The 57,418-nt window shown below is 37.1% G+C and overlaps 1 protein-coding gene across 1 annotated transcript; it reads right to left on the minus strand.

The window, feature by feature from the left end:
* Nucleotides 1–10,711: 10,711 nt before the first annotated feature.
* ATP6V1B2 (ATPase H+ transporting V1 subunit B2) lies at nucleotides 10,712–35,372 on the minus strand. The gene is given in 16 exon segments (XM_030312483.1): nucleotides 10,712–11,194; nucleotides 13,237–13,366; nucleotides 14,450–14,554; nucleotides 16,030–16,112; nucleotides 17,982–18,132; nucleotides 19,732–19,855; nucleotides 20,466–20,563; nucleotides 20,915–21,015; nucleotides 21,517–21,550; nucleotides 21,552–21,631; nucleotides 21,634–21,672; nucleotides 22,127–22,204; nucleotides 22,334–22,427; nucleotides 23,175–23,273; nucleotides 28,350–28,405; nucleotides 35,213–35,372. Coding segments are annotated over 16 exon segments (1,548 nt in total). The 5' UTR covers nucleotides 35,349–35,372; the 3' UTR covers nucleotides 10,712–11,054.
* Between the last annotated feature and the right edge of the window lie 22,046 nt (nucleotides 35,373–57,418).

Genomic DNA, 57,418 nt, shown 5'->3' on the forward strand with positions numbered 1-57,418 from the left:
GATCCTATTTCCAAATAAGTCACATTCTAAGGTATGGGGGTTAGGACATTAGGACGTCAATATCTCTCTTTGGGAGACAAAATCCAACGCATAACAAGAGGTGTTGGGAGGACTGAGATCAAGGGCATTAACATGTTGGGGGGTGGGTAGCTAATCACCACAGCCCTTCATGCCCAGCGAAGACCTAAACAGACCCCAACCAAGAAGAGCTGCAAGACAGAGGAGGAGGGTTCTGGGGAGTGTTTAGGGAGAGCGCTTTAACTCCGGGTGTTGTTTAAAACCGCCCTCCCATTAGGAAGGGGGTGGGCCCCAATGGCTAACTCACTCAAAGCAACTTGATTTTCCCCAGAACAGACACAAGTCCCAAGAGTGGGGAACTGGGGCCTGTCCCCCTTTGAAGTGCAAATGCAGGCCCCACTGTGCAACCCCTGCCCTGAATAATCAGTGCCTAGCATCTGCCATAGCCGGTTCTGCCCCTGCCGGAAGTGCGCCCCGCCAGCTGCTCCTGCACTCCCGGGTGCCCCACTGACCGAAGTCAGGTGGCTGGAAGGATCAGCCCCCAGGCAGTCCGGGTAATCACCACTTAGTGGGAGAGGGAATTAAAAAAAACAGCATTTAATGTGCTGGGCAGCAGCTGCGGTCCTGTTTCACCATTTGCTTAGATACCTGCTGCCCCCGCAGGACTGTGGTGACGGGGGAGGGGAGGAAGGGCTCAAGCGACTCTTTGTTTAACGGGCAGTTTACTTCCAGGCAGACTTGGTGGCATCTGAGCTAATTTATAAGATGGGGACAGGATATTTGATGGTTTTGATAAGAATCAATGCGTGAACTTGGGGATAAGAAGGCACAGGGGGCCCGTTGGCAGAAGGGGCGCTCTAGGGATACCATTTGGCTCCACCTCAAACCCCAGGCTCAAAGTCAGCACCCAAGATAAGTCAGGGTTCTGCTACAAAAGCCTGGGACTAGGAATCTGCACAAATATGGTGACCGTTGTTGGTATTCAGCTTCTGTGGAGCTTTGGTCATGGTTAATTAATTTGAGCCTCAGTTTTCTCATCTGTAAAATAGGAATCAATGCCTACTGATCGATCATGAGAAAACATATATAACACAGTGCTCATCAATAATAACATTTAACAGACTCTCCCCCTAGGACAAAGGTTTAAGCCCCAGAACCACTGTTGCAGGGTTCTTTACCTCAAAACCTGGGGTTCCTTGACTTGCCACTTCGAAGAATGAGGAGGTGGACACAATGAGCAGTAGGCAGAAGTTTATTAGAGTATAAACTCAGAAAGTAAACTCCTTACAGAGAGGGGGCGTTCAAAAGTGAAGGCCCGTGACTGTAGGTAAAGGTCTTTGTTTTATAAGGTTCCTATCAGCACCCCTTCCCTTCTCCCTCATTCCTTCTCAGGTTCTAGCCTTACTGGCAGGATAACTCCAGGTGCTGGATTGTCCATTCCTGATTGGCTCTATTCCATTGTGTGAGGAGTCAGACTAGTCATACTGTCCTTCTTATAACAGAGTTTTATGGTTTACCTTTTTTAGCTAGGTATTTTGATTGTTGAATTCCTGAGGGGATCCTGAGTGGGAGTAGGTAGTGTCTGTTACATTCTGAAGAGGGACCTTATGCCTGAAGGTTTGGCTGTAGTTAAATGCTCCCAGCATTGTTCCAAAAATATGTGTTTTTCCCCACCCAGGGCCCTCAGGTCCTAACCTTTCCCTCTCTGTCTGTTTTATCCTATCTTTCCCTATTATACCACCCCTGGAAGGTGGGCTAAATAAAGTGTGAGGAAAATGTGAGGCAGTATAAGTCTCAGGCTTGGTGCTGAGACATGCAGGAGACATGATTGTTCCCTTCCTTCTTTCTCCTTCCATCCCCTTCATCTGTTCTTTCTCTACCCTGGTCACTTTACTACTGCCACTACAGATGGCAGGGTCACTTGCCTCTTTCAGGGCCATCTGTCTTGGCTGAGGTTAACAGGGCATGGTCCCCTAACAGCTCCCAACCTGAGGGTGAACCAGGCATTACCTGAAATGCAGGGCCCACCCAATATTTTACATATTTGATGATCAAACCATGAGCAGTAGTGGCTGGGCTTGTGGTCTAAGGACCCAGCCAGAGCTCCGAAGAGGGCTCCCTCTCTTAGGCTGTCCAACTGCTGCTTGGGGCTGGGCCAAGGCTGTCTTCTGAGAACTTCTTCTTGGGGAAGGGCACCCTCTCTTGGAAGGGACAGTGCTGTGTCACTGAAACTCTCTGGAGCCTATAGTGTAAAGCCTTCTTGGAGCTGATGATACGTGCTTCTGTGCCTTCCTGGGCCCCTCAGGAGCCACAGGATCCTGTCTTGCCTTGAGGTTATGAGGATTCCCTAGTCACTGCCACTTCTGCCTGCTGAGCCCTGGTCCCCAGTGGGTATCACTAGCAGAAATGAGAGGTTTTCTTGGTCAGTGGGATAGTTGGACCTCCCTGGTCCCACACAGCCACCCCCATGGCAGCTCTCTTGAGGTTTCTCTGCTGTGGTGGTGGGTGGGGAGAGAAGGCAGTACTGAGTCACTATGCTTTGCTATTTTGTTTTCCTCTTTTGCAAAAAGTTGCCAGTCCTGACCCTTCTTCCCTTAAACAGTTTTATTTAGGAATGCAATCCTAAACAAGCCCACTTAGAAACTTGTATGACTCACCTTTATGGCTATAGGTCTCATTTTTCTAATAAGACTTAAGGTCTTATTCATGACCTTCTTACCAAAAAAAACATTGTCTTTGGAGAACAAACTGTGAATTAAACCCAGGTCAATTGTGTACTATCTATGTGACCTTGGGCAAGTTACTTAATATATAGCTTCAGTGCTGACATTAATAAAAATGGAAAGTATCTCACCAGCCATACAAGAGATGTATTAGCTTCCCCTGAATACTTAAGGCTTAAGATCACAAATTCTTTTAAGAAACATGGAGTCTTAATATTTCTACATTGTTTTGAGATCATGCACTAGAAAGTAGTTTTCATTTACTTTTGATTTCTATTACCACATGATGGTTATAGGGATGGCCCTGCTCAGATTGATGTACAGTTGAGGAAGCTAAAAGTAATTGATTTAGTCATTGAGGTGTGGGCATTCAATTTCTCCATAGCTGCGAATCATTTGATCATGAATAAAATAAGTCTTCCTTTCCTTTCCTTTCCTTTCCTTTCCTTTCCTTTCCTTTCCAAGTTTATTTATTTATTTTGACAGAGAGAGAGACAGAGCACATGCACACACGAGTAAGTAGGGAGGGGACAGAGAGAGAGAGGGAGAGAGAGGATCTCAAACAAGCTCTGGGCTGTCATCTGACTTGGGGCTCAATCCCATGAACCATGAGATCATGGCCTGAGCTGAAACCAAGAGTCAGACACTCAACCATCAGAGCCACCCAGGTGCCCCTTTTCTTTTCTTTTTTAAATAAAAGGTGTATTATTATAGACATAGAAATGAAGGGACAGAGATAAAACAGTATTTCAATCAGTAAGAAAGGCGCACAGTCAGGATTCAAACCTAGATATTCTGCTAGGTATTTGGGGGTGTTTTCACTTAATCCAATAGTTTAGAGTAGGTATCATCCCCATTTATATGATAAACAGGGTCAAAGATGGTAAATGACTTGCCTAAATTCTTGTAATTTTGTGGTAGAACATAGATTTCCTCTTAGGCCTGTTGTTCTCCAAAGTCCATGATTATCCACACTAGGCTGCCAGAGTCTGAGGACTCCTAACCATAGCAGAGGTACAGAATGACGGAAAGTCACTCAACTAGATTTCAGGATCCATGAGTTCCTGTTCTACCAGCAAATCCAAGTAATTGTTTAACTTGCTTGCTTCCTGGATAAAAGGGAATAATGTTATCCTGCCCTATCTTGGGATGGTTGTAAAGACCAATATGATATGGTGGGTTTAAGTGGGCTTGAAGGATAGTGCTAAAAACAGCAATATACTTAGATCTTCCAAGAATTTCTGAGGAAATCCCTATTTCTTATTCCTTCTCTTTACATGGCAGCAGCAGAGAAATGCTCCAGCCTCCTGAATTTTTGGTGACATCATTTGTGGTATGTTAATTCTTGGGTGTCAGTGTAAGAGGAAGACCAGGAAACAGAACAGATAAGGCAGGGCTGGAGAAAAATGCCTGATCTTCTGAGAAAAGTATCCTATGTTCTCAGACATGGGAAAATAGTTCTCCCATTCCAGGCTTGTGCCCAGGTCTGTGGGGAAAGAGCAATGGCTTCCTAAGATACTTACTGCATCCTGTTTTAGAAAGGAGTCACCACTTACAGAAAAGTTGATCAGGGGTAGATCCATGAGTTTAGCGGTGGTCTTATCTTGGGTAAAATGTTTCATTCATGTGAAAATTCTATTACTGGCTTAGAATCATGGAGTGGTATCCTCTGGAGATTGGCTTGATGATGTATGAGGGGCAGAAAAAAACCCATCATTACCTAAGCAAGATGATAAGAAAGTCCCAGTGGATTCCCAGGAGGGATACGGGACATTAAGAAGCATGGCACACTGGCCCAGGTCAAATCTGAGATCCTGGGATTTAGAAATGTGGCTGTGTTGTTTCCCACCCAAGTTTTGAACTGAAAATAAGGAAATCTATCTTTGCAAAGTATAGGACCTAGATTTCTGAAAGAAACACAAATGGCTAAAAAGGTTAGGGATTTGTGGTAACTTGATTTATTATAATATACATTTTATATGAATTAAATTAGCAAAGCTTCCCCCACACCCTCTCCATGGTATTAGAAGTTAGGATAGTGGTTTTCCTGGGGAGTGAGTGGGGAATGGTTGGGTCACTGGAAAGGAGCATGATGGTAATTTCTCAGGTGCTAGAAATGTCCAGTCCATGGAGTTGCATCTGGTTATATAGGTGTGTTCACTTTGTGAAAATTCATCAAGCTATACATTAATGATTTATGTAATTGTCTATATGTTACCTTAATAGAATTTTTTTTCCTTAAAATCAAGATGCTGTTTTTGATTATATTTAACAAAGAAAAATACTCAGGTGAGTGTGGGCAAAATGAAATGAACACTCATACACTGATGGTGGGACCATAAGTTGTCATAAATATGTTTTAAAAGCAGTTTGCCAGTATAAGTCAAGAGCTTTAGTAGTGTTTGTACTCTTTTTACTATACTTTTGGAAATCTCTTAAGTAAATAGCTCACAATACAATTATTTATATACCAACAAATGCATCACAGCATAAGTGAGAGTTAAAACTATCTCAAGTGTTAAACAATAGAGGAAATATGGTCTATTTATAATAAAGTATTATACAGTCATTAAACTGTCTGAATGCTTGATAAGTGCAGCTTCACAGGCAATTAAGTAAAAAGGCAGGCTGCAACATTCATATATCTTCAATTTCAACTGTATTTAAGCAGTTGGTCTCATAGTAAATAAAGGTCTAATTTTAAAAATGGCATTAAATACATCTTTAAAAGCACAGTAAGTAAGATTTCTAGAAGTTACTTGCTTCTCAAGCAAAACGTTCTTTGGTATTAAAAATCCCACCCTCACATACTGCTGGTGGAAATGTAAACTGATGCAGTTGCTTCGGAAACAGTTGTGTAGTTCCTCAAAAGATTAAACAGAATTATCATGTGACCCAGTAATGCTACTTCTAGGTTTATACTCAAGAGAAATGACATATATGTCTACATAAAGGCTTGTACATGAATGTTCATAGCAGTATTATTTAGAAGAGTCACAAAGTGGAAACAACCCAGATGTTTATCAACCGATGAATGGATAAATCAAAATTAGTATATCCATACAATGGAGTATTATTCAGTAATAAAAAGAAGCACGATACATGCTTAGACATGGATAACCTTAAAAACATTAGGTTAAGTGAAAGAAGCAGTTATAAAAGATTACATATTACATAATTCCATTTATGTAAAATGTCCAGAATAGGCAAATCCATACAGACTGATAGGGTCTGGGGAAAATAGGGAGTGCCTTCTCATTGGTACAGGATTTTGGGGGGGGGGGGAATATCAGAATGTTATAAAATTGTGATGGTCGCACAACTCTGTGACTATACTTAAGAACACTGAATGGCAAGTATTCTAAGTAGGTGAATTGTATGGTATGTAAACTCTATCTCAGTACAGCTGCTATTAAAACACACACACACACACACACACACACACACACACACGAGTAACCATTCTCCTGCATGACCTACAACCGTATGACCTGCAACAGTCCAGGGCACATTGAGTGCTTCAGGTAATGATCTGTCAAAGCAGATTCTCCTATAAACCATGGCATGCAGCCTGAACTTGTGATTAAATTTCTCCACACCAGCCCTTATTGGCTTAAAACATCTTTCATACTTGTGTTTTTTATCTTTCAGAATCCTTGGCAAAACATACAAGTAACTGCCTGGCATTGTTGAAGTACTCAGGGGTACATTTCATGGGCCAAGTCCCTCTCTGGGTGGCCCAGAAACGAGCATACAACCTTTCAGGTTTTACCCTGCCCCTACCCCTGACTTCAAGTAGAGTGGGGGCTTCTAGCTTTACTGGAACCTCAGCCTGCTTTCCTTCTCCACCCTCCCACAGGGTTCAGCCTGACCACCCTGGTTCCTGAGGTCTCATGATAGAAAAGGGGAAGAGAGCATAGAAAGCAGCATAATGAGGGGCTGTCTGGGTGGCTCAGTCAGTTAAGTGTCTGACTTTGACTCAAGTCATGATCTCACGGTTTGTGGGTTCAAGCCCCGTGTTGGGCTCTGTGCTGAGAGCTCAGAGCCTGGAACCTGCTTCAGATTCGGCGTCTCCCTCTCTCTCTGCTCCTCTCCTGCTCATGCTCCGTCTCTCAAAAATAAACATTAAAAAAAAATTTAGAAAGCAGCATAATGGAAAAGTTTCCTCAGACCTGACTGTGGCCTTGATCAAAGGCACTGAAGGAGACAGAAGTGGTGGACCAATGAGAAGGGGCTTTTAAGAAGTACTGTGTTCATGGTAGTTGAAGAAATCTAAACAAAAGAACTTTATTTTGAAATTATTTTTGTTTTACGTGCCGTGTTATTTTAACCACTCAATTAAAATACATAGCTGTTTTGTAAGTGTATGTATTAAGAGTTTGTAGTTTAAACTCCCATAATCTGGTATACATAGTATCTAGGGAAAGAAGCCATAATTGTTAAGGGATTCTATATGACAAACTGTAGTTTCTTCTGAGTGGTAGGATTATAGGATTCTTATTTCTTTTTACTTACCTGTACTTTTTGAGTCTTATCTGTACAATGAGTATCTATTAGGTAAACCATTAATGAAATTCCCTAGTGCTTGGGTTCCACCTGAGTGCTACTGAATAAGCAGATCCTGGGGGAAAGTACAATAGAACCAGAGAACAGAATGTCTTAGTTCAGAGCATATTGAGATTTCCAGTAGCCTAAGCTTGAATCAGCATCCTAGCCTCAATGGGAGTTAGTCCAAAAAATCATGTTTAGTGTTTGCATGATTTCAGTTCCAGAGACTACTTGATTCTCATGGGCTGAGCCTCTTGGAGAAACTTCTTATTCTGGGGACAACATAAAGCTTAGAACATTAGTACAAAGATTCCCGTTCTAGATCAGATGCGGATCCTATTAAGTTACTGAAAAATTCCATCACCCATAAAGTGAGGGGTCAACTAGAAAAATTTGACTGAAGACTTAAAATTGGCAACTATCTTCAGAGCAGTGTAGGGTTATCACATGGAAGAGCCCTGGTGGACAGGCCAAGATTTAAAAAAAGAAAAGGTAAAGTTATCCAGAGGCAGTTTACCTTGACTTGGGTGCATCCCAACCATCAGAGAGGCTAATCCTTGAAGTAGACTGCCTCCTGAGACAGTTCCATGTTCACCAGAACCGGGGTTTCCATGTTTCCGATGCTTAAAAGGGCCTTCAATTATCAGGAGAGAGTTGGACCATATAGGCTCTGCAATCTTTCTAATCTAGAACTTCTGAGTCCAGTCAGAAGTTGCTCTTTGCACCAATTTTGGTTTTGGTTTATTTTTATTACAGCATGTTTCCTTGTAGCCCCCAGGCTAAGGTGTAGCCCCTAAAACACCATTTGATTCAATGAGTCATTGATTGTCCCGCTGCTGCAGGTGAAAAGTGTCCCCATTTCTGGGGCTCAGTGTTTAGCCAGAGCATGGCTGTTGAAGAGCTGTTGCCCTCTTGTGGAAGTGAAGAATATAACTGGTCAAAAGTAATGAAGATGGACTTGAGGTTCTTGTCAGCTCCTACAACCCCGTCTCACCTCCCCTCAAAAAGCTTAACTTTTGGTGTAAGCCCTGAAATTCCTAACTCTAGCCCTTCAGGGCCACTCCTGCTGAGGATACAAAGCTCTGTGAGTAATTAGTCACTGAAAGAGATTTCTCATTATTTCTAAACAGAGTCACCTCCTCAACTATTGCAGGGCTTCATATAGAGGATGAAGACACCACACAGTTCACTTAAGCACTAGGTAGGTGTTCAGCCCCAACTTGGTAAAAGGATATGGAATAAAACTACAGTTGGTAGTAAGTCACATAACTTTCATTTTTAAAACCTAACACACAATGCTTTGTTGACCTCAGACATTTGAAAATAAAACAGCTTAGTGAGGTATTTATTAGTCTGAAAACATCTTTTTACTTCCATGAAATCTCGCAAAGCAAAATGACAATCAACTAAAAGCAATAAATGTTTAATGAGTCATCTAGTTAGCCTGGCCTTTGAAAATACTTTTTCTCTTCCCAGAAGTCGACTGAAATATTTCCTTTTTTAAATTACATAATCACAAGGGTCCATGTTAAAGTCTCATTTTTAACTGGTCCTTTAATTAGGTCTTATTACTGGTACAAAAAGGTACATTAAGGGGCATCTGACTGGCTCAGTCAGAAAAGCATACGACTCTTGATCTTGAGGTGGCGAGTTCAAGCCCGTGTTGGGTGTGAGTACTTAAACTTAAAAAAAGGTACATTAATGTTTCCACTAAAAAGTAAGTAACAAGAGTGGTACTAAGTCAATGTTTCCTAAGTATTATGTAAGAATACTCAGTCAAATCTGCCTCAGTAAGAGTTTGTTAATAAAAGTGGTCTACAACGAGTGCCTACCAGGGACCAGGCACTGGCCATAGTCCTTTTAACAACCCTAAAAGGAACACAGGCAGAGTCAAATTTTTTAAAGACTAAACAAGGTCCCATGAATACTGGCAGAACCAGAATTAGAACACAGGTCTACCTAGTTCTTGCATGATTGGGTCCCTTCCTCCTCTATATCTCCTAACAACTGCTTTGAAGAAGGGAGAGAAATGGAAGCCTCCATGATGCCACACCTTTGTCCTTAACCACCATGTTTTCTTTATATTCTGGATGTCTATTTAAGGTATTATTTGAAGCAAGTTTTGGCATGCTTCAATATGTGTTTCATTTTCTATTTATCATCCTCTTTCATCCATTGCAGATAGGTTCTAGAGGTCTTGAAAAATGTTTTAACAATGCTGTAAAACACTTGTAGTAACTCTCAAGCTTGAATCAAAACACAGTATGTTGGAAGATACATTACTGTGGAAAGAGCTTGGAAGGTAGAAAGGTCAGCCTGAAGACAGAAGGATATAAAACATGGGCCATATCCCTATAACACAGGAGGCTAGTGTACAACACTAGTTATGATGTTCAAAACTAAATCAAAGAGGTGATTATATATTATATATCCACTTGTTATTATTGTTTTTCTGATTAGAAGATACAGAGTCACTCTAGGTAACTTCCATTTAACATTTATTTTCATTTTATATCCAGATGTCACATTTTCTACATTAAAATATAATCATGCGGACTCCCCCCACCCCTACACCCTCAGAGAAAAAAGAACTTTACACAACTTGAAAGATGGAATGCACAGAGAAGTTGCTATTGCACCCAAGTAACAACACAAAGAGACTAAACAGTAGACATGGCAAAAGTGCATAGAAGACAGCTCAGGGCTCACAATAGGAAGGAGCGAGAATTAAAAGGCGAAAGCTTTTAAATGCTGTCACTTGTATCACAAGATTAACCTGAAAAGGCAGAGATGGGTCAGAAAACAGGACCAAATAGGGGGTCTTCCAAAGGCTGCTGTCAACAGAGTTTAAAATATCCATACACAGAAAAGCTTTCTCTTCCCCACCTTGCCCTCAGCATCTGGTAAACACTTTAGAAACTTAAGCCACTGTCAGCATGTCAGAATGTAGGATGGATATGGGTTTTTCCTTCTTCTTTTATTATACCCCAACTCTTTCCAAGCAACAGTTCTATTAGTTATTTTAATTATGATTCCTCTGCAGGGAAACCCAGTAAGGATCATTAAGACAAGGCATCTCACTACTATCAGACTGATGCCAGCTGTGCAAAAGCTGCAGGATTCTGTGTCACTCAGAGGGAGGGAGAACAGTAAAACACAGGATTCCCAACTCATATGGACTAAAGAGAAAAAGGAAACTCCTTTTCTAATCTAGTCATTAAGTAGGAAAAAGCAGGTGGACAGTTAAAACCATCTGCTTAGAGCAGCAGCACATACCTACGAGCACAGCAACAATCCAAAAACAAATACTCAGGGAAAAGGCTCTTGGCTCTTCAGACAGGAGGCTTCTTTTAGACCTGATCCTGGCCCTAACTTGGAGATCAAAGCATTATAATTTCAGACAGTGATACTCTTGAGGGGGCTGAGAGATAAAGTAGAGGAGACCCAAATAATGAAGACATTATTAGGCAACTAACTGTACCACTATGTACAAACACACATCAGTAAGAAAAATTCACCTCCATCCCTGAAGCTACTTTAAAAAGAGCACTGATGACCTGGGTTTTCTCAACAGGGGATATTTTAAAGTCTGTTAGAAGTTTAAAACATTGCAACACTGGCACAGCATGTTACCTATTCTTTGTTTTTAATTACAGGGTAACAAGGCAAACTCCAACACAGAGATGGGGGATTAGGGAGTGCAAAAGGAATAAAGAAAACAGAACACTATTTCACAAGTGTATCGAGCCAGCGATAAAGTAGCAGCTAATGCTTTGCAGAGTCTCGAGGATAAAATTCACTCAGGGTGCTCTGAGGGATTCTCTTCAGCATTTCTTTGGGGAAGATTCGGAGCAGTTGCCAGCCAATGTCCAAAGTCTCATAGACAGTGCGGTTTTCATAAGGTCCTTAGAAAAAAATGAGATTGAATGAGTAACGGTAAACTACTTACCACTTATCAGTGTTATTCATTATTTATGCCACAGTAAGGCTGTGAGCATCGAGTAAAAAAAAAAAACTAAAAAAAAAAAAAAACAAAACAGAACCAAAGCAGTTAGGTCTCCTAAGACTGAAAGCAACTGAATGTGTAAATGAGGATACAGTTAAGTACCATCAGGAATCAGAGAAAAGGGAGAGAGGCCTGCAGGCCAGAGAGGGCAGTCTGGTGTGTGGGGGGACATCTTTTTGGATAACTGGGTAGGATCCTAAATACCTGGAGCAATGGAAACTAGACCCAGTATACTGTCCAGAGATTACAAGAAAGACACTTTTCTAGAAACAGAGGATGAATTTGAGGGAGGGTTGTACACACTGAGAAACCTTAAATGTCAACTAAATACCCTGAATAGGTCAGTCATTTTCAAAGTTGTTACTAATTATTTTAATAGCAGAATCACTCTTATCCTCAAATAAATTTCATTTCTTGCCTGAAGAATCAGAGTGGCTGAAATTCTGGGTTCTTTTCTCTACTAAAAGAACTTCATTTTAATCTTTTTAAGGTATTATGATTCTGCATTAAAAAATTATCCACATTTTTTTGGGTTTAATGTTAATAAAAAATGCATCACATACATAGAAGAGTGCACGGGTCCTAAGTGTATAGTGTGATGCATTATTCCAAAGAAAACACATTTGTTGTAAGTACCACTGAGGTCAAATGTAGAGTATTAGCAGCATTAGCAGGTGGCAAAGGAGAGACCAATCAAAACAGCTTGAAAACCCTACATGTGCTATTTGATGAAAACCATTATAGAGCCTTTTTTACTAGAGGGACAATCAATAAAATTAGTAATAAATTTATTCTAGCAATGAGACGTAGAGAGTCAGGAAAAGTGATGAAAAAGCTGGCACTGATGACTAGGATGATGGGAAACGGGTATGGACTAGGCCTTAAGATGCAAAGTGTGGTCAGAGATCAGTAGCATCCACATTACCCAAGAAGTTGTCCAGATACAGAATCTCTAGCTCCATCCAGAACTACTGAATCAGAATGTCTAATTTAACAAGATCCCAGTTGATTCAAAAGTGTATTAAAATTTGAGAAACATTGGACTAATGTACTGTAATGGAAATGAAACCAGAATAGGATATCTTATTTATTGTTTATTTCCATTTATTTTGAAAGAACATGCACAAGCAGGGGAGGGGCAGAGAGAAAGGGAGAGAGAGAACTCCAAGCAGGCTCCGTGCTTAGGATATTTTAAATAAGAACACCACAAATTAATAAATATTTGGTCACTGGAGAACAAATGAATAAAAGTGAAGAATAATGCCCAATTACTGAGCTTGGGCTCAGTAGGACAATGCTCATGCAAGAGATAGATAAACTAAAAAGAGAACTGCTAGGCAGGTGTTCAGCAAAAAAGCAAAAAACCCCAAAAAACTCTGGGTTCTGACCATGCTAAGCCTGAGGAGATGGCAGCATAAACAAAAGTATCCTAGTTGGTGTTGTGGGATTAGAGCTTTAGAAAGAGGATGAGGATCCTACATAGCAATTTAGTCAACAGCATAAGAAAAAAGTTAAATCTACAGGGAAAAAACAGCTCAGAAAGAACAGGAAGCTAAGCCTCTGAGAAGGAAGAGGAAGATAAGATATCAGAAAAGGAGATGAAAATAGGTGAATCAGAAAAGCCCCAAACCCCCAAAGCAAGAGGAGATCATTGCAGAGGGGTTAAGAGGAAGGAGAACCAGCAGTGGAGGCAGCAGAGCAGAAAGCCAGGTGAAAGAGAAGGAAAAATTCAGATGGGAGCTGAATGGATAATGGAGTTGAAGGCAAAGGGGAAGGAGCTTGAGGGCTAAGTGCAAAAAGACATGACAGACAATTGGAAGAACCTCTTCTCTACTCAGAAGGAAAATCATGTAGAGACCAATGTAAATTGTCCAGACTGGGAAAGAAGTCTTCAAAACTATATATGAGGTTTTTATATTTGTGAGAAAACAGTCATCTTACCCTGAGCAATAAAGTTCTTCTCAAACTTCTGCAGAAATTCCAAGTAAAGAAGATCATCTGAGGTAAGGGCTTCTTCTCCAACTACGGCTTTCATGGCTTGTACATCCTTACCAATAGCATAACATGCATACTAAAGAGAAGAAACGCTTATATGAATAGGGTAAGATTTTATAAATGTTAACAGTAATCTGGGCTATATATTTAGGAGTATTTCTATACCTATCTTCATGTAAGAGACCACAGAAGGAATTTCACATTATTTACAAACATAATTCACATAAAGTTCATATGAAAGTATACGAAAAATTTTATTATAGTCTCCCTGAGAAAGGAGTCTTCTGGCATGCAGTCCATAGGCACTACTAATATTCTCTAAAACATACACTTCCTCAACATTCAAAGAGATTACATTTTAATAGCATGTGAAGTCAGAACTCATACCACAAAGAAATCCATCTCAAAGTTCAGAAAAACTATTTGCGGTATGAGGTTTGCTTTTTTTTTTTTTTTTAAAGTTCACTTATTTATTTTGAGAGAGAAAGTGTGATCAGAGGAAAGGAAGAGAGAGAGAAGTCCAAGCAGGCTCCATGCTGTCAGCGCAGAGCCCAATGTGGGGCCCGAACCCACAAACCATGAGATCATGACCTAAGCCAAAATCAAGAATCAGATGCTCAACTGGCTGAGTCACCCAGGTGCTCCTAGGCTTACCATTTCTACTTTAAGGTCAAAAGTATTTTTCTTTATGGTACTTGGTGTACAATCTCATACAGCTACAAAAACCAAGGACTTCACAGAATATACAAAGCTGTATCCCTTAGTGTTCTGGTGATTGCTTAAGATCTTAAGTAAGAAATTACAGTATCATTCAGGAATACTCTAATTATTACTAAGGTTACTAATAATAACTGAAAATGGACTTATATTGTTGTTGTTGTTTTTTTAATTTAGAACTATCTTGTATAGCATTAGACATGGGTATCAAGCATATGAGTTTTAAACTTGGCTATCAGCATCTGTCCTTAATGGGGGAAAAAAAAAAGACTTGGTTCTAATGAATGATTATATATTCTACACATGCAACCTTTATTAAAGTTCTACTTGGATTGGGAGATAAGTACAGTGATATGGGAGAAAGACAAGAGGCGTAAGACAGCAAATGGACTAAGAAAGGTATTCGTTTCTTTAAACACCATCCTTAAGATGACATACATACCAGCTGGTTAGATACATCAGCATGATCCTTTCTGGTCATACCTTCTCCAATAGCAGACTTCATTAACCGTGATAAAGAGGGCAGCACATTAATAGGCGGGTAAATCTTGCACAGAACATGAGGAAAAAAAAGTACATTTAAATACAAAATTCAAGATTTACTGGTAGTAAAGAAGCATTTTGAAACTCATTATTATCCCTTAAATTATATAAAACTGCATTATTTGTTTCCTAGTTAAGTTCTACTATCTTTTCCTAGCAAGAAAAGGAAGTGAGACTTTATGGCATAGTATTTCTTTTGAGAATCAAACTCAAAATGAAACCTACAAAAAAAAAAAAAGTACAAGAGCATATTGAAAAACTAGAATTTTCAACATCTGCCTACAGTATCAAATGTAAATAGCCTTCTGAGCTCTATGTGATTCATATAATCACATATGAAATAAAAAGATTAACTAACAGTAAGTAATTCCACCCAAAAGCTGGTATTAGAAGCCACATCTATTACAAAACCATCAATCTTTTTTTGATTATTCAGCCATTAAAAAAAAATCTTGCGGGGCGCCTGGGTGGCGCAGTCGGTTAAGCGTCCGACTTCAGCCAGGCCACGATCTCGCGGTCCGTGAGTTCAAGCCCCGCGTCAGGCTCTGGGCTGATGGCTCAGAGCCTGGAGCCTGTTTCCGGTTCTGTGTCTCCCTCTCTCTCTGCCCCTCCCCCGTTCATGCTCTGTCTCTCTCTGTCCCAAAAATAAATAAAAAAAACGTTGAAAAAAAAAAAAGAACTGCTTTAAAAAAAAATCTTGCCATTTATAACATGGATGGGCCTTGAAGGCGTTATGCTAAGTGAAATAAGTCAGGCAGAAAAAGATAAATACTTTTATGTTCTCACTTACATGTGGAACCTAAAAAATCCAAACCCAAAAAACTGTGAGCTTACAGATATAGAAAGGAGACTGGTGGCTGCCTAAGATGGGCACTGGGTGAAGGGAGTCAAAAGGTACAAATTTCCAGTTATAAAACGAGTAAGTCATAAAGATGTAATCCAGAGCGTGGTGACTACAGTGTGTATAATACTGCATTGCATATTTGAAAGTAGCCAGGTGGGTGGATTTGAAAGTTCTCATCATAAAGAAAAAGTGTTTTGTAACTATATGTATTGATGGATGGTAACTGGATTTACTGTCATCACCTTGCAATACATATAAATATCAAGTCATTACTTGGCACACCTAAAACTAATAAAATGTACTGTCACTGATACTGCAATAAAAAATAGAAAAAAATATTTTTTGTATTAATAATAAGACTGGTAGATTATGCTATTATGGAATAGAATACCCAAGAAAGTTCTTTGAGACCTCTGACTCCATTTTAAGAAAAGTGGAAACTTCATTCTTAGTATTGGCATTCTTGTCCACAATAGGATTTAAGTATACAGAAATGACAATTTTATAGCTGTATTATAAACAATTCAAGTTGACATTTTCTGACAAAATAATTCCTAAAAGCAAAGTCAAAGTCACTAAAGAGAAACTGAAGAATAGATTTGTAAGATTTACAGCACTGCTCAAATGTCAAATACCTGTCTATTGTGCAGCTGTCTGTCCACATAGATCTGTCCCTCTGTAATATATCCAGTCAAGTCAGGGATGGGGTGAGTGATATCTACCAAAGGAAAACATCTGACATTAAAGTGTCCATATCATATGAACAAACCCACAAGAAGTGAGAGTACATTACCTATAGCATTACATAAAATGGTGCTCTTTAGAATAATTTTCTGTGGTAGAAAAGTTCTGTATCTGTGCTGTCCAATATGGTAGTCACCAGCCTAATGTGGCTATTGAGCACTTGAACTGTGGCTAATGTAAGCAAAAAACTTGATTTCAAATTTTACCTAATTTTAATTAACTTTAGAGTTTAAGCAGCCAAATGTAGCTAGAGGTTATTATATTGGTTGGCGTTATTTAGAGTTGCAGCACAGTTAGACATGTATTGGGCATTTAAGGTCAATTAGCTGCATTCAGAAAAAGTACCATGTCTCCTAGTTATTTCTCTCCAAAATATAAATAAAATTCCATTTTAAACACAAAGTTCCCTGGCAGAGGTTTACCAGTTGAACATATACTGAGAGAACATGCTTCGTTCATAAGCTATTTCAAGTGGATACACACCATTTCAACACAGAAAGTATAGGAATGTTAGACAAGCAAACCACCACTATGCAGGCAGCACCAATAAAGTTCCACAAAGCAAGACGTTTTTAAGTTGGTTAAATGAATAAAGTAATTTTGTAGGTACTTTCTTGGAACAAGTATTTTCATGTGAGAGGCAGTATAGTGTGAATTATAAATTCAGACTGTCTAGGTTCTAAAGCTATCATATCTTAACTTTAATAGGTTACTTTACCTCCCTGTGCCTCAGAGTAGAACATTTACCTCAAAACTGCTATGAGGATCAAATGAGGTAATATTTATAAAACACTGAAAACAGTGCTTATAGTGAGTTATTACTGATTCTGAAAATACTTTGTAAAAGTGCTTTTTAAGCACGGAGGTAAGGACAAAAAGGCAGTAACAGAAGAGGACTACTGAATGGTTTCACTCCCGAGCATACACTCACACAGGCATTGCACTGTGTACTTTCACAAAATAAGAGTCCTTTTTTTAATATTTAAATTCTAGTTAGTTAACATATAGTGTGGTATTAGTTTCAGGAGTAGAATTTAGTGATTTATCACTTACATATAACACCCAGTGTTCATCCCAACAAGTGCCCTCCTTAATGTCCATCACCCATCTACTCTGTCCCCTCACCCACCCCGCTTCCATTAAGAGTCTCCTATGGTTTGCCTCCCCCTCTAAAACAGAGTCATTTTTAAGCAGCCTTTGGTGATCACTCTGTCTCTAAAGTCTTGTGGAATTTCTTATTTGTGCTCTTCATTTGGCACTTAAGCTACCTTACTAGTACACATACGTAAAAAATATCCAACTAGATCAAGTAACTTACATTAAAGAGAGACTGAATTAAAAACACAAAAGGAATTCCTTATATCTAGATCTGTGTCCCCAATAATAGCAGTCACCCAGTAGTAATTTAATAAATGAAAATTGAAAATTTTAATTATAAAGAAAATTGTTTTTCTTCTTCCACAAAAGGATGATTATTATAGGCAGTTATCAAATGAAAAATTTTATTTAGATACAAATCACTAAACTCTTGAAGGATAAACTCTCAAAAGGATTTCAACTCCAAAACAAATGAACACAGGGGAAAAAGGCTAACCAAGAAACAAACTCTTAACTATAGAAAACAAACTGATGGTTATGGGAGGGGAGGTGGGGAGTGGGGGGAAATGGGTAAATTCTACACCTGAAAGTAACATTGCACTGTATGTTAACTAGCTGGAATTTAAATAAAAACTTTTGGGGGGGGGGGGGCAGAATTTCAACTCAAAAAGGTAAATGTTCTTCTGTCTTAGAATCAAGTCCTTACAGTGATTAGGTGTGCTATAATCCAAAGACCAAAACTTACCATCATTAGGCATGGTGAGAATAGGGATTTGAGTAATGGAGCCATTTCTACCTTCCACTCGACCAGCACGTTCATATATTGTGGCTAAATCGGTGTACATGTAACCTGGGAAACCTCTTCGACCAGGAACCTCTTCCCTGGCTGCTGAAACCTGACAGTAAGTCAAGAAGGAGAATATCACATACCAGAATATGAAAAGTAAGCTTAGTTAGAACATGTTTTCTTAAACATGCCCAATTACAATGTGGGAAGTATCCTCTTTTAATTTTAAATAGTCTCTAGAAGATGACTTAAAAACCTAGCAACACAAGTTCAGATTATTCTGTAACAAAAATGTTGAAGGGGGGGGCAGAAGTTTTTCTTTTTTCTTTTTTTTTTTTGCTACAATCATATCACCATAATGCAAATCTTCAAATATGTTGCTAGAAAAAAAATCTGCTTGTAATTCTATAAATCAAAGGAAGTTATTTTAAAACTAAGAGAACATTCTTAGTTCACAAGATTTATTTCATGCCACGGATCTTGCCATATTTATGTAAGCTAACTAATGCTGAAAAGGTCAAAAGGAAAGGAAATACATACCAGGAATCATTTGATGCAGCTTACATATTTAATTTAATCCTCACAACAATCCTGTGAGGAAGGTAATGCTGTTAACTCCAACTTACAGTTGGAATCAAGGGTTGGCTAAATGATTTCCCAAGATAACAGAGCCAGGAATCCATTCATTACACAAAATAAGAATAGTTATAGTCTTTCTCTTAGAGACATGCACACTACAATATAGGCATATATATTAACCTACAACCACCAAGAATTCTAAAGTATTAAGCCCAACTTTTAGGTGTTACTTTGGCACCTCCAAAAGAGTGTGCTACAGTAGTGGTACTCAAAGCATGGTCTGCAGACCAGCTTTTATCAATGTGTAATGAGAGAACACAGAAAGTAGAATAAGTATTTAAAAAACTCTGATGGCAATCTGACATCTGTTGAATCTAGTAAAAGTAAAATTCCAGGCTTGTAAGTTTATACCTTCTTTAAAATTTGCTAATAACTCATTTTAACTGTACTTTTAAAAAGTACTGGTCTGTGATGGGTGGAAAAAAAAAACTCCTATGCTGAAAAAGCACTGCAATAGAATGAGATATGGTGATGGATCATAGGGAGTTTTAAGAAGCTGGGTATTTATACAGCATGTCTCTTCAGAAGTCCTTTTTCCCTTTTTACATGTTTAAAAGAGTAACTTACTCAAAATTTCAGTAACTTGTATTAGAACAAACACCCCAAACTTCTGGGTGGTAACTACGAAAATCTTAACATTGTTCCTAAAAAAACACTGAGTTTTCTGAAGGAAAAAGTTCTAAAGAGGGTGCTATCAGAGTATGCTGTTTTATTTAAATACTAACATTATTAAGAATGAAATTCTGAAAAGGGTTAAAAATTGACAATCTGGACAAAGAACATCCTAGGAGAATAACTGAATAAACAACTTGCATCATTTGCTCTCTTTTAGAATCAAGTCTTAAATGCATGGAGCTGGTGACAGTATGATAACTAGGCTAATAATTTAAATCTTATCCTATAATAATTTCAACTAGGTTAACAAAAAAAAAGTTGTGTTTTCCTTTCCAATTAAGGTATTTTACTAATATATGAGTGATGAAGCTTAAAAAAAATGATTAAAGAAAAATAAAAACTTGTAAAGAGACAAGATAACTCTGAAAAATAATCCATTTTTAGAAAAAATTACCTCTCGAAGTGCTTCAGCATAAGAACTCATATCTGTTAGGATAACCAATACATGTTTTTCACATTGATAGGCCAGAAATTCGGCTGTGGTTAGAGCCAAGCGAGGAGTGATAATTCGCTCAATACTGAAATGGAACATTAAGTCCTTTGTTACTCAGATTAAAAGGCCAAAGACTAAACAACATGATTCTGGAAATAACAGTACAGTTTCCCTTCAAAGTTTTAAATAGATTGCAGAGGATAAAGCAATTATTACTTTAAAAGTTCTTAAGTAAGCAGCTATTTTATATATTTTTATAGTAAGAATTACTTAATGCTACCAAAGTTAGATTATTTTAGAAACGGGCCCCTAATTTCTCAGAACTACATTGTTCTTAAAACAGAGAGAGAGAAACAGGGAGGGAAGAAATAGGCAAGGGGCTAGGTTTCTCAAGTAAGAGGAAAAGATCATTTACTAGGTACTAGGTAATTTATATGTATTATCTCACTTAAAATGCACAACAGTATGAGACAAGTATTATTTGTCATATTTTATGAGAGAGACAACTGAACTTCAGAGCCAAGGTGATTAGCCCAAAGCCAATTAGCCAGCAAGAAGAGCTGAATTTAATTAAACACAGCTCTGCCATTCCTATCCCCATGTTGCTTTCACTGTAACGTTTTACTTCCCTTGGCTTAGTAACATTTTTGATCTAAAGCCTGAATAAGCAGAAAGAAATAGCTCTATTTACTTACGTTGGGTCATTAGCCAAGTTCAAAAAGAGGCAGACATTGTCCATTGAGCCATTTTCTTCAAAGTCAGATTTGAAGAACCGTGCAGTTTCCATGTTTACCTAAATAACAATGACTTCATCAGTGCAGGGAGAAGAAAAATTCTCAGTATTTATTTCTGATGAAGGCTAAGCTATGGATCTACACTGTTCCTTCTTTTAAAGTTTCAAGTACTCCCCAAAATTTCACAAAAGCCAACAGAGTAAAAACAGCCTGCTTTGGGCATAGAGAAAATTATTCTTAAATTTTGCAGTCAAGTGCTAAATTTTAATCCTGAGTTTACCCCAAAATGCCAAATTGCAACTTCTCTACCTAGAAATAAATCCAACAATGTATGTGTTGTTTCTGCACTGTTTTAATAACATAAACAATTAATTTTATATGTCATATTAAAACAAAAAAATTATACTTACACCCATAGCAGCAAATACAATTGCAAAATTTTCCTCACTGTAGTCCACTACATCTTTGGATTTCTTTACCAAACCAGCCTGGCGACAGATTGAGCTGCAATCTGATGACAAGTATAAACGAACTGAGTTGAAATCTAAATTTTTACAACAAAATCGTTTTTATCCCTAACTTTTTGAAATTGGAATTATAAATGAAACCCATGTTCTAAAGGACTTTACCCAAAAAAGTGTTTGTACTTTTTGCAAAGATTTGTAAGAGTAAGCAAGATAAACTTCATGCATGAAAACACAATACTGTTGAAATGGGCAATGGGTACAAGTGAGTATTGCTGAAAACCCTTTATTTGGTTTCTACTAACAGTGAATCATTTGAAAATTCTCCCTTGTAATGAAGCGCCTGGTAGCTCAGTGGTTGAACGTCGGTTCGGGTCATGATCTTATAGTTTGTAGGATCGAGCCCCGCATGGGCTCTGCACTGACAGTGTGGATAGATCCTGTTTGCGATTCCTTCTTTCCCCTCGGCTGTTCCCCCACTCACAATAACAAGCTCTCAAAATAATAAACATTAAAAAAAAAAACTCCCTGTTAATTTCACACAAAACAGATCCTAGTTCTCACCTCATTGTGTGGTAAGCCAGGCAGCAGAGAAGATTGGAATTTTCTGCCCCCTAGCAATACTGTTCATGCCATCTATGGCTGAAATGCCAGTTTGAATCTCTCCTCTGGGTAGATTCGACACTGAGGATTGATAGGCTGGCCTAAAGTAGTTCCAAAAGATAACATTTAATACATTAAGACTATAGCCATATAAATAATTTCTTTCTACTCTTATAGAATCAGTTATTTTTAAAAATCTGCAATTGTTTAAGTAACTTTTCCATTAAGTAATATTTCCAGTCTTTTGTAGACACAAGATACACGGTAGCAGAACTCAAGTTCCTAAAACAAAATAAATAAGAGAGAAATCCTAATTTCAAAATCCTTTACATTTCAAAGCTATTTATATTTCAGATATACCCTAGTGATATTTTATAATCTTAAAATATTTTATATAAAATTTTAAGATTTCTAGAAAAAAATTAAATAATACAATTAATATGTACCACATTGTTTGTCTACTTAAACTATCAAAAAAAAATCACTCTCTGACAAAGATATTATAAAATAGAGGCTATTTTCTTCAAAACACAGAAATCCATTTATTGCTCCTACCCATGATGTCAAGGAAGTCTTCAGCCAGTACAACAGGACCTCTATCGATAGGTTTTCCTGATCCATTGAATACCCTACCTGTAAAACAGTAACAAGACAGTACAGAATGGACTATGACTCAAACAGTCATAATTTTTAAGAAAGACTCCATGGAAATATGTTTAAAAGAAAACAGATCTCTGCTCACAACGCGTAGCATCCATTTACCAAGCATATCCTCGGACACTGGTGTTCGGAGAATATCCCCAGTAAACTCACAAGATGTTTTTTTGGCATCTATACCTGAAGTCCCTTCAAATACCTATTGAGAAAGAAAAAGTAATCAGAAGAGTAAAAGGGATTTAGATCATAAGTACTTTAAATATTATTTTTTGTCTGTTAAAACAGCCTATATAAAGTAAAATACATCAATGCATACTATTTTCATAATAAACAGAGAAATGTCCCTGGTGATGAACCAAACTGCCAACCTCTAAACCAAGGATTGTGCCTCTAGGCCAACTCCATCAAGCTAAGAATGTTGTTTACATTTTTAAAGTGTTTAAAAACAAAAACAAGGAAAAGAAAAGAATATGCATCACAGACCTTAGGTGGCCCCACAAAGCCTAAAAATTTACTATGTAGTCCTTTACAGAAATTTTGCTGATCCTTGCTCTATAGTACTTTTTAGAGGAACATGTTATTTGAGGAAAACTGGCATTTCTATAATTGGTAACATTAAAAACTAGGTATTATACAAGACAATGAAATAAACAAACTCAGATCTTGTTTTGGTTTCATCCCATAAGCTATAAATTCTGTCTTTTCATCTTTCTCTTTCCATGTGATTATCTGCTTTGTTTTATTAAAAAAAAAAAAAAGCCATTTATCAGTGGAGCTATTGGGCTAGAATGAATATAGATGCTGACATCTGGCAAGACAACAAGAAAAAATTTTTTCTACCAATAGCCAGTAATCAAGATATACTTACTCAATAATTGCTAGAAAAGACAAGAAGTGTCCCCTAATGTTTTTGTTCAACTGGCCAGGTTTTGAAAATGATGCTTACCTGAACCACTGCTTTGGAACCACTAACTTCTAGAACTTGCCCACTTCTCTTCGTGCCATCCGGTAATGTCAAGTGGACAATCTCAGCGTATCTGGGAAACTGTATAAGAAAAAATAAAAGATCAATAACCAACTTTTAAAAGCTCCCCAAATTCCTCTGTATGCTCTATCTCCATCATAGCATGTATGCACGTAAAATCTCCCCCAAAGGTATATACTGAGAGTTTATAACATCGTCAGGTAGTTTACATTCTTTAAACACTTAGCACCTGGTACATATACTGGTAAACACAGCATAAGGTACAGAGAAAGGTCTTAAATCCATAAAAACGCAGCAATTAAATTTTTCTTCTCTGTGTATATGTCTTAAACTTTGAAACTAAAGAAAGGCACAAAACTTACAAATGACCACATTCCCAGTACTCAGAACTGACGTTTATTTCTGGGTTGTGTGTGTACTCACCCTTATACTTTGTGGGGAGGGGATAAAAATGTCAACTGAAAATAAGAAGATAAATGTTCCCCCTCAAACTCTCCTAACCAAGTATGTATGCCTCTTCCGTTTTTAATATTTTATTTTTTTTAAGTTAATTTATTTTTGAGAGATAGAAAGAATGCATGCATGAGTAGGGGGCACAGAGAGAGGGAGAGAGACAATCCCAAGCAGGCTCTGCATTGTCAGCATAGAGCCACAGAGCCTGCTGAAGGACTCCAACTCATGAACTGAGATCATAACCTGAGCCAAAACGAAGAGTCAGATGCTTAACCAACTGAGTCACCCAGGCACCCCCCACCACTTTTAATATTTTAAAATGCAGATTTCCCAGAAATATATTTTAGTGTTTCATTTACATAAATGGCAACATATTATATATATCATCCTGAAGCTTTTCTTTTTCTTCACTTGATCTTATGTTTTAGATCTGTCATGGTAATACTTACCTCTTTTATCAACACAATCTATTGCAAAGTGCATCGCTCCCTGTGTGATGTGAAGGAAAACATCTCTCCATTAAACAATGGTGCATCACTGATTTTAAAACACTCTTTTAAAAATTTTATTTATTTTAATGTTTTTATTTTTGAGAGAGAAGAGAGAGCACATGCGAGTGGGGGGACAGAGAGAGAGGGAGGCAGAGGATCTGAAGCGAGCTCTGTGCTGAGAGCAGAGCCTGACGTGGGGCTTGAACTCACAACCCATGAGATTATGACCTGAGCCCAACTTAGACACTTAACTGACTGAGCCACACAGGTACCCATAAGACACCTGGGGATGCTAACATGTGAATAAATGGGCATCCCAAAATTAATGTTAAAACAAAACAAATGTAGTTAAAATCAAATGACACCACATTTTATTCAAGGTTATTCCAAATTTACACTATTACAAATATGCTACAAGAGCATTCTTGCATGCAGCTCCTCATGCAAGTGGGTTTTCCATAAGGTATTTGGTTACCAAGTGATGGGCTAGAGGCTGTGTCCATTTTCTCTAAATTTTCATACTATTCTACAAAGGAACTGTATTTTTTTAAGATCTCCCTAGCAGTATACAAAGCTATCTTTTCCCTATATTTGTGCCAATCTTTTATTATTTGAACTTTAATTTTTGCCATTTTAATGAAGTAAAAAATAGCATCTTTTCAATATGTATTTTCCAGATTCTCCTAATATGGAACAGCTTTTCATTTCCATTGACAATTAAGACTTCATTACCTATGATTGGCTTATATCTCTTCTTCACTTTTCTTTTTTTTTTTAATTTTTTTTTTCAACGTTTTATTTATTTTTGGGACAGAGAGAGACAGAGCATGAACGGGGGAGGGGCAGAGAGAGAGGGAGACACAGAATCGGAAACAGGCTCCAGGCTCTGAGCCATCAGCCCAGAGCCCGACGCGGGGCTCGAACTCACGGACCACGAGATCGTGACCTGGCTGAAGTCGGACGCTTAACCGACTGCGCCACCCAGGCGCCCCTCTTCTTCACTTTTCAAATGGATCTGTTTTTTCTTTCTCTTATAGGTACTGGATATTAATCCTTCTGTAAGTATGTGGTTCTACTGTTTCTTGTCTTTTAATTTTCTTTATGGTATCATATCAAAACTTTTTATGTAAGAAAATGACTTGTCTTCCTTTATGTTGGTGCCTTTTGTGTCTGGTTTAGGAAAGAAAACCATCTAATCTAAGTCGTACAAATAGTCTTCAATTCTGTCTTCTAGTAAGTTTTTCAGGTTTAGGCTAACTTTAATCCAATTGCCTTTGTTTGTGGTATCCATTTTTTTTCTCATTTTTATTCTTTTTTCACATAGAAAGCCAATTACCCCAAAAATATTTATGCAGCACAAAATGTCCCCCATTGACTTGCAATGCTGCTTTTATCATTTACCAAGTCACAATCTGCACTGTGACAAGAGTTGGTTTGAGGGAGCTTAATTTTGCTCCACTGATAACAATTGCTTATGCCTGCACCAAATCTTTATTTGTAATTACTCTCTCTCTGATTCTGTTGCCTGAGAAGAATCAGTATCTTGCCTATTCTGAGTCTTTTCATTAATGAACATGGAATCTCCACTTATTTTAAGTCTTCCTTTTTGTCTTCCAACAAAGTTTTAAGGTTTTCTGTAAATAAGGAGTTCTGCCACATACAACACTCCTGATTTCTATAGACTGATTCTTGTATCCAGCAACTCTGTGTTACACCATTGTTTCTAGTAGTTTGCCTACTGAATGACTTGGGTTTTAGTTAATGGTATTACCAAGAAATAATGACACCTGTGCCTTTCCCCTAATACCTTTATACTCTTCTTTCTTTTAGCCACAGCACTGGTCAGGTTCCAAGTACAAAGATAGATAATGGTGGTGACAACCAGGCATCCTCAGCTTTTTCCTGATTTAAATGGGAATGTTATTCGAGTCTCTCCTTAAGTATGTTGTTTGCTGTAGGTTATGGTAAATATCCTTTAAGAGGTTAAAACCTTTTGTTTTTGTAGAAATGAGTAACTTTATCACCTTTTCTTTATTAATTTAGAGGAGCACAAGCACTTTCTAGTTTAATCCATAAATGAGCTGAATTAAGCTAAATGACTGATGTATTTCCTAACATTAAATTATCTTTGTGCTAATGGGACAAACTCTACTTTGTCACAATTCTATTGATTTTTTACATACTCATTTTTGCTAATCTCCAATACATGACTATTAAAAATTTTGGAATCCGTATTTATAAGCGAGGATAGTTGTCTTTTTTTCTTTTCCACTACTACCCTCTGTCTGGTATGGAAACCAAAGATGTGCCAATTTCATAAAATGAATTGAGCAGTCTCCATCTTCTTCTTTTCTGACACAATTTGCATAAAATTATCTGTTCCTTAACCTTTAAATTCTAAAAGCTACTCTAAATGTGGTGTTATAAACCCATTCTACAACTACATATATTCACCAGTTTTTCCTCAACTGGAGCAAACATCAATGAAACTTTTTGATCACTCTTAAAATTACTTCCTGAAAGATATTTTCTAAAGTCCTTCTCAGGACACCTGGGTGGCTCAGTCACTTAAGCATCTGACTCAATTTCGACTCAGGTCCTATCTCATAGTTCGTGAGATCGAATCCCAAGTCAGGCTCTATGCTGACAGTGGAGTCTGCTTGGGATTTTCTCTCTCCATCTGTCTCTGCCTCTCCTCAGCTTGTGTACGTACATGTGCTCTCTCTCAAAATAAATACACTTAAAAATAAAAATTCTTTTTGTTACTGACTCTTATAGCATCCCACACTTAGCCTTCATAGCAATACTAACTAGATATTTATATATATATGTATTATATTTGCTTCTCCACTACATGATGCTCCACAGGGGAGGGCCCATTGTTCACCATCATATCTTCTGTTCTGAGCTCAGCGCTTAACATAATTGAAATGTGAATATTTTTAATTGTTTTCAATAACATATTTATAATGAGTCAAAAATGTTATCTAACATAGAAAAAAAAAGGAGAAATAAAGGATTAAAAAAAAAGAAAGCATCCAATCTTTTCCTCAAAAATAAAAGTGTAGGCTCCACTTCACAAAACATTAATGGGCACCTGCCTACATCCTGCACAAACTGAGTGCAATAAATTAAGGCTTTATATCAAATTGCAGACTAGCATGAGACTGTGGCCAGAAGATGCGTTTGTTATACTTAATCTTAAGGTTAAAATTTGTAAAGGAACCTTGTCATGCATAAAAATATAATCTTAGTGATAAAGCTGAAGAGACAATGCACTTTGCCCTTTCTTTGAGGAAACGTTTTTCGATTTATTTTCTGCTTCCAGAGAGGTCACATGTCAAACATATTTCCACCATTACTTCTCCCAACAAACTAATAATTGTGTGCTTCTCCCCTAATCCACCCCAACACCAACCAATACAGAATTACTGTTCTAGAGAGTATACTATATAAATTATTTTCTTGGAAAATATTTTGATCATAGAGCTCAGGTAGGAGGCTTTCCCTAGGATATTCAATTACAGTCTATATCCTATGCCTCTTTTTCTATAATAACAGTAATAGTGTTTTTAATTCTTAAGCATAGGTGTAGCTAAATAACCAATATGTAACTAAAGATCCTTACAACAGACTAAGTAAAAACTGTTCTTTAGAGTTTCAGTCACTGCTGAGATAACCTGTTCTTGTTTATTATTACTTGAAAACCAGTGTCAGGCCCTCAAAGATAAAAGTAACTTTGTTTATTCACTCAAAGACCTTAAAATTTAGTAAAGACGACAAATACTATTAACAAATAAGTATAACACATGGCAGTCTATGACAACAGCCAAAAGATATCACATAGCTAATAATAATCTATAGGTTATAAAACACATTCATAGATTACTGTTGTTTTTCCTCAATAAACCTATGAGGTAGGATTGACACCGCTCCCCAATTTTCTCTTTCTTCTTTTTTTTTAATTTTGCAAATGAGGAATTCTAGGCCATAAACAGAATCCACAGTAGATCCACTACTGGAATCCAATATTCTGTCTTTTGATTTTAAAACTAGTCTCCTAGATAGCACTGACATTCAGACCAAAGAATGGCTTAAAAACAGTAACACAAAATTTAAAGTGTGCTGAACAGGACTTAATGCCATGTCTTTAATTACATAAATGTTTAAATGATAATAATAGTGGTATTACCTTAACATGATCTAAGATCACTAGTGGACCATTGACTCCTGATACTGTCTTGTACGCTGGAAAGAAACACAGAAGAGTCAGCTTTAGTCAAAGAGAACAACCTACAATTGTCTCTGTAGTATTACCAAAAAGCTACTCTCTCTACTGCACCTATTATAATATGGAGCAGTGAAACAGTTAAAAACTTTTCATTGAATTTGTGAAATATGCCTGTGCCTGTACAACTTTTCATAATCCATCCTCATCCAACCAAAAACATTTTGTGTTCTTACTGTAAGTCACTTTATTTTATGGGCCCAGGACACAAAAACAAAGATGGCACAGAGGGGCAGAGCTCTTTCACAAGTTCCCAGTTTTATATGGAGAAGGGGGGAGAGTTAAGGGCTATAACAGACATAGAGGGTTTGTGGGAGCACAGGAAAAACCTAGCAGTAGTTCTTACTTCAAAGAGAAAAGATAATGCTTTAAATAAGAGGTGGCACTTAGCAAAGTAGATAAGGAAAGGAAAGGAAGGCCTCAACAACTTTAAACACAAATGACAAAACTCACAAAGGAATGTGAGAAAATGTAATCTGTGAGGTAAAAAGCCATAATTAAATGATTTCATAAAATTACAGGGAAAGAACTTTAGGAAGAGGGGAGTAGGCAATGGAAGAGGTCAAATAAGACCTTTTTTTTTTTTTTCTTAGAAAAAGTAAAATGGTTACTGTCAGTTTAGAGGCCTGTATTTTTCTACTGCAATTATTCTCTAGGAATAAACTACCAGCCAATAAGGTACTACCCAAATCCTTCATTTCAGAAAGGAGCCAGCTATCCTACACTGACAAACATGTCAAATGTAACGCTATTTAGGTATAAAAAAGAACACTCAGGAGACAATAATTCTAATCTCACAATTAACTAAATTTCATAATCAGAACAGCTGAAAAAATGAAATAAATGAAGAAAACTTAATACAAGGCTTTAAATACATTTTAAGAAATTGTCATCTGAGAATTTTTCATTTGCTTCATTTCTTGTGAGGCCTTGGGATAGAGATTTTTGGCACAAATATAGACTTCCAAGAATGAGGAAACCATTTAATATAACTAGTCTGTCCACTCAAGGGGCTTAAAAACTTGAAAACAATTTCTTCAACCAGAAAGCAAGCACCCTGGGACAAATGCTGAAAGCAGGAAAGCACTATCAGGGGCATTTGTCTTTCATGCTCATAGGACACTTAAACCTGATACTAGGTATTTGCTTGAATATCTGTAATTGTAATTATCTCAACAGAGGGCCCCAAATGACTTTTTTAACCTTGGATAATAAAAACCAAGTCACAAATTTAAAAAGCTAAGTTACTTGAATGGATGGTAATGTAAAACAATTAATCCAATTCTCTTTAAATTACAGAAACAGAAAAAAACAGAGGCTTTTTATGAAAATCCTCCCCACTATATGAAAATAATCTGATACTCTTAAAAATAATTCCTACTCCTAAAAAAAATTAATTTTTCTCATTTTGAGTGAATTTGAACATTCAGTTTTTCAATGACTTTCTAAAACTGCTATGTAGAAATGCAAAGGGAGCTACATCTGAAACATGTTTTCCTAGAACACAGCTTTTAAAAATATAGGAACAACACATTTTCAAAACCTTCACTTAGTCAGGGATAAGAGGAGGGTGTCAGCTGGTGGGGTGGGGGTGAGGATCTAGTTTTGAGATTTATAGGCAACTATGTCTTAACTTTATTTTTTTAATGTTTATTTTAGAGAGAGAGAGAGAGAGCGAGCAAGTGAGCACACAAGCAGGGCAGGGGCAGAGAGTCGGAGACACAGAATCCAAAGCAGGCTCCAGGCTCCGTGCTGTCAGTGCAGAGCCCCAAGGCAAGGCTAGAACCCACCAACTGTGAGATCATGACCTGAGCCAAAGTCAGAAAGAAGCTTAACCAACTGGGCCATCCAGGTGCTCCTAGAGGCAACTGTTTTGAATAAAATGTAACCAACAAAATTCTTCAGATTCTGAAAATTCTCTCTACTTTTTCACCAAGACTGGCATCTTCTCTGAACTTTTAGCCTCCGCAACCAGATCCTTCAGAATCTCCGTTTAAATTCAAGCTCATTTCAAATTATGAAGTTTGCCAGTCACAAGCAAAAGCCTGACCAAGAAAAGAAACCACTAGTCATTGGTTTTGCTGGAAACAATGAATCAAGTTGACTTCTATTACAGAAAATTCTATTTCATCACAAGCAGCTCTAAATTTGCAACAATGTACTACTTTAAAAAGTCTATAAATAACCATTCAAATTAATTGTTTAATACCAACACCACCAATATACAGTTAATAAGTAATTGTCAGGAATTCTCACTTAATCTCCATTAACAGATCAGAGTTAACTAATATTATTCCAAGTTTTAGAAGAGAAAAAGGACTCTCAGATAAGTAGTCAAGTAACTTGACAAGGATCTGAACTTTTTTTTTTTTTAAGTTTATTTAGTTTGAGAGAGGGGGAGAGAGACAGATTGAATCCTAAGCAGGCTCTGTGCTAACAGTTCAGAGCTCGAATCCAGGATCCCTGAGATCATGAGCTGAAACGAAATCAAGAGTTGGATGCTTAACCGACTGAGCCACCCAGGTGCCCCAAGAATCTGAACTTATTATATATAGCCTGGACCCAGAACCACTTGTTCTTTTAACTCTGTACTGCAGCTCAAATTCCAAAACCGAACTGGTTGTTTTCCGTGGTCTGGTACACTCTTGTAATTATTAGTAAGACTTAAGTAGCTATACCACTCAAAACAATTTCACAAGTCTGCAACTTTAGCTATGAAAAAGTAAGTTATTGTTGCTATTTAATGCACTGGACAATACTTCTCTTGTGTCTAAATTTTGTCACTACTGCTACACAGTCTTTCTACAATGGCATATAGCCACTGGCAGAGTGGGAGAATCTAATGGAGATGCTTACTTCTTTCCCCTCACTGGAAAGCTTAAAAAATGCAAGGAGACTACTTCAGATACAAATCAGAGCTTAAGCAACATGCTGATTTAAATTAAACTGACATATACAAACCGAACAAATAAAAGCTATAACCCAAACTAAATAAAAATATTACCAAACTTTACATTTAGAGAGTGTTTCACACTATACAGTGTGTCGTCAGAGAAGTTACCTCATTTCAGATTCACAAAATGCTGGGAGATCAGCAAGGCTGATAAAGCCACTCTACACTTAAACTAAGGCTCTGACAAATTTGTTACTAAATGTAAGAACTGGACTTAGAATTGGATTTTTGGTTTGTTTGGCTTTTTCTCCCCCTAATTCTAAGGTTGGTATTCTATGACCCTGTATTTCTGAACTTAGTCTCCTATATAATTTAATAAATATAGAGGTGACACAGTTCCTAGCATTTTGACTACAAACAGGTACTGTAAGACAGTTTATATATACCAACTATAGCTCTTTTCCATAATAAAACTATTTTAACAAAAATACAAGCAGAGAAAATGATACCAACACTACTTTTTTACCTCTCAACAGTGTTTACCCAGCCTTCCTCACAATTACTATTAACAGCCCAAAGCAGAGAGAAAAGTTTAGAGTAAGGCTGCCAAAGACATTAAGCTGCTCTATGAAAAGTCAAAACCTATTCACAAATTATATAAACGTTTGTATTTACCAAAATAATGACCACTCTTCTTATGAAAATTCCCAGATGAGTAAGTTGAGTCTGCAGGAGATATTCAGAACTTCTGACAACATAGATACATGTTGGGTTTTTTTTGTTTGTTTTTTTTTAATTTTTTTTTCAACGTTTATTTATTTTTGGGACAGAGAGAGACAGAGCATGAACGGGGGAGGGGCAGAGAGAGAGGGAGACACAGAATCGGAAACAGGCTCCAGGCTCTGAGCCATCAGCCCAGAGCCCGATGCGGGGCTCGAACTCACGGACCGCGAGATCGTGACCTGGCTGAAGTGGGACGCTTAACCGACTGCGCCACCCAGGCGCCCCTACATAGATACATGTTTACATTACATGTTGAACACATTACATCTTTGATCCTTAACTATCAAGCAAGTACTATCAAGTAATATTTATGGAGTAATATTTTAAAATCTAAATTTACAAAGGTTTTAAGAAGCACTTATTTTGTCAGATGACATCCTCTTCCTCCTGCAGGATATGATATTGTTCAACACTAGTAACGCCACTTAATGATTGTGAAATTTTCAGAGAAAATTAGTCATTGCATAATACCAGATCCAGTGCTCTAGCCTCCACCTTATTAGCAAAACAAAAACCCCAAGCAATCATCTTCAATTATGCAAGAATAGTAGAGACCCACACCCTGACAGGTGGGTACTGAGAGGTTCTAAAAAAAGGCAAACTGATAATTCCTTTACTTGACTTTTCACTGAGGCTAACTCTGCTCTATGAAATAGGAAACATAAGGTTAGTTCTGAGGCTAACTCTGCACTATGAAATAAGAAACTTAAGGTTAGCTCTGATCTAAGTAAGGTCTTAAGAACAATAGAGATCATCTAATTCAAAATGTTCAATGTATAAAAGTTCTATATGTATTACTGAATTTTGCTCACAATTTAAAAGAAAATTAAGTTTTCTTTCCTTGTGATTAGAAATTCAACTAAAATGCTCATGATTACTTCAAGGCTGTATATCTCATGATTACTTCAAGGCTGTATATCTCATTTTCCATTTCTCGTTAACAGACCCATAATTGTGATGCTGTTTTAAAACAGGATCGAATTTTTACAGTGGAACTGCCAAATTAGTTCCACTCCTTTATTCAAAAAGCACACATTAAATTACTATAATATCACCTAAGGTGGTATAATCAATCTTTAGAAAAATTAAGAAGTTAATCAATATTTATTCAGAAGCAATTAAAACTGTGGGACTAGAATCAAGAATATGGCAATATAAGAAAAGGATGATATTCAAATATAGTTAACTGTTAGCCTAAATTCAGTATCATTTATGCTTTTCAGAATAACCCAGACACAGAAGGGCAACTCAAGTAAGTGTCCCAACTCCCTACTCTGATTCCACCCACATTAAGAATCTCCTAAACTATTAAAACAAGGGGTTTAAATGCAGGTTATCAAACAATTACAAGACACCTTCTATGTGTCAAGCACCTTGCTACACTGAGGACACAAAAAGGATTCCTGAGGTTCAGTTTTAAGCATTATATTGTAACAATTCTGTCAGGAGGCATCTCCTCTGGAGTTCTTTTGCCGCTGGCTAAGCACACAAAGAATAGTGAAAAACCACACTCCTCTCTTAAGGATTAACAACCATGTTTTAAACAATTTTATTATTTCAGTTGATACTCTCTGAATTAACACTGAAAGAAAGATTATATGGAAACTATTGCACCCTTATAATCTTTTCCTACAAGTCACTAATGTTTACCTGCTCTACCCAGAAAAGCAAAGCATGCAAATGCAATTCATAAAATAAAATGTGTAATTGTTGGGTATAAATTTATTGTCAAAATCTATATAAGAATGCAATATCTGTCAATTTCTTGAAACATTCATTTATATAAACCTCCAACAGGCATTTTCTAATTCAGATAATTCTCAATGTAAAAAGCACATTTTAGTAAACCATGGAATCAACTGTGTTTTCCCTCTTCCTCTCACTGCAGTGCTGTCATATGACCTAGTGATAGATCAGGATAGGATTAGTCAGACTGGAGAGCCCTAGACTGGAACCCTTCATTTGAAATTTTTTTTAACCAATGAGCCGCCCACAAACAGGCATTCTGGCAATTAACCAGTGCAAATTATTGTCTCACCACCTGGGGAAACATCAGGTGCTTCCCCAGGTTTTAAAAAGAGTCAATTTCCAGGGCTGATCCCTAATTTCTAAGGAAGCTGTGAAGACATCTGATGCTACACAACTGTACTGTTTAGTAATAAAAATAAATAAATAAACATTTCTTTTGGTAGTCCACTTAAAACATGGTTTATTAAGGCAGGTTTTTTTTTAACAGTCACAACAACACTTAAACATGCATATGTATGATATGCTTTGCACATAGACTATATAATACGGGCAAAGCTGCTTGGCTTCCCCAGGATATCCTTGCACTCAATCGTGTTAGGTTTAACTCATCAGTAAATGAAGAGACAATGGTAGAAAAGGGCCCAGAGAAAATTAAGAAACGGAATTTTAATTCCTGCTCTGCCAATCATTTAAGCGTTTAAAGTCTGGAAGTCGTGTACTACCCAGACTGTAAGCTTCACACTGTAAAATGAGAGCGTTAGACTAGATGACCTGCAGAATACTTTTCAGCTGTAGCATTCTCTGATATCAAGGTGTCCTCCCGTGGAGCAGCCCTTCCACAAAACATCTCCCTTGGCTGTGGGCCTGACCTCCATCAGGTAAAGGCCAGACCATGTCAGCGATGGCATTACAGAGTCTCCCTAGGCAGGAACTCCAGACTACCCCTAAAGGTCTATACCAGAGGGAGGAGAGGGTACATATCCAAATGATATGGGGCGGGGGCAGCTGAAGACTGAAGTCACAAGAAGCGGCCTTGCCTCAGAGACAGGAAGCAAGTGCCTGAAAAAGCTCCAGTCTAGGGAAGTTGGAGAGGGCGGGGCAAATAGCCTGGAGCCCACCACCCCCAGGAAAAAGTTCCTGGCGGTTCTCTTGCCCTTGGCCTACCTATGTTACGAAAACGTTAGGTACACTCATATCTCCTTCTAAGAACAGACTTTTGGGTCAGTGTAGGGGCGGTGAGAGAGGGAAAAATAAATCCCCCCTCCCCCGCTAAGCAGGTGAATGAGAGCACGGGACTGGGTAAGGAGCAAAAACAAGATTCGTCTTGTTCTCTGATACTCACTGAGGCGAGGCTGGGAAAGGTAGTTCCGGCTAACTGCCAGCGCTTGCTCCCGAGATCCCACCACCGGCCCGCTGGTGGGCATGGGTAGCTCGGGTGCGGCCCCGTTCACGATTCCCCGCATCGCCCGCAGCGCCATCTTGTCTCCTCCGTCCCGACTGGCCCCGCAGCTGCCCGGCGCAGGCGCAGATATAGCAAGGGCGGACGGTGTGCCTGGCTCCGCCCACGCGCGCTGCGGAGCCAGGGCCTCGCCCCGGCCTCGCCCCGCCCGCTAAGCCGCCTGCTTCGTAGCTCACCGCCCGCAGACTCGTGACTCCGGCTCCGTGTGGGCGGGTGTGAGTCCGCCTACCAGCGAGAGGAGCTGACCAGCGTGCTGTGAGGGAAGGCGCCGGACCAGGGAAAGGGAAGGAGAAGCGGAAGTGGGTCCCAGAAAGAAAGGGTAGATTTAAGAGAGAGAGAAGAAATGAACACGAAAGGGCTCCACATGAAGGGAAGGAGGGGGAAGAAAGGCGAGCACGTACAAAAAAAGGTCACCCATTTTCATGACACTGAATGAGGAAAACTCAAGTTCTGAAAAAGCACTTTGAAAAACGGAAAAGATATTAAACCTATTCCGTGATTAACATAGGGCACTATGTGCCATTATTTATTTCACTTTACTGTCTTCCTGTCCGATTTATTCCCTCATGTATCTATTTAAAAAAACATTTGGTGGAATGTTTAGGGTGGTGATAGCAGTGTAAGACACGTGTAACATATTCCAGTACTATTTCAGAAATAGAAGGTCACCTGACTCAGTTGGTTAAAAGTTAGACTTTGACTTGGGTCATGATCTCACAACTCCTGAGTTCCAGTCCTGTGTCTAGCTCTGTGCTGAGACCTCAGAGCCTGGAGCCTGCTTTGAATTTTGTGTCTCCCTCTCTCTCTCTCTCCGCCCCCCACCCCCACCCCCATCTCTCTCTCAAAAATCAGTAAACATTTTTTAAAAATTAAAAGACAGAACTGATACAAGAACGACTAGCTAGTTGTGGGAGGTGACCGTCCAGGCTTAGGGTCTGAGCGATTGAATTGATTGTGGTGCTGTTTATAGTGCAGAGAATAGAGAAGAAAGTGTGGAACTTTGCAGATGGTGGTGAAGGAAAAGATGAAAGCTAATTGGGGATCTGTTTAGTTGTTTCCAGTGGAATATTCTGAATGAGATTTCTATTGAATTGTATAGGTAAATATCCCACAAGAATATATACAGGCTGAATTGAGATAAAAATTTGTGGCATCACCATGTAGGTAATATGGAAATAAAAGAAGTAAGTCAGTGTGTGTAGTGGGGAAATGCTAAAGACCAACTTTAAGGGTTCACTAAGATTAGGGGATGAACAAACAAAGAATATCTTGCAATCAAATTTGGAATGATATTAGAGTTGGAGAAAACATAAAGCACATGTCTTAGAAGGAAAAGGAAGAGAAAATCTTTAGGAAGGATTATTGTATAATACCAAAAACTGAAGAGAAGGCAAAGGATAGAAGTACTACAAATATACATTGTATGTAGCCTCTAGAAAACCATTGTGATATAATGAGAGATAGATACTTAACGGAGAACAATAAACTTTTTCACATATGTGAAAATTTTAGAGTTTGAACTACATACCTGATCATATATTACAAATTAAGTGAACATTACTTGGTTATTTAGTCTATTTTAGGTGAATCTCATTTCCATGCCTTTGGTATAAATACCCACAGCTCTTTCGAACTATAACACTGAAGCAAGCATTCCTTAATTTTGAGTGAGATTAAGTATCATTTAGTATGTCTTAATAATTAAAGAAAAGAAAGGGAAAACAATATGAGACACCATTTTGTTTTAATTTGTGAGAATGACAGCAATTTTGAACTAATGTCCAAAGTTGGTAAGAGCATAAGGAAACAAGAATTTTCATATTCTATTGCTAAAAGCATAATTGGTATGATATCTAGAAAAGCAATTTGGTGGTGTCAGACTCATCTATTTATCTTTCTGTATATCTATCTATCTATCTATCTATCTATCATCTATCTATCTCAGTATATGTGATAAATATTTTAAATTGCATATATACATCATGTATATTATTATATGATATGTAATCTATATTGATCTATATGCATGTACATGGATATATACAGACATATTCATTGAAGCATTTTGAAATAGGAAAAAATCTAGAAATAATCTAGATGCCCATTCCTAAATTACAGCCTACCCAGCCAAAGGTATTCCTTAACCTTTGAAGAATTCAGTATAGCCTTAAGTGTTAAGAAATCCTTCAAAATAAATTATAAGATTTTTAAAAGCAATTACCAAATGGTAGGTAGAGTGGATTAATTTGTATACATTTTAAGTATACAAATATATAGTATTTTAAGTATATATGTATATATTTATATAAGTATAGATGTATGTATATATGCATATATCTCCATATATATGCATAAATACATATATAAAATGTATGCACATATGTGTGAGAAAATTCTACTTTTTTTAAAAAATTTTTTTTAATGTTGATTTATTCTTGAAAGAGTGAGAGAGATGGGGCGCCTGGGTGGCGCAGTCGGTTAAGCGTCCGACTTCAGCCAGGTCACGATCTCGCGGTCCGTGAGTTCGAGCCCCGCGTCAGGCTCTGGGCTGTTGGCTCGGAGCCTGGAGCCTGTTTCCGATTCTGTGTCTCCCTCTCTCTCTGCCCCTCCCCCGTTCATGCTCTGTCTCTCTCTGTCCCAAAAATAAATAAAAAAAAAAAAAAAAACGTTGAAAAAAGAAAAAAAAAAGAAAGAGTGAGAGAGAGAGACGGAGCACGAGCGGGGAAGGGACAGAGAGAGAGGGAGACACAGAATCCGAAGCAGGCTCCAGGCTCCAAGCTGTCAGCACAGAGCCCGACGCGGGGCTCAAACTCACAGGCTGTGAGATCATGACCTGAGCCGAAGTCAGACGCTTAACCGACTGAGCCACCCAGGCACCCCAAGAAAATTCTACTTTTAATTTAATAATCTTTCTGTGTGATTTCAATCCTTTATTAGGTGTTTGCAATGATTTTTTTTTCAAAATACAATGTATGACAGCTTCTTGTTTTAATAAAAATTACAATTAGGTCTTCTCATGCTAATTTTTCACAATAGTAGGTATGTTTCAAATATGAATATCAGACTATTAGCTATTGCCATACCTGTTTTTCTTGTTTTCTAAAATTTATTTTCAATCAAACAAGTAATACAGTAATTTATTCTTGTTTCATGTTTTTTCCTGTTTTGGTTTTTTAATGTGCACAATACAAATATGTCAAAAGTTCCTCTTGATTCCCACCCAGTTCCACCCAGGGGGAGCCACTTTTGTTAATTTGATAGGTATCTATCTAGATTTGGGGCAAGTGTGTGTGTATTTAATATGAATAAGATCATGTTGTGCACACCATTCTGTGTTCTGTAACTTGCTCTTTTCATTTAATAATAAATCCTGGGCATCATTCTATATCAATAAATAAAAGTTTATTTCATTGTTTTGAAACTTTACACAATATTTCCATAGTAGAATCTACAGTAGTTGATTTAGCATCTCCTATTAATGGACATTTAGGCTGACTCTACATTTTGAATAACAAAAAAAATACATGTGAATTAATATAATTACACTTTTTTTTCTTTTAGGAGTAGTTTAAAATTTTTACTTTTTTTTCCAGTTTATTCATTTATTTCGAGAGAGAGACAGTGCAAGTAGAGTAGGGGCAGAGAGAAAAGGGAGAGAGAATCCCAAACAGTCTCTGTGCTGTCAGTGCAGAACCTGACATGGGGCTCAAACTCACAAACCGTGAGATATGACCTGAGCTGAGATCAAGAGTTGGACACTTAACCGACTGAGCCACCCAGGCACTCCTCAAATTTTTACTTTTTAAAAAGTTTTCTTTTATTGTTTATGTGCAAGACTCAATTATGGTCTACAGTGCATGAACAAAGTATTAACCTCAACACTTATTTAACAAATATTTGGACAATTTATCATCTGTACTGGATACTGTTCTAAGCCCTAGAGATACACCAGTGAATAAGCAAAGTCTCTGTCTTCATGGCACTTATAAGAGTGAGAAAATCAGAAAACAAACAACACATTAATGAAGTGCTTAGTAACAAGTGTGATGAAAAATAGCAAAACAGGGTGAAGGACAGATTTGAAGTAGTGTGGTCAGGATCTCAGCCACCTGAGGCCTAAATAAAGAGAGAAAGATAGTCATGGTCAGAAGATGTGTGATACAGGCAGACAAAAGTTAAGTGGAAAGTCCTGAGGCAGAATTAAAGTGGAACTAGAATGAATTAAGCTAAGCAGACAGCAGTAGGAGAAAGGGCTGGGCCAGATCAGATAGAGCCTTGAAGATATGAATAGGGGGTTTGAATTTTATTAGTGTGAGTAGAGAGGTTTTTGAAGGAATAATGTGATCTGGTTATGCTTTAAAAAGACATCTTGTTCTACCAGGCAAAAAATGAACTGAAACAGAAGGCAAGAGCAAAAAATGAACTGAGACAGAAAGCAAGAGAGAAATTGAGAGATCAGTTAGGGTGCTGTTGTAATTGGGTGAGCAATGATAGCTTGTGGCTCTCCTCCAATACCTCCACAGTTCTCTGGCCTTATCTTTGTCACAGAACTCAGTGCTGTAATGACAACACTGACAAGTGTCCATTTATATTTTTCTCCTCTACCGTTCCTCTCTGTAACCTCATACAGAACAAGGGGATTGGCAGGAGGATGTAGATAAGAGCATAGTTAGGAAAATTTTGAAGGGAAAAATGATAGAGATAAGTCTAAGACTACTGTAAAACAGGTGTCATTATCTGGGAATACATGGAAATCTGTGAATCCTTATGCAAAAAGAATATTATGCATATGGGCATTTTCCAGGGAGATGACCAATAGAGTTTTATCCGATTCTTAAAGAAAACTAAAACTCTTGTTTATAATTATTTGTTTATTTATTTATTTTGAGAGAGAGAGAAAGAGCATGAGCAGGGGAAGGAGCAGAGAGAGAGGAGAGAGAATTCTAAGCACACTCCATGCTGTCAGTGCAGAGCCTGATGAGGTGCTTGATCTTACAAACTGTGAGATCATGACCTGAACCAAAATCAGAAGTTGGACACTCAATGGACTGAACTACCCAGGAACTCCAGAACCAAAACTCTTAAAGAAAAGAAATAAGTAAGCATAACTGAGTAATTGGATAAGTGGTATATCCATTTATAGAATCATAGGTGTTAAATCAAATTTCCATATGGTAGTGTCAGATAGTATTACTTGGCATCTTCTCTAATGTCTTGGACAATTATAATTATTTTTATTTTATAATTTATTAGGGTTTTATGATGATATCTCAAAATATGACTCAATCGAAATTGAACATGAGAGTTTCTCAGTTGCTTAGAGCATTAATATTTAAACACTTTAAACATGTTTTAAAAATATTTTTAAAATATTTTCTTTTAAAAAAATTATTTCTTTAAATTCAAGTTAGTTAACACAAAGTGTAGTATTGGTTTCAGGAGCAGAATATTTTTTTAATATATAAAAAAACAAAGGTTAAAACAAATATTTTATGTATAGAAAAATGAAAGTAGGAAATTATGGAAAAATTTTAGTTTTCCTAATAATGAAAAAATTCAAACTGAGAAAACCATAAAGTTCTACTGCATCTGTTAAAATTAAGAAAACTAACCAAATGATTTTTTTTTTTTTAAGTATTGGCAGGATTAGGGACTAAGAAGTGCACCAAAACATTTCTCCCAGTTTTGTAAATTTACCAGTCCCATGGGTTAGGGATCACAAAACTGTTCATAGTGTGTGATCCAATAATTTGTCTTGGTAATCTCAAGAACAGGATTATGAACCAAAGGAATATGTTTATAGCTTGTTATAATAATACTACTATCCATCATAGCAAAAATGAAGTAATAACCTAAATAATAGTAGTGAACTGGACAAGGAATTTGTATCTGTATCTATATATGGCTTTTAACAATTTTATTTTTAACTTAATTTTTAAAAACTGAAGTATAGTTGACACACAGTGTTACATTAGTTTCAGGTGTACAACATTGAGATTTGACAATTTTGTACATTATGCTATGTTCACCACAAGTGTAGCTACCATCTGTCACCATACAATGCTATTACAGTACCATTGACTATATTCTCTATGCTGTAGCTTTCATCACCATCATTTATTCTTCCCATAACTGGTAACCTGTACCTCTCACTCCCTTTCACCCATTTTGATCATCCTTGAACCCCCTTTGCCTCTGGCAACCACCAGAGGGGTTTCTGATTTTTTTGTTTGTCTGTTTTGTCTTGTTTTGTTTTAGATTCCACATATAAATGAAATCATATGATATTTGTTTTCTCAGCCTGACTTAGTTCACTTAGCATAATACCCTCTAGGTCCACCCATGTTGCAAGTGGATCTTATTCTTTTTTATGGTCGAGTAATATTCCATCACACACATACCACATCACATCACATCACATCACATCACATCACATCACATCACATCACATCTCTATATCCATTCATTACAAATGGACACTTAGCCTGCTTCCATATCTTGGCTATCGTATACAATGCTGCAGTAACCATAGAGATGCATGTATCTTTTTGAATTAGTGGTTTTGTTTTCTTTGGGTAAATAAAATAGCCAGTAGTAGAATTACCAGATTGTATGGTATTTCTAGTTTTAATTTTTTTAAGAACTTACATATTGTTTTCCACAGTAGCTGTACCATTTATATTCCTACCAAGAATGCATAGGGTTTAGTTTTTCTCCATATCCTTACCAACACTTTGTTATTTCTTTTCTTCTTGATAACTAGCTATTCTGACTGGTGTGAGGTGATACCTCATTATGGCTTTGATTTGCATTTCCCTGATGATTAGTAATGTTGAGTGTCTTTTCATGTGTCTGTTGACCATCTGTATGCATTCTTTGAGAAAGTATCTATTCAGGTCCTCTGCCCATTTTTAATTGGATTATTTGGGGGTTTTTTGGTGTTGAGTTGTATAATTTCTTTGTATAGTTTGGATATTAACCCTTTGTTGGATATACCATTTGCAAATATCTTCTCCCAAGTTAGTAGGTTGTCTTTTGTTTTGTTGATGGCTTCCTTTGCTGTGCAAAAGCTTTTTGTTTTCGTGTAGTCCTAATAGTTTATTTTTTCTTTTGTTTCCCTTACCTCAAGAGACAGATCCATGAATATGCTGCTAAAGCTGCTGTCAAAGAGATGATGGCCTATGTTTTCTTCTAGGAATTTAATGGTTCCAACTTTCACATTTAGATCTTTAATCCTTTCAAGTTTATTTTTCTGCATGGTGTAAGAAAGTGATCCAGTTTCATTCTTTTGCATATAGCTGTTCAGTTTTCCCAGCACCGTTTATTGAAAACACTGTCTTTCCCCCATTGGATATTCTTGCTTTCCTTGTTGTAGATTAATTGATCTCATAAGTGTGGGTTTGTTTTTGCACTCTCTATTTTGTTCTATTGATCTATGTGTCTATTTTTATGTCAGCACCATACTATTTTGATTACTATAGTGTTGTAGTATATCTTGAAATCTGGGATGGTGATACTGCCATCTTTGTTCTTCTTTCTCAAGACTGCTTTAGCCGCTCTGGAAAACAGTGTGGAGGTTCCTCAGAAAATTAAAAATAGACCTACCCTATGACCCAGCAATAGCACTGCTAGGAATTTATCCAAGGGATACAGGAGTACTGATGCATAGGAGCACTTGTACCCCAATGTTCATAGCAGCACTCTCAACAATAGCCAAATTATGGAAAGAGCCTAAATGTCCATCAACTGATGAATGGATAAAGAAATTGTGGTATATATACACAATGGAATACTACGTGGCAATGAGAAAAAATGAAATATGGCCTTTTGTAGCAACGTGGATGGAACTGGAGAGTGTAATGCTAAGTGAAATAAGCCATACAGAGAAAGACAGATACCATATGGTTTCACTCTTATGTGGATCCTGAGAAACTTAACAGGAACCCATGGGGGAGGGGAAGGAAAAAAAAAAAAAAAAGAGGTTAGAGTGGGAGAGAGCCAAAGCATAAGAGACTGTTAAAAACTGAGAACAAACTGAGGGTTGATGGGGGGTGGGAGGGAGGGGAGGGTGGGTGATGGGTATTGAGGAGGGCACCTTTTGGGATGAGCACTGGGTGTTGTATGGAAACCAATTTGTCAATAAATTTCATATTATAAAAAAAAATAAATAAAATAAAAATAAAAATAAAAATCAGGTGTTAACCTTAAAAAAAAAAAAAAAAAGACTGCTTTGGTTATTTGGGTCTTTGTACCTCCCCACAAATTTTAGTATTATTTGTTCTAGTTCTGTGAAAAATGTTATTGGTATTTTTATAGGATTGCATTGAATCTGTAGATTGCTTTGGGTGGTATGGACATTTTAACAACATTAATTCTTCCAATCTATGAGCATAGGATATCTTTTCATTTGTTTGTGTTATTTTCAATTTCTTTCATCAGTGTCTTATAGTTTTTAAAGTACAGGTTTTTGACCTCTGTGGCTAAGTTTATTCCTGGGTACAGTTGTAAACAGAATTGTTTTCTTAATTTCTCTTTCTGCTACTTCATTATTAGTATATAGAAATGCAACAGATTTCTATATACTAATTTTATGTTCTAAATTTAGTGAATCCATTTATTACTTCTAATAGATTTTTGGTAGAAGGATTCTACATTTAATGGATATTGGTATGCATATAATATATAGCTAGTAGACTTTTTTTAAAGTTTATTTATTTATTTTTAGAGAGAGAGAGAGAGAGAGAGAGAAAGAGTAAGGTAGGGGCTGAAAGAGAGGGAGAGAATCCCAAGTAAGGTTCCATGCTGTCAATGTGGAGCGTGACACAGGGTTCAATCTCACAAGCTATGAGATCAGGATCTGAGCCAAAATCAACAGTCTGATGCTTAACCAACTGAGTTATCCAGGGGCCCCTAGCTAGTGGATTTTAAGTATATGGAACTATTTGTACAAAATAATAGTGAGTAAAATGAGCTAAACATAGATATAGACCAATTGTAATAACATAAAACACCTTTGTACGTTGATAAAAATCAGGAGACATTGTGCAGTGATATAAATAATTGATATTGCAATTTTTTAGGAGGTATCATTATTTTCTTTTTAAATGGACATTAATAATCCAAACTCACATACACTCACACAGACAGCTTGACCTGAGGAAAGGGGTGAATTTCAGTATTAGGGTTAAGAGGCTCTGGAGCTAGACAGATTTAATTTAAATCCTGATTTTATTAGTTCTATAACCTTGAACAAAAATTTGTTTATTTATTCTTTCTAGGTCTCATTTGCAAACTGAGAATCATAATACTACCTTCCTAATAAATACTCACCCTTATGCTGGTTATTGTCCTTTTCTTATTTGTTGAAATCCTGTCCTGACTTTACCCACAAGGAATGCAAGACCAGCTGGCCCTAGCAGTAGGGAATGTGGTCAGAACATGAGACTCAGAGTCACCAGCCCCAGATTCAGTGTGGACTATCTCCTAACGCACAGTGTAACTGTGGGCTGATCCTCAATTCCTTTTGTCTCTGAGTCTCCATATGTCAGTTGGGAAGATTTTATGTGATAGTTCTCAAGGATTTAAAAAGAGGGCTTTTAGAAATCAACATCTCAGAAAAAAAGGCAAAAGCTTATTCTTTTATTACAAAAGATTATTGTGGAAGAAAATCAGGGAAGGGAAGTAAAAAAAAAAAAAAAAAAAAAAGCTCATGCTAGTGACCTAATTTTCCCCATAGAAGGTGTGTCTCTTTTCATTTGCTGGAAAATTTTGATCAAGGAAAGCATTATAAAGACAAACCACAACAGAGTATAAAACAGAGCTGTACATTTCCAGGCAACAAGGCAAAAACTAGCATGAGATCATCAATATAGAATTTTGGGCATCAGATGGGAAATTAATTCCTGCATAGGTGTGTGTATTTTCTCATTCTTGTTGTTAATGTTGGTTATTTTGTAATTCTGACCATCAGATGCAAAGTGAGCTTTATAGGCTGAAAACTATTGACTTCCTGAAAACAGATCTCTGGTTCTATTCTATATTATTTTCATTGTCACTAAGATCACTGATGTGTTGTGGAAAGAGAGGGAACAATAGAGGGCCCCCTACAATCAGAATAATGACTAATGAGCAAATGGTGCAAATATTTAAACTTACAAATCCGAGACAAAGACAATGGTTGGAAGTTCCTTTATCAGGTGCTGCTTGTATCATTGCTTAGCAGTGTGAAATGGGAAGAGGTTTGAAACTCTAGGTAACTTTTGTCAAAGCCTTTCTTTTGTTGCCAGATCAAAACGGCCTTTTCTCATCCCAAATGTATCCATCCGTTTATCCATCAGTTGGATAAATGCTGATGTGTCTATTTGATGGAGTATTATTCAGACACCAAGGCAGATAGAAAAATATTTTAAGCATGGGAAATTTTTCACAATACAGTATTAAGTCAAAATTCTATATGGAATGGCATATACAGTATAATGTCTATTATCTGTATGTGAATACAAACCCTCAGAGAAAATATTGGAAAGGAATACATACACATATTAATAGTGACAATCTCTGAGTTATGGAAGGTTTTGTATTCTGTCAATATACGGTATATATATACATATATATATACTATATGTATACACTATATATACTATATATATAGTATATACTATATATATACTATATATATACATATATACATGTATATATATACACACATATATACATATATATACAGTATATATATATATATATATATAGCATGAGCCTCCATTGCATTTTTTAATCTGCAATAAAATTAAGAATGTTAAGATGCTTCTGTTTAAAATGGTACAGTTTTTGTTTTAACGGGCAGATTTGACTAGTGGTAAATAAGCATACAATCAGGCAAATGAAAAGTTTTATATTATAGAGATTTGAGAGGAAGCTGGGTCAAAGAAAGTAGTGACAGATGACACAGAGTCAGCATTTGATGAGAACTCATTGTTTTACCTCAAAGACTAGAGGTCTTGGGATAGACCTTACAAATCAACTAGACTTAACTCTCTAATTTACAGGCTAAGAAACTCAGGGAAGTAAAGTGATTTTTCCAAGTTCCAGAAGCAAGGTTGTAGAAGGGCTAAGACCTTCTACTTCACTAGACTTTAGATTTTAGAACTTCCTAGACCTTAGATCATCCTTTTTGGTTTGTTTGTTTGTTTGTTTGTTTGTTTTTGCTCCATAGCTTCCATAGCTGCCCAGTTCTGGCTCTATCACCTGTGTATACATTTCTTTTAAGTCTGGCAGATTCCTTCTGATGCAGGGCAAATATAGGGTCTGTTCTATCCCTATTTAGGAGGCTTTTGGAAGACCAAATTAATTCTAAGAGAGGTGGGGGTTTCTGATTCTTTGAAATAAGAATCCAAGGCCCAGGCACTGACCTGGTGTCTGTCTGAAACCTCTACTCTGGTTGCAAAGATGACCTGGGGACAAGCTACACTTAGAACATCTGGGATTCTCAGGAAAAAACCTAGGGACTTATTCTGCTCTGGATCAACTCTAATTTACCAATAGTTGTCATGGCAGTGTGCCTGTACTATCTCAATGTCTGAATCTGACCCTCACTAGGAAGGCCTTATGTCCCAGCTTACTTACAACATACTTATTAGAGAAGTATGGTTAAAACTTGAATGATATTTTCTATCAACAAGTGCATAAGTGAATACTGATAATGAACTCAGCATGGTTCTAGGCACTGGAAAACCTTGGAAACACTGAAGGACATGTTTCTGCTCCCAAGTGGTAAGTGCATTGGACTGAGCTTTGTGCTTTTAGCCAAACAGTTTCTTTAAGCCTGTAACAAATTGTTAAAGCAAAGGTGACATATTTGTAAAATGTTATTTATAAGAATCTAAAGGTTAAATTGTGGAGACAAGATTAGCACACTTGATCCAACAAAAATAACATGCAAAACAGCATGAAATGTCATGCTGATTGTCTAACTAGTAAGAGAAAAGTCAGCTAAGATTTGCGTAGGTTAGGGTGGTCTCCACAGAAAGGCAGATCTTTGAGAGGATTTGGATTAGAAGAATGTTAGTCAGGTGTCTGATGTGAGTCTTGAGCAAGGCACATAAATTCTCATGGTAAGCAAGAAGTAATAGCTCTGAAGCAGTTCCTGGTAGATATTCAATTTAGAACAGAAATTTATTTTAGGGAACTTAGTGTTTGTAAATTCCATCCCAAAACAGAGTTTAGTTGGAGCAAAGTCAATGTTTTACTGTTTCTTTGATAAATAAATTCATGGAATCTAATATTATGTGTCTACTATGTGACAGGCACTCTTACAGGCACTTATTGCTAATCTACTCATTGAACCTCCACCACAAACTCTATAAGTTGGCAAACCAAGGCACAAAAAACAAAAAACAAAAAACAAAAAACAAAAAACAAAAAACAGGTAGTTTGTGCAAAGTCTCATAGCTAGTGAATAGCAGAACCAAGACCCAAACCTTGCTAATTCAGGTGCTTCTTTTCTTTTCTTTTTTTTAAATTTTTTTAATGTTTTTACTTATTTTTGAGAGAGAGAAGGACAGACAGAGCACAAACTGGAGAGGGGGCAGAGAGAGGGAGACACAGAATCTGAAGCAGGTTCCAGGCTCTGAGCTGTCAGCACAGAGCCCGATGTGGGGGTCGAACTCACAAACTGTGAGATCATAACCTGAGCTAAAGTCAGATGCTTAACTGAGTAAGCCACCCAGGTGCCCCACTGGTGCTTCTTTTAGACTTCCTGGTGTTTATAGAAAGATATTTACAGAAAATATGGCCCTTGTTTTTAAGATGGTACCACTGGCCTTTCATACCCTTCTGAAGTCATGGATATTTCTACAGACTCTTTGATCCAGTGCAATGGTGCATGAGATAATAGATTTTTCATCTCTGGTCTATGAATTAAAGTTAATAAGGAACCAATGCTAAGGCCAAGATCCCAAGGGTCAATGGTGGATTTCAAAACTCTCACCTCTGCTTGCTGAATTCTGCTCACACAGTCAAGATGGGTGGGAGCTGAATTCCATATAGAAAGTGGAATTTTCTTATGTTTACACACACACACACACACATATATATATATATATATATATATATATATATATATATATATTTCTTTTTTTTTTTTTTGAGAGAAAGCTGGGGAGAGGCAGAAAGGAAAAGAGAAATCCCCAGCAGGCTCTGGGCTGTCAGCACAGAATCACACATGGAGATTGAACTCATGAACCTTGAGATCATGACTGGAGTGGAAACCAAGAGTCAGATGCTTAACAGCTTAACCAACAGAGACACCCAGGCACCCCTCCTTATTCCCATTCTTAAGCAATGAGGCTCTGGAAAGTGCAAGTGTCCTTCAGGGTATCTAATACCTTGCCAGTCTTATGTGATGCTCAGTGAAGCAAAAAAGTTCATCAGCATCTCATCATCATTATCACCAACAGCAACAACAAATAGTTATATTGAGTACTTCAACTGGGGAAGATGCCAGATGCTATGTAGAATGCAAAGATAAGGAAGATAAACCCCTGCCCTTAAGTAGTATACGTTCTAGGAGCAGATAATTGCAATGCAAAGAAAAATGCCACAAGTGGAATAAAGTATTATATCTCTGCTTCTGGCTTTTGGCCAGTCTTGTTCTTAACCAATTCCTGCATGGCAGTGGGCACTAAAGAAAAGGAGATGGAAAAGTGCTCACTGGTAACTGTACTGGGGCTTCATTTCCTAAGCATGGTGGGTCACAGTGGGCTTGAGTCACCCTGGGCAGAGATGATACACACTGATAATTTGGGGGAAACACCCAGGCTGAAACTTGATAACAAGGGAGGATTTTTGAAGTGACATACTGAGAGGCAATAAAAAACTAGAAAGAAGGGAGGGACTTCACCAGGTTAAGTTAGAAGAATGTAGAAAGTATAAGATAGACAGTCATGTAGAGAAAAGAAGCTTAGGTCTCTACCAAGGAAACAAAGGACTGAGGTAGCAGGTGAGAAGCAACAGCCAGAAAAGCCTCTTAAGGGCAAATTCTGCAAAGACAATCTACCACTTAGTTTTGCCTTGTAATGGGACAGATGCAGGCTTCTCCTGGTAGCCCTGGCTAAAGGAAATCCAGACTGAGTTTGAAGGCACCTGGCTCTAAAGATGAGAAAGCTGGTTTCACAGAGGCAGATTTTATACCTTCTTTGGTCTTAAACATTTCTAAGTCTGCTGTCTCTATAGGCAAGGGTATCTTCTCAATAGCACTAGGGATCAAGAGATGTTGGTTGGGAGTGGGGGAGTGCTGAATTTCCCTAGCTCCAGTGTACTTATTTATTTACTATCCAGTTTGTCACCAGGGTCCCTACAATACAGTTATTCAATGAAGTTCCAGCTTGTTTTAGGTTTGGTTTTAAACCACTTTGTGTCCCTTGATCTGAAACAAACTCTTTCCTCACTTTACCAGGCATAGCAATTCCCTACAGTTTTGGACACAAATCCACCCCTACAGGGTCTACAATGCCATGTATATCATAGCCATAAAGTAACATCTTCCTGGCCTTCTTTTCAGAAGCCTATGACCAAAACCAAAAGCTTCTAGTCTGAGGCTGGAACTCTGACATATACTTGGTATAAGAGGAAGTCTGAACTGATTGTTAAGTATTTCAACAGCAAGAAAAACAGGAAGCAATGAAAAACAAAAGCACCCTCTAGTTCTGAGCTAGAGGACTATCTGCTCTGGCAGGCCATGTCAGGCACAATTAAAGGTAAGTATAATTAGGTTATGCATGTTATTTGTCTGGAGAAAGAGCTGTCTTTTCTGATGATGCTGTGTGCTAGCCACTTTAACTGGAGTGATAACCACTCTCAAAGAGCCTCAAACGTTCATCTCCATCCCAAATTGCTCTCAATAACCTGCTCTGGCTAGAAATCATTAGTTTGTATCAAGGATTCAGAGTTCACCAGCTCAAATGCATATAGACTGGTGACTTTTTATCTTTACATTTTCTATTAATTTAGATAATAAATAATCACCCATAATTTGCCACTTAGCATAACCACTAATATAATTTAAATATATTTATCCTATGATATGGAGTTTTTATAGGTATATAATTACAATATACATAAAATTTTGAACACTTTTTTGGTCATGGCAAAATATGCATAAAATTCATTATCTTAACATTTTTTGGACATGAAGTTCAGTAGTGTTAAGTATACTCACATTATTGTGCAACCAATCTTATTCTTCATCTTGTAAAACTGAAACTCTATATAAATTAAACACCAATTCCTCATTTCCTCCTCTTCCCCAGACCCTGGAAACTACCATTCTACTTTCTGTTTTTATGAATTTTGACACTCTAGATACCTCCTATAAGTGGAGTCATACAGTATATATCTTTTTGTGACTAGCTTATTTTACTTGTTAGCATAAGGTCCTCAAGATTCACCCTTAAGATTAGCGTGTGTCAGAATTGCCTTCCTTTTAAAGGGTGAATAATAGCCCACTATATGGATATACCATATATGTTTATCCATTCACACATCAATGAATATTGGGGTTACGCCTACCTTTTGGAAATTGTGCATAATTCTGTCATGAATTTACATAAAGTGTTATGTCCTACCTTTCACTTCCCATTATATCTAGGCATAAACATAGATAAATTTTTCTAGATTGATATATATAGTTTTCATAATAATCTTTTCTTCTCTGTTTTAATAGCAACATGATAGTTCTTCAATCCCATGTACTTAAACATCTAAAAATTTTTTTAACATTTATTTATTTTTGAGAGACAGAGACAGAGTGCTAGTGGGGTACAGGCAGAGAGAGAGGGAGGGAGACACAGACCCTGAAGCCAGCTCCAGCCAGCCCAGAGCCCAAAATGGGGCTCAAACCCACCAGCTGTGAGATCATGACCTGAGCCAAAGCTGGATGTTTAACCAACTAAGCTACCCAGATGGCCCTTAAGCATTTTTTATAGTTGAATATTTGATGTTTGACATGTCCAATTTCCCCCTAAATGCTATGGTAAAAGTTTTGTAGTTATCATGTTCTTTCCATATTTTAGCTTATGTTTTTTAGAATAGATTTCTTAGAAGTGAAATTTTGGGTCAAAAGCTATGAATATTTTATGACTTAAATGACAAAAGTTAGAAACCCACATTGCTTTCTAAAGAATTGTATCTGTTTGCATAGCTTCTAATAGTATATATGAATTTCTATTTCATTATACACACATCAGCTTTATTTTTTTTTACATTAAGAAATTAAACAGGAGAGTGAAAAAAATACTAGAAGTGATAAATGAATTCAGTAAAGTCACAGGATACAAAATCAATGTACAGAAATCCATTTAATTTCTATACACTAATAATGAAGCAGAAGAAAGAGAAATTAACTGAATAATTCCATTTACAATTGCACCAAAAATAATATATCTAAGAATAAACTGAACCAAAGAGGTGAAAGACCTGTACTTTGAAAACTATGAAACACTGGTGAAAGAAATTGAAGATGACACAAAGAAAAAGAAAGACATTCCATGCTCATGGATCAGAAAAATAAGTATTGTTAAAATGTCTATACTACCCAAAGCAATCTGCACATTTAACGCAATTCTTATCAAATTACCAACAGCTTTTTACACAGTACTAAAACAAACAATCCTAAAATTTGTATGGAACCACAAAAGACTCTGAATAGTCAAAACAATCTTGAAAACAAAACAAATAAAACCTAGAGGTAAAACAATTCCAGACTTCAAGTTACATTGCAAAGCTATAGTGATCAAAACAGTATGGTACAATCACAAAAACAGAGACCTAGATAAATAGAACAAAATAGAAAACCCAAAAATAAACCTACAATTATAAGGTCAATTAATCTTTGACAAAGGAGGCAAGAATATGCAATAGGAAAAAGACAGTCTCTTCAACAAATGGTAGTGGAAAACTGGACAGCTACATGTAAAAGAGTGAACCTGGACCACTTTTTATTCCATACACAAAAATAAACTCAAAATGGGTTGAGGACCTAAAATGTGAGACCTGAAACCACAAAAATTCTAGAAGAGAGCATAGGCAGTAAATTCTCTGACATTGGTTGTAGCAACATCCTTCTAGATATGTCTCTTGAGGCAGGGGAAACAAAAGCAAAAAGCAAAAAGCAAAAAAGCAACACTATTGGGACTACATTAAAATAAAAAACTTCTGCACAGTGAAGAAAACAATCACTAAAATTAAAAGGGAACCTACTGGATGGGGGAAAATATTTGCAAGTCAGAGACAGACAAACACCACATGATTTCAGTTAAATGGGGAATTTAAGAAACAAAAAAATGAACAAAAAAAATGATACAAACCAAAAAAAAAGAAAGAAAAAGAAAAGAAAAATAGACTCTTAAGTATAGAGAACAAAATGATGGTTACCAAAGGGCAGATGGGTGGGGAATGGGTGAAATAAGTTAAAGGGGATTAAGAGTATATTGTCTTGATGAGCACTGAGTAATGTATGGAATTTTTGAATCACTATATTGTACACATGAAACTAATATAACACTGTATGTTATCTACATTGGAATTAAAATGAATAAAATTAAACAGGAGGAAGATAAAAGCTCATTCCTATTTACTAGACAAAACTCTGACTGTTAACAATGATGAGTCTTTGTGAGAATACCCCAGATTTGGCTAGCCTATAAATGCTAATATGGTCACAGTCAATCCATATAAATATAAACATATATATGTATTAGAAACATGACTTACATAATGGGTGCTCAATAAATGGTAGCTATTATTATTGTCTCTGTTGTTTCTATTAATGCCCCAAGTATGATGATTTTCAGTCTGTATCTGGTCTCTCAGGCCCTCAGCTCCTGTAAACCATAGTTTTCTGGTTATGTGGGGTATTCCCAGTTCTAAAGTATCTCAGAACAGCTTTTTCTTCCTGCAAAGATGCTTCATCTGAGCCCTCTGCTGTTGGTGCTCACTACTAGTCATAGCTTTGCTTTGCTGGTGGTTTCCCTAAGCTCCCAGAGTTCCAGAACCACACTAAGGGTAGACAGCATGATGATAGAAGTGTCACATGGGCTTCAAATAGGACATCACCTTATGAGTGTCTATATTAATAAGGCTCCTCCATCTTTTGGCCCCAACCCCCTCTCTTCACAAAGGCTCAGGCCACAGGGTATGTAAGGGGGGAAGTACATCATGCTCCCTGCAGTAGGCAGAATAATGCCTCTGGAGATGTCCACATTCTAATCCTGGAACTTGTGAATATGTTACCTTACATGGTAAAGAGCCTTTATGGATGTGATTAAATTCAGGATCTTGAGATGGAGGAAATTATTTTGGATTATCTGGATGGGCTTAGTGCAATTACATGAGTTCTTAAAAGTTAAGGGAATAGACAGAAGCTAAGAATTGAGGGGGAGAGAGAGAGAGAGAGAGAGAGAGAGAGAGAGAGAGAGAGAGAGTTAAATGAGTTAGTGCCTTGTTCCTGACTTTGAAGGTAGAAAGGAGCTGCAAGCCAAGAAACTCAGGCCATCTCTAGAAGCTAAAAAAGTCAAAGGAACAGAGCTTCTCCTAAAGCTTCAAGAAGAACTGCATTTCTGCCAACACCTCGATTTTTAGCCCAATAAAGCCTGTTTTGAAGTTTTGACCTTTATATCTCTAAGATAATAAATATGTGTTGTTTTAAGTCATTAAATTTGTGGTTATTTGTTATAGCAGCAACAGGAAACTCATATGCTCCCTTAAATATCCTTGCCTCTTCACCTTATTTCTCTTTCTAGATTTCCTTTAAAGCTCTTTCCTTATTTTTTGCCCCTAAATCGAAAGTCTTCAAGTTATTTAAAACAATTAGGAGAAACCATAAGGTGGAAACTACTGTTGCTACTCTTGCTCTTTTGTAAACTGTTAATGTTCTTTGACCCACTGATGACTCTTAGTGTCAGGAAAATATAAATCTGTAGTGCCACTCCAAGACCCCACAGTGAGTCAAACTCTCTCATGTAGCCATTCATTCAGTCATCCATCCAAGAAATATTTACTGAAGGCCAATATGTGCCTGGCAATCAGCTAGCACCTTTATGCAAAAAATGGCAGCATGAACTATGTCTTTACAGAAGCCATAGAAGTTGGATTTTTATGATTTGAGAACAACTTGCATAGTTTTTGTTTTTTTGGTTTTTTTTTTGTTGTTGTTGTTTTGATCCTGTGGGTGGTCCAGGATTTGTTTCTTTCCAGAAAGCAATTGGGGTATATGGAGTCTCTTTGACTAGGTAGCAAGAGACAGGAGCTGTACTGTGGCTTCATTCTATCTTCCAATTTACATTCAGATCCAGGCAAGAGTTAATTAGTTCAATGATAGATAAGCACAGAGGAAAAACAACACAGCCCAGTCCATCTTCGCATAGGATAATTTCCCCTTCACTTTATCCTCTCTAGTCCTGCCTTCCTGCTTCTGACTGCAGGGAACAAAGGGTCTGAATGAAACCTGTTGGAGGTTCCAATTAAATCTTTGTGGACAAAGGGCTCACATGACATCCTCAGATAACAGGTGGCAATAAATACATCAGCACATCTACTCAGAGAACAGAGTCCCTGCTGAACAGCTAACAGCTGCCAATAACTCCTTGAGTACCTCACAAAAGATGGGCTTTAAGGTAAGATGTTTCTCTTCCTGAACACATTTAATCCTTCCTTATAATTTGCGTCCTCAACAAAGAATTTTGACTAAAATTCCCTAGTAAACTAAGTTTACTACAATTGGTTGGCAAATTCTTGATTTGGTTTTGTTGGTTTCGTTATATATTTTTTGATCTGTCCATATAGTACTTATTCCATTTTACATGTAGTTTTCTATTGCTTTTTTTTCTTAGTCTCTTATTTTTTTCCTTATGTATCCCAGGTTAAATTTGTATTTAGAAATACCTTATTTATATAGAGAAATGAAGGATCTTAAATGATTGCATGCGTTTTCTGGTTAAAACTTATCTGGGAATTTGGTTCAGTGGGGGAACCTCTTGGTCAATTAGAACTGTCATATGGATGATGTTTTTCTCTCAGCTCTGGTCTTAGAACAGAACAGAGTAGCTCAGTACTTAGGATACTCCCAACATTTGAGGCCCACTGTTGAACTCCAGTGATAATCATTTAAATTATTTACTTCTTATATTATGAAAATAGTTTAAAATATTTAGAAATTATAGAAAAGCAAAAAGAAAATAATTTAAGCAGTGATTATAATAGCTGACACTGGGTGTGTATGTTTCTAATCTTTCAAAATATGCACATTTTTTATTTTTTATGTACTTAAGATCAAGCTGCAAATACAGTTTGTTTTTTAACTGTATTTCTAAGTCATTAAAATCATTTGGAAAAAAATGATTTTAAGAGCTGTTTATATTCCACCATTAAAATGTTTTATTTTTTCACTGATATCAATAATTTGGCAATTAATAATTTTAAACATAAATCTTTGGGTGCACTTTTGATCTTTTCTTTAAGATAGGCTCTTAGAAGTGGGGTTACCAAATCAAAGGTTACATAATTTTAGAGCCTAATATATTTCATGACAGTAATATATTTTAAAATTTATATGATTGTCATTGTTGATACCACAACAGAAGCCACACACACAAAAATAAAAGTATTCCCAGAAACTGTTATTACCTGAAGTTTAAAAAAAATACTGTGACTTAATGCTGATTAATGATATGAAATCCTAGGGAAAGAACTAGCCATGACAGTATTTTATTTACACATAGTAACACACCTTTCTGAGCAGGGATTTATAGCTCAGACAAAATAGAAGTGCTTCAAGTACCACAGAGCAAGGGAAGATGGTGGAATATAATCCTGCAAGTTAAAAAGCTTGGAGCATTATTACAGTTTAATACTAATTGTGTCACCTGAGACAGATGTCCTAACTTCCTGAGTCTCAGATTTCTCATCTGTGAGATTGACAGTGTTGGTCTAGGTCAGGTTGAGGCACATGAGATATTTTGGGGTGGTACAGACCATAGGCTATAATTTTGGGTTGGTACATAGGCATAAACCATATTTTTTTTCAAATGTTTATTTTTGAGAGAGAAAGAGAGAGAGAGAGAAGGATAGAGGATCCAAAGTGGGCTCTGTCCTGTCAGCAGAAAGCCCTATGTGGAGCTCAAACCCACAAACAGTGAGATCATGACCTGAGTCGAAGTCTGATGCTTAACTGACTGAGCCACCCAGGAACCCCACCATACTTTTTTCTTTTCTTTTGTATGGCATATTTATTTCTTAAAACAACAGTATTTTGATTTTTAAAAAGAGTTGATTTAGAGAAAAAGATTAAACAAGTGATAATACAAGTAGTCCTCAGATATTAACATAAACCATTGAAGTGATAGGCAAATGTCTGACATGTGACAAAGAGAGTTAGGTGAATAGAGCTAGAGTCTGCTTAATGTGCTAGGTAGAATTCCAAACAAATGAAGCAACAAAAAAAAAAGAAATCAAGTAATTGATGCCATTAACAATTGCACCCCAAACCATAAGATACCTAGGAATAAACCTACCTGAAGAAGGAAAAAATTTGTAGTCTGAAAACTATAGAACACTTATGAAAGAAGTTGAAGAGGATACAAAGAAATGGAACAAATTGTGAGCTCATGGATTGGAAGGACAAACATGTTAAAATGTATATACTACTCCAAGTAATCTATTTAATGCAATCCCTATCCTAAAATTTATGTGGAAACACAAAAGACTCTGACTAGCCAAAGCAACCCTGAAAAAAAAAAAGCAAAGCTGGAGGTATCATGATTCTGGATTTCTAGTTACGTTACAAAGCTGTAGTCATCAAGACAACATGGTACTGGCACAAAAACACATAGATCAATGCAACATAAGAAAACCCAGAAATAGACCCACAACCACATGGTCAACTAATATTCAACAGGTAGGAAAGAATATCCAATGGAAAAAAGTCAGTCTCTTCGACAAATGATGTTGGAAAAACTGGACGGTGAAGTGCAGAAGAATGACACTGGACCACTTTCTTACAGCATACACAAAAGTAAATTCAAAATGGATGAACGACCT

The sequence above is a fragment of the Lynx canadensis genome, chromosome B1 (genome assembly GCF_007474595.2).
Source record: "Lynx canadensis isolate LIC74 chromosome B1, mLynCan4.pri.v2, whole genome shotgun sequence".
NCBI lineage: Eukaryota > Metazoa > Chordata > Mammalia > Carnivora > Felidae > Lynx > Lynx canadensis.